Genomic DNA, 72,089 nt, shown 5'->3' on the forward strand with positions numbered 1-72,089 from the left:
TTTTTTTAAAAATAACACTAAATAAATTACTGAATTTCAAATTGAAATATTCCCTTTCTGAGAGAAGAACACATCATTACATGGTGTAGGTTCAAAGCTTCATGCCAGTTTTCTCCCAACTTCTCCCAACTTCACTGAATTTGAAAACTGTCCCAAATCTGCCTCTTCCCTCTCTCCCCCCCCCCCTCCTTTTTTTTTTTAATAATAAGCTTACAATTCATTAAAATGTTTGGTCCAGATATAGTTTTCATTGAATTTCCCAGAGACTGAAAAAGAAACATAAATGTACATAGGACACAGTCTAGGCAGTTTTAGAAAAGGACCTTTCCATGTAAGGTCCTTGTTTCCACTGTTGACAGCTAGCGAAAGAGCTTTCCCCAGATAACAATGACTCAATAGGGAGCAAATGTGACTGTCTGTGTCTGGGATTTTTGTACAGAGTGAACAAGCTGAAAGGAAACTTACTGTAGTTATTATGCAGAGTTTTAAAATTACTCAGCCAGAAACACTGTAGTTTAGTTTGTAATTACAGATTACAGTTCTTGAAGGCTGATATCAACTATCTATACTCTCACCCAGTAAAAAAGGGCATTGAAAATGTCTCCACAAAATGAGCACGTTCAATAGATTGTAATATACTGCAGTGTTTTCAACTTAGTCTAAATAAAGCAATAGAATGTAGGCAGGTTCTTTCATTCAAGCCAGATCATTGCAGTGTTTATGGAATGCACAATTACTCAGCAGTCTTGCTAGAAATCTGATGGGGGTCTCCCACTCAGAAATTTCACAAGACATTATAATTTTTCTTGGATCTCCCAGGCCCTTTTCTAAGAGTTTGCTTTCATTCTTGAAGAAAAATAGCTCTTTCTAGCTATTCTTCACATTTCTGATAAATTGCAAAATGATTTGGCAATTACTCAGAATTAAAGATAGACCTGTCAAACAGATCACTTAGAAGCTGATCAAGAGCAAGTTAAAGCGTCAGGATGTAAAATAGAATTAATTAAAACCAGGAAATGGCTGTAGATTTTTTTTTCCCCTTGGATAACAGTGACTCAGTCTAAGCAAAGACACGCAGGAAAAAGCCACAGTACATCAAATGGCTTATATCTCCCATTTTAAATTAATGCTCTGCAATTTAGAAGCACAGGGTACTTTAAAAATAAACTGTTTTGTGCATCAAAAGTCAATATCCACATTGTGGATATCTCCCACCATGTATCCTAGCTTACCCTTTTAATCTGAGGCTGTTCAACAGGACTCCTAAACATGTCAAAATCAGGAATTAAACTGCAATCTTAGGCTCCAGAAAGGTAAGCAGTTTTCCTTCAGTTCTGTGCAGGTTTTGACACTTGATTTTAGGTTGGCCTGGAACATCTTGTAGTCCTGGGCTGGGATCTGAAAGCTGCCACATTGGTACAGTGTTGTTATTGGCATTCTTGGAAGCTGAGTATCAATGTAACTATTCTTTTCAAGCCAAAGGTGGCCCCCGTGGAGACCCCCATGCTGCAGCGGTTTCAGCAGTACACGTTAACTGGATAAATAGAACTAACAGAGCTGTCGATCTGTTACCTTTTGCAGGATCTGCTTTTAGAGAAAAATGTTTTCTTAAACAGTCAAACATATAAAGGAATAGACGCACGTGTATGTTTATGTATGTTATGATGCCTTCACTGATTAAATATTCAGGCATTCCTTTGCTCTATTTGTGGGTGCAGACCTAAAGATTCTGATTTTGGATTTAACCTGATCTAGTCACATTTATAATAATTTTTTAAAAATAATTTAGTGTATACTGCACTGTCTTAGAAAAGGGAAACAGAGACATCAAGATTGAGACAGCACTGTTAACCCGTGTCATCTATTTTCAGGATTTTGGTTACTGAAGAAAAAGGTTAGCTCATATTTCAAGACCACTGCTCTACAGTAATTAAGCTCAAAGACAGTTTTGCCAGGCTTCTTTCCAATAAAGGCTCCTCAGATTATTTTTTTTTTACTTTTTTTTATTAACGGTAAGCACTTTCAGCTACAGCAAGTGCAAAAGGTTTTCTCAGGGTGTCATCCACACTACTCCTGTCAAGAGTAAAGAGGAGAAGCCTAATTCGATAAATATAACTCAGCTGATTCTTCAGAACCTACAGCATGATTTTAAAGGAGCAAAAATGTGCAGTACAGTTCCTTTGTGTGAGTCAAGATTCCTCTCTAAAACACACAGTTCAGATCATACCAATGGAACACAGAGTGAAAATAAGATTTGTTACTCATTTTCACAGTAAGAATATTCTTCACCTGTAAGCCAGATGGAATTTTATATTAAAACTCTATCAATCAATAGAAGAACAAACAAACATTTATTTGGATAAAATCTTCATATTGACTAAAAAAATATGGATGATCTTTGATTTATTTCTCCAAATATCTGCTGGTGCGCTATTTTGTTCGCAGTGTTTTGAACAATAACATCAGTATTTGTTTGTACAAGTACTGGTGCCTAACTCTTTGTCTGATTTTCTTGTGATAAGCTCAGGGAGCAGAAAACTCATGCAATTTAGGTGACAAGGTCTCCTAATTAAGATTGAACTACCTCATTTCAACAGCTGCAACAGAGAGTTGTTGAACAGTCCAAAGCCTGAAATAAGTTCCTGATGTATTCAGTTAAAAATTTCATGTTTTAATGAATATAACCTATTAACACTGAAACTGGAGAAGAATAACAGTAGTTTGAAACTTCGTTTCTTAACATACCTACTGTGCAGAAAATGAAAAACTATTAAAGTTCCAGAAGTTTCCTTCATGAAATCTGTCATCTTTCTCCCACCATAGTACTTTCTAAGATTTAGAGTGTAATATGTTTTTCCATGGCAGACTACTATTTTGTAAGTCAGTTCTTCATTCTTCTATCTAGCACTGATATTTGATTTATATTATTTGTTTAGCATAAGTAAATGTGGCAGAAGGCAATTAAAATAAAGTTCTTTAAGTTTACAAGGGTTTCAAGCCTGGAGCATGCTTAATTAAAGTCAATCATGGGAAAAAAGCACTTAGCCCTGCAGCCCTCCACATTTGTCAGACATCTGAATCATGGGAAAGGTTAATTAGAATCAAATGAGGAAAAAGTAAACACTAAAAGTGCTTTCTGGGGTTCATTAAATTAGAATAAGTCAAAATATGTAATATTCATCTTTGTAACAATGACCAACACATATCTCTTTCTCCTCTCCCACAGTTGTAAATCTTCCCAATGTACTAAATTTGCATATTTGGAAAGCCCAACTCTTCACTATACCAGGTCTCCACAGCTCTATTTTGATGGTGAAAAGGGAAGTAAATGAAAGTTTTGGTCCTCTTTACATTGACAGAAGTGAGCAAAGGCACTTCTGTATAAATACTAACTTTTAAAGTAAATTGTTATTTATCTCCTCCTGATTATTTCACAGTTTCCTTCTCTGTCTCTTTGTCTTCCACAAGATGAGAAGAAGAAATAAACTTCAGAATTCATATAATGATACTTTAAAGAAAATCTGCTTGATGGAGGTAAAGCCATGCCTTGGATCAAGAAAGAATTTTAAAAAAACAGCAAGGCATGTTGATTTTGCAAAACAAATTCAAAATCAGTGAAGAAAATCAGTGAAGGTTTCCTGAAGGACAAAAGAGCTTGCGATTTCCTGATTGCACAAATTCTCAGTACCGAAAGACCTTCTCTTGGGTGCCTGTCCTCTTGCAAGGAGACTATTTGGCATGCTTGTAGCCCTGGGGTGAACCAACATATCAGCCCAGTCAGTGCCTAAAAGATGGAGAGGGAAACAGAGATTGCACTAAATTGCTTGGGAGTAAACTTCGTTTTAAGAATGTGACTTTCTGAGTTTTATGCTGTGCAGAACAGAGAGGAAAGTGCATGCCAGGCAAGGAGGAGCAAAGAGGGGAATGCTATAGGGATATGCTGGCCAGAGATTTTCAAACCCACATGAGACAGGAAGTCTCATTTGCCTGTTCTTGAGGGAATAAGAGTGTATGGAACTGAGAGCTCAAGAGAAAATTGGAAACAGGAAAGCGCTGCCCACTGTATGTCTTCAAGAAGGTAAGTATGTACCCACATTTCTGGGCCTCTCAGAAACATAAATTCTGAAGGTTTGCAGCCTCCTCTTGTAATTAATGTCTCACCACAGCATTTCATCACAGTCATATCTTTGTCTCCTTTGCATGAATTAGATTCTTACTGAAACAAAAGCCTTTCAAAATAATCCTACCCGGCAGTTATATCAGCTCTGGCTGCAGTGATGCAGAATATGTAGAATGAATGCAGCTGGAATATAATTTGCTACAAAGCCACCGATTTTCATTTGTATTCATTACAACAAACTTTCTCTGAAACATTAACTAGTCTGTCTTCTACTTTCCTTTTTATTAATCCTCTCATCTTCTTCATCTGCAGTGCTCCTAGTGATGATAAACCAGTCAGAAAACCTTCATAAAAAACAGAGAAGTCTTTGTCTCAAACAAGGCTAAATATGACCTCCTTTTACAGAATTTGGCAGATCCACAGATAGAAGTGCTGCAAATGTGTCTGTAAGAAAGCAGAAGGAGGCTGCACTTCATCAAGCAGAACAATTCAGCCTCCTTCATCAGCCCCAGGCAGAGGGAGGGGCTCGTCTTCCATGCCACAGAGCTGTCATCTCTGTAGAGCAAAATAGGGTCCTGTAGTTTTCACCTCACAGATTAGAAAGCCAAAAGACTCCACTGCCAACTTCTCTGGGATATCACCCTCCACAGCACATGTGGAACTAGAGTGCACTAACTGAGAAAGACATTCAACTTTCACCACAATATTTCTGCTGATGGAGTACTAAATTATTGTAATGCTTAATTTTTTTCATTCTTCCTAAATGTCCAGTCTGACTTCTCCTAATTTTAAAGCTGTATGATCCTTATTCTACCTTCATGTGGTAGACTAGCAATAGCTGCTAAAAACTTTCTCACCCCAATGTGGGTAGATGCAGCTTTCCATTGCATCGTCACTTTTGGGTTACTACTTCCAGTTATGCTGTCCACAGCTTGAAAGAGGTAGACATATAATATACAATACATATATATATTATATATATAATATACAATAATAATATGCATACAAATAAAAGGAGAAACCACAGATAAAATCGTAGAATTTGAAAATCAGTCTTGTTGCCTACAAAGGTAACAATAATCACAGCGATGATGAAGTAGCTTTCTGCCTAGTTTCATGACAGTCTTTCTACATAGATGTTCTTCATTTTCAGTAAATCCAAACGTCATCCTTTTCTCTATGAACTACGAAATCTCATCCTATTTCTGCATCTTGATCCAAGTTCTTTTTTATTACCTGGATTCAGAATACTATCTATTATCTCAGTACTCTCATAATGCTTATACTTCAACCTGATTAGGTTAATCAGAGCTTAAGGGTTTGAATTATCTCCTTGCAGGGGGTCAGGAAGGAATTTCCAGCTGCTTTTGTTTATTTGCTTTCTCTTTTTTTCTGAAGCATTATCTTGTAGCTTGCAACATCTAGACCAAGATATAGAGCATTTACACCAATACTCTGAATGAAATCCGTTATTGCTGTGTCTGGTCATGTACTTGAATTTAATCAGTTGAACAACACCCTGTCTCCTTTTTGTGATAATGGAATATGATGTTTATTTCTTATATTGTACTTTTGGTGCACCAGAAGATATGGTTTATCTATTGGAATCGTCCAGGTTTACCTGATTCGATCATTTCTGTACTGTTGTAGAGGCATTGGTCACAAATTGAACTCTTCCACCCACTTTCTGTAACTCATATTTTTTGAAAACTGAAATATCTGGCTTAACTAGGTAAAGTCTTTGGGCTTGATTTATGGAAGAAGAACAACCTTTTGAATATCGTTCAGTTACATAAATCAAACAGTATGAATTAATTGTTCCTGCTGTCCTCAAATTCTGTGTATATCTCTATCTCTCTTCCTGATCTATGCAAATTAAACAACTTGTCTCACACTGATCTCTATAAAGCATGAATTTAGCCCTCGAAAAAAGATGCAGAAAATTCAAATAAAAGCTTCTGAGCACATTCTTGAATTGTTGATACCAAACTGGGGGCAATATTCATATTGTGCTTTCACTGCTACAAGTAGCTGTAAGTTAATGTGTTTTCTGGTAGTTTGCAGTCTAAAAACTATTTAAAAAAAAAACTCCATTAAACTTTTTCTGACTGGCAGGTGCCATAAGGGGGAAGGTTTATATAACTTTCGGCAGGGGGAAAAGTACAGTTCATTATCTACTCTAAGTCAGTGCCCAAAGAGATGTGGTGTGGAGAAATGCTAAACTTGAAGGGAAAGAGCAGGAAGAAAATGAGAGCATAGACCTACCTGTCAGAAACACTCTCAGCAATTAGAAACCAGGAAACAAGTGTGTTTCATAGTGAGAGAAACAGAGAGAGAGAAGTACAACTTGCTGTTAATATATTAAGAACGAAGGTAGTTGGCCTGGCAAGAAACATGCCATAGGAAAGATGTCATAAAGGGTCAAAAAATGAAGTATTTTTGGGGAAAAGATATCATTTCATGGAGTTAAACCAGAATAGTAAATGTGAAATGCAGCAAGTTGTAAGATATTAATGGAAAGGTGGTGCAGGATGTAACAGTATGATGGCAAGATCTGGTGTGAATTCATATTGGTTCAGAAATGGAAAGACTGGGAAAGCAAATGAAAGGATATTTATTTTTTGTACTTCTATAATAAAGATAGTCTTTAGACTGTAATAAAAATTAATCACAAACTGAATGTTATAGCAATTCTGAACAGTCCTAAAAGTAAACTGAATGAAGGAAATGGGATGGTGTAACATGGTAATTCAATTGAGTGAAAGTTGTTTTCCCAAGTGTCTGCAAAATTTGATGTCATTTCCTTCAAGGCAGCCTAATTCCTGTAGCATCTCTGAAATTCTGCAATACAATTACTTCCAGTCTTTCTGAAGAAATGTAATTCTGTGCTTTGGGACATTTTCATTCCCGTGAGTAACACTTCCAGAAAATGCTGGTTTCAGAAAGAATACAACACCCTTTTATGATGCTTCAGTTCTCCAGCAGCGAGTGTTTACAGAGACCTAACTCCAGTGGCTAATTTCATCCTCTGAAAAAAAATCCTGCTGAGCTTGAAATACATTCCAAACATTTCAACTGTTCACAATATTGCACCACAATAAAAACAAAACACAAAAACTTCTTTGCAGAGTAATAAAATAACAAGTGAAATCATTTACCTGCCAGCATGCAGCAGAGCATGAGGCTGTCCACAAGACATGAGGAGTTCGGGATCTCTTGAGTTAAGCCCACACCTGTGACATTCACTTGTTTGTGAAGCTTTGGCAAGACAAATCATTCTCCATCTCTTTCCTTCATCTACTGGAGGCAATTCACATCAGGAAACAATTACACATTTAAGTACTGCCACGGCACACTGTACTAAGTTTAAGATATGGCATTTATTTCTTCCACCCCTGCCCCCTGTGTCACTTTCATTGACATCATGCAGTGGAGAGAAGGGAGCACCATACTGGCTTTGTTGTCACTACTGGTAGAAAGTAGGAGGGACAGTCAGGACAATTTGCATTGAAACTGCACATTTGTGTTATGTCACGTACGGAAATCAGTAGGAAGCTTGTTTCATGGTTGTAAACGTGGCGCTTTGAACCTCCTTTGACAGTACTTGCTCCTGAGGGTGAAGTGTGGCCATGCTCTGCAGCAGTTCAGATCCCGATGTCATCCTACCACCCATGAGAACTACTTGCCTGTGCCTCTGTGCTCCAGCCCCAGCACTGCACTTCTGTGTGTCTTGGTGAATCCTTTTGTCTTTGGAATACAAAATACAGATCCAGAGCTACCAGGAAAAGAAATTTAAACATGAAAGTCTTGTCGACGTTGTTCCACATCCAGGGATGTTCTGTTGATAGAGAGCGTGGCTATCAAACTTGGTAAGATCTTTTCAAACTAACACCATTTAACAGATGCAGTCTTTCTCTATGAAATTTGTTGCCCAGAGAGGTGGTGGATAACCTGTCCCTGGAGACAATCAAGGTCAGGCTGGATGGGGCTCAAAGCAACCTGATCTAGTTGTAGCTGTCCCTCTTTATTGCAGTGAAGTTGGACTACATGATTTTTAAAGGTCTGCTCCACCTCAAACAATTCCATGATTCTAGAATTTGCAATTGAAACTCTCAGCAAAACACAACAGGTTTTTCTCTATTTCCCTTTTTTTTTTTTTTTTTTTTTCTTGGCAGACAGGAACACATCCCTTCCCATCCAGTTTTCCTTCCCAGTGATTCCTACAGCCAAAGACAAAGGCTTTCCATTTTGATTCGCAGCACTAATAAATGTGAGAAAGCATTTAAAAAGATGTAACTGTCAAGCAATAATTAACCACTGAGCTCTTTCCAGCCACTGCAAAACATACCGCACTAGTGGCTTTCAAGGATTAAATATGAGACCTCTATTGTTTGTACATACATTGGTATAAATGCACCATCAATTACATAACTGTTAGCTGAAAAGTTAACAACATCTTATCTGTGTGGTTAATTATATATAAACAAAAGTAACAAGTAACTGTTTATTATAGCACAGGAGGGATTCTGATTTATAATATAAATTATAAAAGCAAAGCCTTAGAAGTTTCTTCCCAGTCATACTGCTGTATTTACTCAGAGTACAATTAGTAAAGTACATCAGGATCAGAAAACTCAAACAATCATCTGCTTTCTTTGGTGTGATTTTTAATATTTTTTTAAATCTATATAAACACTCATATACATAATGGAATACCAATCTGAAGAGATTGTAGTGTAACACCAGCTCTTAAAAAGGAAATTACAGAGCATTTTGTGGAGGTATGATGAATAAGTTGGCTCTGTGACTCTTCCTCCTGCTTTCATCTGTTTAATTACATTAAATCTTAAGTGTATCAGTCACAACAGTCACCCTCAGCTGCTCTGCAGCAGTTTAACTGTAAACTGTTTTGTAGCATTACAGCTTTTCACGAATACTGCTGCATTTGCTATGGGATTGTTATACACCCTCTGTTAATTTGTCAAGATCTTTGAAAGGTCTTCCTTTAAAGAGTAGTACAAACACTGAAGAGCTTATATGAATCAAAACATACCATGACCCATTATCACAGGTAGCAAAGGACATATTTTGAAAGACTTCCTGGAGAAAAAGATCAAGCTACTACCTGCAGGGTAGGCAGGGATTCAAGAGTTCACCATTTCAACAGCCCCATGGATACCATGGGGCATGGGGCTGTTAGCATTGGGAAATTATACCTAAGATTGTACTTTCCTCTCAATATGTCTGTACAGTGCACTAAAGAATACTTTAATTTTGTGACATGATTTAATGTTTCACAGCAAAGTCTTTTAAATTTAAGCAACATTTATTTTAAAATAAAATAAAAATCTATTTAATCTGTTTATTGCAAGACAAGTACTAACTTAATGAGAGACTCTGGATTGTAAGAATAGCTTCAAGTCCAAGCCATAAAAATATCTCTGCCTTTGCTGGTGGTTGTGTTCCCTTAGAGAACACAACCACCTCCATTTTCACACAGAATGGTATTGCAGCAACTGATGGTATTGCAGCCAGAAAGCACTTTGACATGCTGGCAGATGAGATTTGGACCACTAATGAAGAAAACGAAGTGATATCTCATGCATAAAGCAGCATTAAAAAAAAAAAAAAAAAAAGCAAACCACGACCAATCAATCAAAGGAAAAGAAGGAAAGGTGTAAGGAAGGGAGGCAGGAAGAAAGAAAAAGGAGGGGAGGGGAGAGGAGGGGAGAGGAGAGGAGAGGAGGGCAGGGGAGGGGAGGGGAGGGGAAGGGGACCTATTAGACAAATAATTTGCTCTAAACTCCTAAATTCGGCAGTAATAAATATTTAACCACATACCATGCTGAAGAAGCACAAAGCTCTCAATTTGCTACTTGCTGCACCCTTTCTTCCTTTGATGTAACATCTAAATGATGGACCTTGTAGTTTAGATTTGAATTTGCCTCTACAAGTGTTTTACTCTGTAGCTCTCCAAACATTCAAAAGAAAGCATAGAATTGTCTTATATGGGCAGAATGAAAAAAAAAAATCATGCTTTTGCAGACTGTCAGATTGTTGTTGAAACAAACCCTGCAGCCCTGGGCCATGTCCCAGACAGAAGTCTCATGAAGAGCTTCCTTGGAAAGAACCCTCCAGCACTGTTGCTATGTCTGACAGATGTGCCAGTGTCAACACAGCAACAGGAGAGGCAGTTTCCATAGTGATTGCAAACTTTGCTCTTGGTTCTTCATTCTGCAGCGCCCATAAGTGGTCATTGAATTACTTTGTGTCAACACAACAGGAGTATGTCTTTCACAAGCAGGACTCTATGAATATAGGCATAGGAGGAAAACCACACCTGCAACACATCCCGACGGCTTGTAGTCTCCACATGGAAGATAAAATCTTCCATCTTTTTCTCAATACACTGCTATTTTAAAAGACTCTAATTCCAGCTTGTTGATTGCTTCAGGCTTGTAATGACACCCAGCACTTTCAAAAGTTGAAAAATAAGGTGACATTAATGCTAAGTGGCATGTAAAGCAGCAAAAGAATATTGTATTGAGAACCTAAGTACCACTGTGTATTTAAATACCAATAGTGCAATTAGCCAGAAGCTGTTACTGCAATATTTTGCTAGCTATTACAAGATATTGCAGTATCATTGCCATTGTGTGGTTAGTGAATCTCAGTCCAGCATGCATTTATTTTCCTGTAATGCTCACTAATTGCTATCAGCTGTGGCTTGATCTTTAAACTCTGCTATCTACCTTCTTATCCTTAATCTCCTTTTCTTCTCTTCTGTAATATATACACACATAGTTATAAGTATGATATTTGAAAGACCCATACCAAATGAGTTAAGTCAGGGTCATGCACAAAGACAGGATTCTCAGAGCTGAAAGAATGTTCCACAGTGAATAATGTACTCATCCTAATGTATAGCATAGATGCTATAGCAAAAACTATAAACCATGGCAAGAATGGACTAGAAAGGCAAAAATACGGACAGGATATAAATAATAATAGACACCGTTCATTTGCATTTCACAAAAATTATTCATTATATGAAGCTGAAAATTTCTGTGACGTTTCTTAATTTTATTGGAATTATAGGAAAAATGGATGGCTTCCAACCTCTTGAGCATTTGAGGACAATGTTTAGGTTTAAATTTCCAGAATTAATGCTATCATCATCTTTGCTCAGAAGATCATTGTATCTTGTATTTTGTTCCCATCATTTTGTATTTGCTATAAAATTGTACAAGGATTTTGAATTTTTGATCAGTTTAGGTGTCAGAGGAAAGCTTGATGTTTAAATTTTGGGAGGCTTTAAGCAGGAGGTAGAGTTTCTCGTTCTGGTGTTTGGGGCACAAAGTATAGTCAGGCAATGTGGTGGTTCAGTCACTGCAGGGAACAGCATCTTGAGAGCAGCTCTACTGATGTCTGAGTGCAAAGTGGCTGCTCACAGTGGTGATGTCTCCAAATCCCAATCTTAGCCACAAACACAAAAAGACCTCTAAAGTTAATGTAAATCATTTCTGAAGGATGGCCCTAGGAACTGTGTACCCTCAGATTTATCTCTTTCCAGCAATGTACAGTACAAGTGCCAAAATATCCTTAGGAGATCCCATGGAAAGCCAAGCAGGAACTCCTCTCTGATTCAGAGTTAGCTGTCACGTTGCTAGCAGCAGCCAGCACCTCCTACAGTGCAACCTGCCAGCTCTGAAGAGCTCCTGAATGTACTTGAGAGTCTGCTGCCCACTTCCCCACCTGAGCAGATAGTGAACTGACTTTGAAGGCCCTCAAAGTGCACTGAGGAAGATACTCAGTGAGACTGAATGTCACCTAAGTTAGAAAGAAACTAGGCAAAGTATTCCTAGTCATGAACCACAGACAACACAAGTTCCTTTAGTGTTGCTTGTTATTTCTGTTTTAAGTGAAGATATTTGCACTCAAAAACCAGGCAGGTTCACTGTGAGTTGGGCAATCAGCCTCTAGAAGAAAAGAGGAAGAAAAAATCCACCAAAACTAAATGGATTTGTGGTCTATATAATAGCTTCAAGCAGTTTTCTGTGGCTCAGGAAAGAAACAAAAATATCATTGCAGTCCTAGAGCGTAAATTAAGGTATTTTCCAGAGCAACAGAGAAGTACTGATGTTTATGTGCACGATTTTGGTGAACTTTTTTTCGTGCCAGACCGTATTCACCTTCAAGAAATATTTCCTACACCTGGTGCAAATGTAGAGTGCCTGTAAAGAAAGAAAGGGGGAAAAAAAAGCCTGTTCTACACAAGAGAATAGAAGTGCTTAGCTTTTTTTACCTAACAAAATGAAGGCTGAGAGGAGATACTATTACAGCCTATAAATATATCAGGAGGTAAACATAAAGGAGGAGAGGTCACTGTTGACAAAATATATACATAGGGCTGTAAATTGGCTATGAAATTTAGTCTGGAAATAGTAAGAATCAGTACAAAGCACAAAACAGAGGACATGCTTCAGTTGATCTGGGCAATATTTTTCCCCTTAAATGAAAAGCCCATAACAAGCTGTGTGGCAACACTTGGTGCTATCACATGAGAGTGCCCAGCTGCTACACAAACTTTTCCTCTGCAATCCAGTGACACCTTTTCATCTAAAAGGCAGATTTGGTCTGCTCTTAGTGTCAAGCTGCTGAATGAAATATGTTCACCTGGAATTGGGTTGAGGTTACAAATCAGTTATCTTGTTCAGTACTCATTTACACGAATGACATGTGTGTGGAAATTGCCATCCCAGCAACAGGTCTGGTGTTGTAACCTGGTGAGTAACACTGCCTCTCTTCAGTTGCAATCAAGTATTGCTGGAGTCCTTTTGATTTTGTCCTTTGATTGAGTAATCACATGTTTTGGTTAGCATCTAGTGTTATTTTCTTCAGATGCTCTAACTTCCTCCAAGTAGGTTTTTTTTTACTTTTTATTTATAATAATAATACATGATGAAAATATACCAGCAATGTGGCAAAGAAGCTATTTATTTATTTGCAGCATTCACATCTGCCTTATATAAAAATCACTTAGCATTGCTGGCAACTTCATTTTGCACTAAAGACCAATATTGTTCTAAGCTTTAACTCGGCTGACATTTATTGTGTTGTCTGATGTTAATGGCAAAGCCAAGGATAAATTCATTAGTGGAACTATGTAACCAATTCATCATGCACTAACTTATTCAATTTCATTAAAGATTTATTGACTCATTTAGGGGACCTTATTCTTTATAACAGTGGTATAAAAGGCCAAATCTAAACGATTAATTTATAAAGACATTTACAAATATTTCAGAACTGTATTGATTAAAAAAAAAGAGAAAAACAAAAGCAAAAACTACTCAAATCTATAAACCAAGATCTATTTACTGCTGCCAAAGCTTGCAATTCATTTGGGAAAAAGACGACACTGCCTTGAGATGGGATTTCTGCAAAATTGATAATCCAAACACAGTGTGACCTTTTTAATATTTCAGTTAAAAGAAAAAAAAAAGAAAAAAAAAAAAAAAAAGAGGGAGAGCTGGAGCAGGCCAGATTGCTGGAGTGAGGCTGCCATTGGTTTTTCCCTATCCTTCACAGCACTGGGCATACATGCAGCATGTGCTGCAACACTATGGCCTCCCAGCACACATTACTCTATGCAGGAGGTTTGCAGAGATATCGCTTGCTCATCATCTGTGTTGCTCTTTCTTGCAAATCCAGTCCCATGAACAGGATGGAAGTAAAGGATTTGGGGGTTTTAGTTAGCTCCTGGCTGAACATGAGCCAGCCATGTGCCCAGGTGGCCAAGAAGGCCAACAATGTCCTGGAATGCATTGGAAATAGTGAAGGGTTTGGAGAATAAGTCTTATGTGGAGCAGCTGAGGGAACTGGGATTGTTCATTCTGGAGTAGAAGAGGTTCAGGAGAGACCTTATTGCTCTATACAACTGAAAGGAGGTTGTAGTGAGCTGGGGATTGGCTTCTTCTCCCAGGTAACTAGAGATAAGATGAGAGGGAATGGTCTCAGGTTGCAGCAGGGGCGATTCGGGTCGAATATTAGGAGAAATTTCTTCTCATAAAGAGCTGTGAGGCACTAGAACAGGCTGCCCAGAGGTATGATGGAGCCCCTGGAGGTGTTCAAGAAACATCTTTGTCTCTAAGGTATTTGCAGGCATTGTAAGATGTTATGGTGAGGTAGATGCATTACTGCAAACTTTTGTAGTATTATTTTGCAGCACACTTACACTCAGCGGACTAGGTTAGGTGTGATAGCAACATTGACAAACTCCTGCTAAATGTAAAACTGTCTTGTTCATCTTTCTCAGGCTGCAAAAAGATGTTACGAAAAACAGCCAGGACAACTGCCATAACCTGCTTTAAGAGCTTTTTTATACAAACAGAATTAAACATACTGATTATTTCAGTATGTGTATGAAACAATAATGTTTCTTGGGGAAACAAGGCTACAGAAATCTCTGCATACCAGGATATATGGCAGCAAGAAGATGATGCAGTTTTCCCTGCAGTCTTGGACTTCCCTGCAGTTTTGCAGAAGCTTGTAATAGTGAACTGAGTTTAAGGTTCTTCAAATTTGCCATAATTCACCAGAAATATTTCAGAGATGGGACACGCAATACTGGAGACAGAGAAAATATTCTTTTTTCTATTTTGAGAGAAGTGACTTCCCCAGTCAGAGAATGAGTTCAGGAACAGCACTTGAACATATCTGGAATCCAAGAATGGCTGAAGCTGGCAGGGTCCTCTGGCTCCCTCTGTCCCAAGCCCTACTCCAGCAGGAACTGTTACAGCATGGCGTCCAGGTCCGTGTCCCAGCAGCTTCTGACGAGCGTCAAGGAGACTCCCCAACCTCTCTGGGGAAACCACGCCAGTGCTCTGTCACCTGCACAGTGCAGAAGGGCTTCCTGATGTTCGGAGTGAGCTTCCTGTATTCCTGTCTGTGCCCACTGCCTCTTGTCCTGGTACTGAGCACTACTGAAGAGAGCCTGTCTCTGTCCTCTTTGTACCCTCACTTCAGTTATTTATGGGCACTGATAAGATTCCCCAGAGCCTCCTCTTCTCTAGGCTGAACAGTCTAGGCTCTCTCAGCCTCTCCTCATAGGAAAGCTGCTCCAGGCCCTTCATCATCTTGGTCTCTCTTGGCTGAATTCACTCCACTATCCTCTTGTACTGGGTAGCTCAGAACTCCAGATGCAGTCTCACCAGTGCTGAGTAGAGTGAAAGGATCATCTCTCTTGATCTGCAGGAGTTACTTAGCCTTTTGCAGCCAAAAAGAAGCAGCAAGGACAGACTGCTGACTCACATTCAACTTGGTGTTCAACAGGACCCCCAGGAACTTTCTGCAGAGCTGTTTCCCAGAACTGTACTCCTGGGGTACACCACTAATTACTAGCTCCAACTAGACTTTACATCACTGTTCACCACCCTCTGGGCATGATTGTTCAGCCAAATGGGTCGAAGGAATGAATGGGCTTTGGCTGTAATAACAGGCTGTTAGCTGCCCAGAGAATAGCTTTGAACAGACAGCTTCACCTACTCACTGTTAAGATGTAGTAGCTGAATGGAGCTCAGTGAGTGCAGAGAAGTAAGCAGCTTGTTGAAGAAAAAACATAATGTGCTACCCTCCAAAAGAAACAGATCATACTATTCAGTTTTGAGATTTTCTGGAATACCTTTTGGCAGACTCTTTGTTACTATTATACATGCCTCTAAAAGCATTAAATAAACTTCTATGGAAGTTTTAGTTAAAAAAAAAGTCAGAAACAAGGACAATAACAAATAAAACAATTTGATGTCCTACATTGCTGCTGTATTACCTTCTTTCTCCCAACTGCATCTTTGTTCTTCTTTCCGAAAGTTATGTGAAATATTGATTATCTTGAAGTTGGTGTTCACTTGAACTTGCAGATAGTCAAACTAAAAGTCATTATGAATTTCTGCCACATAGTGGTAATACTGCACATTTCCATAGTAATTGTCACACCAGTAACATCTACTGTGATTCCTGTCGTTTCTTCTGCAAAGATAAGTTATCATGCAGAAAGACAGTAGATCTTATGGAGTGAATAAAGACTGTATATGCTCATCATATTCTAATACTCCACTCTTTTCTTTGAAAACCCTTTGGATATGCAAATGCCATCAAGCAATTCTATTATCTGTTCTTGGAATTAATCTCTTAATTAGGATATTTGCCACTTTCATGAAGAAGAATTTTTTGTAAAGTCAACAGTTAAAAATGTCAAGCTTTACAATATAATTTTGAAATGTTGTGAAGTATTTGTGAAATGTTCTGTAAAATTTATATGTGTCTGGTCTGTTGCTTGCCAGACGGCAGAGTAAAAAGAGGACATATTTTAAGGAAAGATTTCTGGCCCTCTAAAAGGTGAGACAGGAGCCTTTTATTTATTCCTCAGAAAAGAGCTTTGTGACAAGTACTAAATGAGACAACATGATTCAAGCAGTGGAGAATCTGGCTGGATAGAAAAACTTAATCTATGCTTTTTAGTGCACTAGAGCCCTCATTCTCCACTGACTGTAAAAACAGCCCTGTAAACCAAATTACAGGTGTTTTTTTTTCATGGATCATGCATTTGAACTGTCCTATATAGGCAGAGGATACTGTGTTACTTAAGCTTGGAGAAAAGGAGGCTGAGGTCTGATCTCCTTGCTCTTTACAATGTCCCAAGGAGGGGAAGTAAAGAGATAGATGCTAGTCTCCCTGTATCTAGTGACAGCATGGGTTGAAATAGATCGAACATCTACCAGAGAATGCTTTAGTGACACAGCAGTTAGATATGGACTAGGCCTCCCAGAAAAGCTGTCAATGTCCTGTGACTGTCAATATCTAAGAGGCATTTGAATAATGCTCTTTTTGACTTTGAGTCAATCCCTAATTAGCTGGACAGTTGGACTAAATGATCTTTGTAGGTTGCTTTCAAATGACACTAAAGTTTCCTATCCTATCCTATCCTATCCTATCCTATCCTATCCTATCCTATCCTATCCGATCCGATCCGATCCGATCCGATCCGATCCAATCCGCTTCTATTCTGCTCTGCTCTACACTTTCTTCCCCATTGGAGTGGGGAACTGGGTCTGTTGTGAATATTAGAGTTACTTTAGCAACAAGCTAGTAAGGATGAATGTGATTCATTTTGGTCTGGGCTTTCTTTCCTTCTCTGTACTGCGTCTATCAAGTGATTTAACCTGTCAGGTTACTATCTTTTCAAGAAAGAGCACTGAAAAATGCAAATATTCTTATCCCTCAGAAGAGTGCTTAAGCCTTTGCAAAGCAGGACCATCCTCAGAGATGGGCATATGGCCTTTTATGCCCCGTGCTTCCTTCTAAATCTATCAGAGTTTAGTACATTTGGTAGATGTCTAAGGGTCCAGGTAGATGAAAAACATCTTAACATGAGCCAGCATGAGAGCTGCCAGCTCTCATCTCCCTTGGCACTCTCAGGAGGAGGAGGACATGCAGACAAAACCCAGCCTGCCCCACAGCATCCCTGGGGGCGTACGCATGACTCTGGAGCAGTCTCTGGCATGCAGGAGCTACAGCTGAGCGCCTGTCAGAGTCTCAGAGCTTTGCAGTCCTCCTGAGACTTAGCCAACAGGGAAACTGCTGTGGGTGCAAGGATAGGCTCCCTTTAGCTGGTAGAACATGGCACTGGTAATGGCCAGAAACTTCGCCTTAGGGATGACAGTCTGAACTCCCTCTAAGGCCTCCAGGAACATACTGAGGCTCTGCAAAAGACCAGGAGAGGAAAAAAGGGCTGAAACCACATCTAGCCACTTGGGAGCAAAGAAACTGTTTCCCAATGGTTTCTCCACTGGGGGAAGCTCCTGCACAGGCATTCTTGTTTGTCCCCCACCTCCCAGCAGCACCAAAAGAGTCTTTCTGCTATCAACCGAGCCCTGTTGGCATTGTTTGCGAGCATTTTCCACCCAGCATCCCTCTTCTCCCTCATCAGATACAACTGGACGTGGTCCGCCTGGTTTTTGGCACAGAGCTCCTCAGGCACTCAGAGCCCCACGGTGGTGGTTGTGAAGCCTCCCATTCCCAGGAGAAGAGCCCCAGTGCCTCTTGGCTCCCTCCTGTCCCAATTGTTCCTTCCTTGACTGAAGAGCTCAGGAAGCCTCAGACCTCCCTTGATCACCTGTTCCTTCTTTCTCCAAGGGCTCCCCACCTCCTCCCCGCATCCCCGTGGCCCCTCATGGCATTTGCATGAGCCCCACGTCCACTCTGAGCCCTGCACATCTCACGTTGGTCACTCTGCAGATGTCTTGGACCTCCTGATGTGGGCGCATGAGCCAGAGGAGCTGCTCCCAGGCATGCTCTCGGTGCAGCTCGTCTTGCAGGAGGACAGCCATCATGGCAGCCACAGCCCTGAGGACGGCCTGTTTGTCCTGCAGAGGAATGGCAGAGGCCCAGCATGAAAGACTGAAGGTCTGCTCTTCCTACAGAGAGGGCTTTCTCTTTCCCTTCCCTTTCCCCATATCCCCTTGCCCAGCAGGAGATGAGCTCGCTCTGGAGGGCAGGGACATTTTCCCCACACCCTCATCCCCAGCACTCCCTGCCACAATGCTGTGACATGCAGCTGCTTCCTGGCAGGGAGATCCAGCTCCGAGCACAGTTTGGGGCCCTTTGCAGAGCCAGCCCTCTCCTTCTCATCACCCCTCTGCTCTCAGCCCACTGGGCACAGGCAGAGCTGCTGACATGGGGGTCCCCACTGCCATCCTGGGCTGGGAATGCAGCAGTGCTCACCTTTTCCTCCTCCTTGCAGTCCTGCCAGTTTCTCAGCACAGAGAAGAAGAGCCAGTAAAGATTCTCGTAGACTTGCTCTTTCTCCATGTCAGGCCGGGGGCATTGCTTTCCAGAGCAGAAGGGAACCTGGACTCCTTCTGACCAATGTTGCACAACTGAGACAACAAGGCGAAACAGAAAAATAAATGAATAATTAATTTTAAAAGAAAAAAACAAAAAACAAACAAAAAAAAAAAAAAAAAGAGAAAAGGGAACCTCTGAGAGTCTGCAGGGCAGGGTGCTTCAAGGGCTGTCCTGAGTCTCCTGCTCTGGAGCCAGCACTCACCAGCACAAGTGAGGTGCAGGGTCCGGTCGCTCCTCACCTGGCCCACCACACTGCGCAGGCCAGCCAGCATCAGCCACATGAAGGGGATGCACTGTGGAGCTGCAGGGGAGAAGGAGGGGGCCAGGGTCAGAGCCCTGGCAACGAGGGAGGAGGGGCAGAAGCCCTGCATCCCCCAGCTCAATGCAGACCACGTGCAGAGGGGAGAGACCCCTTTCCCCGGTTGTCATAGATGTAGGGTGGCTGAGAGCACTCTACTGTAGTTGCTGAACTGTTAGGTGAGGGTGATGAGCACAAACTCCTTGGCTATCTCCCCCATGGCCTTCAGATGGCCCTGGAGCTCAGCCATCACCAAGCTGAAGTGCGTCCGGTCCAGAGCCACCAGGACGTTGCTGGCAGCCATCCTCATGTTGTTTGTCACACCCTGAAAAAGAGTCACCCGTGACACACTGTACAGGAGACTGCCTGAGACCCTTGGAAGGGCTAAGCCACCGCCGTCCACCAGCAGAACACCAGCACGGGCAGGCAGCTCCCTTTGCCTTTGGCTGTAACCCCTCACCTGGGTCACTGTCAGGTCCTGGGACACCTCTGCCAGCAGCCAGTTCACCACTCCGCATGGTGGAAGGCTGTCATCTTCCCACAGGACGCCCTCCAGCTCGCAGTACACCTGTGCTCGATCACCCTGGGGACAGGGATCAATCACGGTTTGCTTTGCCCTTGTTCTCAGGGAGCCGCCTGCTGATACCCATCACTGTGCCGGTGTGCTGCCGGGGCCTGGCACCCGCAGGACCTGGCACTGGGACACGGCAAGGATTCACGATTGGATGTCTCCAGCTCACCTCATGGTCTTGCAGGCGCTGCTGCAGCAAAGTCACGGCACAGAGAGGGACAGGGCTTGCCACCCTGCCTCTCCCCCTGCAACGCGTACATCTGGGCACGCAGCCCACACAAGCAAGAAGACCTAGAAGGAAAGAGCAGAGCAGCTGCCGCTGGTGTTGCTTGGAGCCAGGGCCGAGCTTTAATATCTGCCTTGAAAGATATGAGACCACGTTCTTCCTCACTGAGATTTGATTTGTAGTATTTTGGTCATCTTTAACAGCACAAGCTTTATCACTACAACTTAGAAATAGACGTATTTTCAGTCTACTCCTTCAAGGTCTCCAGAACTCTTTTTTCTCATTTGAAGGAATCTCAGAGAGAGCTCCAGCTCAGAAGAGATACCTGCTATGAGCAATATTTCCTTGTTTCCCTGCTGTGAAGACCCAGTTTTCTCTTTAAAATTTCTGGATCAAATTGTGGGGGTGCAGAGCTGATTGCTACTAAATTCCTTTCAAGTTACCAGATGGATAGAAGGTGGTAAAGCAGTGGATGTGGGCAATCTTGCTTTTAGTAGAGCATTTGACACCATCTTCCACAGCATCCTTGCAGCTAAACTAAGGAAGTGTGGTCTGGACAATTGAGTAGTGAGGTGAACTGTGAACCAGCTAAAGGAAAGAAGCCAGAGAGTTGTGGTCAATGGAACAGAGTGAGTCTATTTGGAGGCCTGTATCCCTCAAGGATCAGTACTGAAATCATACCAGATCTGGTACTGAGGACCAGACAGCATGCAGGGCAACCTTGCCAGGTTCAAGGCCAGGCTCGATCTGGCTCTGGGAAGCCTGGTCTGGTGGTTGGCGAACCTGCACGTAGCAGGGGGTTGTAACTAGATGATTATTGTGGCCCTTTTCTACCCAGGCCATTCTGTGATTCTGCGATTCTGTGATTCACTGAATGTGGTCCAGGCAAGCCAAAAGGTTGGGCACCGCACTTCAAATGATAATCTATCTTGTTTATTATCTTATTAAAAATGTATGAGCTGCATGCATGGCCATTAGTATATGCATTACCAGAGATAAAATGCAAGGAAATAAATTCAGGTAAATGTATGTGGATATAGATCTTAATCATAATAATGTCTCCATCCAAGCTCTGCCAGCTGAAAGCTGGAACTAGCTAAAATAAGAGCTATTTCAAGGATTGCAAAGTGATACTCCTTCTTAAATATCTCCATCAAAATAATTCTGATGCCTTTAAACAGAGAAAAATCAAATCAGTCTTCTGACTTGGAACTGCTTTTCTCAGAAGCAGAGTTGTAATATCTTTGCAAAGAGGAGTTCCTCCCTCCAGGAGGTATCTGGCAAATAGACCTTTCTGACATGGTGAGCACCCATCTGTTAGCCCGATAGTGCAGCATAGTCAGGAAACAGAGTGTATCCAAAATTCTGTGATTAATGGAGCTGGCAGTATTTTTGCAAATGTTGGGAGAAAGCAAGAGTTGTAAGACAGCACAATTTGCCATTGATTTGACTTTCTTGAAGTTAATCGGAATCAGGATAAAGTCAGAGGAATTTAACATTTCAGTCCAGGATGAAAGAAAAATGAAATTTAAATTCAAAAGGGAAAATAATATATGTGAGCATTACTAATGTCCTCTGCTCCAGTACCTGCTTGGGAATTCAAGAATACTAATAAATGAAAGAGTATGGAGTCAATGAAAAACAGGTTATGATATGATGACTAAACTAAACTGAATGACGAGTGACTTAAATCGTTGTAATCCAGAACAATTTGCTTTGAATTTCCCGAATAAATAATCCCAAAGCAGCAATATTTCTGCCCCTTCTCTCTAACCTACAAAGATCAGACTGTGAAGCGTAACAGAGCAGTAATCAGTCTGTGAGGAAGTTTCCCACTACTTTTCCTATGGTATCCTTAAAGTTTTGCTCAGACTTGCACACACTTGCATTAATACTCCAGATTCTCACAGGATAAATGGTGTCTGACTGGTCCACACTGCTGTGCAGCACTATCTTTGCTCTGTTAAATACTCAGTATGGATATATCATTTAAAAAAGAGGCATGGCTTTAAGTTCCATTACAAAACCCATGTAACAGAAAAACCCCGTTCAATGCTCTCCAATTTATATCTGCACTAAAGTAGCATTTTATGAGTAATAGATAATAACATTTATTGAGTAATAGATAATTACTTTTGAGTAGAATCTAATTTGATAAAGTAAAAACTTGTATACATCAGAAACTATTTTATCTTTATCACCACTGTTTCTTCTAACTGCAAAAGTATCTCAAGAAGTTTTGTTGTATGATTCATGTATTAATCATTATTTTTTTCAAACACTTAATCTGCTGCTTTGTTTACTTCTATGATAGGATTGTTTTTGCCTAATTCTCTTGGACAAAAGCAAGAAAATCAGGAAGCTAAGAAAATGGTGCTTGAGAAATTCTAAAAGCTAATCTTCCCCATTCACTGTTTGTTTCAAGTTTTTGCAATGAGAGGAATAAAAAGAACTCTGTTCGTGCTTAGGAGGACCTTTTTTAAAGATGTCCATCTGGACCGTCCTTGCTTATATTAAAAATCAGGAATACAGAAGATACTTTGTAAAACAAAAGAAAATGTAAGTTATATCAGCAAGACTATGAATTTCTGCCTATATCCAAAAGAGAGAGATATGTATGTATCTTTATACCACTTTTCCTTTTTGTCTTGGCTTTGTTAATCTGGATCTCTCAAAAGTAGGAAGTATAACACTGTATATGTATAATATATATACATATATATAATGTAACTATACATATAGTTACAGCTGTAGCCCATAATGATTTGATTAATAATGGATTCTTGGTATTTACACAATATTTCTGATTCACTGTACTTTACTCACCACTCTTTGTTCAATTAGGAACCATCAGCAATCTTCCCAATGCTGTTTAACACCTATTTTTGAATTTGTACTTCTGCCTTGGTAAAGATATATATATGTAAAAGGTCTCTGTCATTTGTCTAGACAGTTCAACAGTGTATTGTAAAATGAATGAGCTGAATTAAAATGAAGCTTTCTCATCAAATTAGATTTTATCCATCTTTCAGTTAATTCCAAAATTTAAACATGAACCTCAGTGCTCAGAAACTCTGTGATATGTGGCTCTGAGTCCATAAGCCAACAAATGGATTCAGATGAAATATAAATATTGAGAATCACTCAATAGTCACTTTAACTGTTAGAGAAAGAACTTCTTTGCTACTATCCATAGTGGAAAAATCTTGATCCTGCTATGTTAATATCTCTTGTATCTTCAGAGATGCATCCTCTTGAATAGGGTCAGGCCCATGGAGAAATGTAAGGTGTTGCCTCAAAATGCAGTGTTCTTTAATTCTTCTGCTCCTCTGTTTCTTTTCTTTCATTTCTTTTTTCTTTTCTTTTCTTTTTTTTTTTTCCCCAAGACATTCTTGTTTCAGCTGCTTCAGATGACTGCAACTGTGATAGTATTACATAAAACAGAGAGGTCCCTAACCATTTAGACCTTTGCTTATCAAAGCAAAGATGTTAAACTCTACTGAAGGGAAAAAAAAGCAAGCACAGACAGTTTTTAATGTATTTCTCTTTGGTGTTCTGTTAAGATTCTTTGGTCTGTAAGGGGTTTTCCTCTTTTTTCAGTAATTAGGTCCCAAGCTGATTCACATTGTCTTCTTATGCAGAATGTATTGTGTTATTACCACATGGAAGACAGCTTTGCTCACTTGGTTGTGTTGCTCAGATAACCCTATTGGATTGTTTTTCCACCAGTGCAGGTGACCATTTGTGTACTGGAACTAAGATCATGGCTAGTAATTGCTTCTGAGAAACATAGTTCAGCTGTAACATCTTTCAGGAGAGGTTGGGTAGCATTTCATTATTTTGACTCATGAGGCAAGCCATCTTCCATTTTCTGTCAATATACATTTCTACCTTTTGTATCTCATAGTCCCCTAAGTGACTATTTATTGGAACAAAACAGTTAAATGTAACATTGGTTAGGGAACTATTGACTTTTCCTTCTAAACAATTCAAAGTACACAGAAAAAAAAAAAACAGATATTTGTTAAAGAGCAAACTGTCTTTCAGTAAGGTGAATTAGGTGCCTGAGCTGTGGTCACACGGTGGTATAAATGCCACCAAGTTTTCTGCTACCACCAGTGTGAACAAATAAACTCCTCATTAGAAATTTTATATAATGTGTGCTGCTATGATTTTCAGGTAAAGAAGTCGAATAGATACGAATAAAGTAAAATCAGTCTAAGCCATATATGGAAAACTATTTCATCTTATCTCCAGATCTATTTAGACGTTTGAAAGAGAGGATCTCTGCTTCACTTGGTGCTTAGATGATGTCAGGGCTTTGTTTTTCCCTTTCTTTCAGTCTTCTGAGTCTGCAAGACAGTTTGTGTAAGGCACTGAAGAAAAATATCCTCCAAGGAGTCTGTGCCTGGGCAAGTTCCTGGTGCTGATTGTAAGTGGTCCCTCACTGTTGGGGAGGAGTGCATGCATCTCCACATTTGCAGCCTTTGCTATGGCAGTTCTCGCTGTGCACTAGAGCAGTCAAACTGCAGTGCTCACAGAATTAATCACATCTAGCAGTTACAAGTCCATGACAGGAATTATTGCAACAAATGTCTGTTAGTATGCAAATGAGGCCTCTATTGCTTCCAGCATCATCCTGTAATTACTCAGCTATTTTCTCAAGTGTGATTTATTGAATCAGCAATTTATGAAGATGGAGTGGCATAACCTAATTTACTTGTGTAGCTTTGTTAATGGTTAAGGGGTAGAAATATGCTTCCTGTCACTTTTGCAATAGTATTTGTTAGCACTAGAAGTTGATATGGGTCATTTAATTTGTCTTGCAGCATGTTTTGGAATCAGCAGTTTCTCAGCAAGCTTGTTTTCTGTGATATTCTTGTGCATTTAGCTTAAAGACAAGCTCTGAGAAAACAGCAACAGCTGGTGCTAAACAAGAAGTAAATGGCTAGATGAATTGAGTAATATAAATAATTAGTAATTAGTGAGGAACTGACTGTATTCCTTACTATTGTGCCATTACTGAACACAACTCTAAATGAAAACTAAGGTTAATGTATTCTAGAAGCTGAAACAATATAATATGTAAAAATCAAAATAAGTGCTCACTGTAATTTTGTTCATGACCACTAATAGGCTGAGGATCTGTGCTGAGGCTAATTGCACAGTCACAAATAAATGCATGACACACACAGCTTCAGTTCTGTCAGCTGCACTGTGCTGATGAGAATCTCAGGTGTAGCCATAGTTAAGGAATGCAGATTAAACTGCAAAGTCACATCCTACAAACACACATATGTATGTTAAATCACAGAGGGCTTTTATTTTCCTAAAATTGTTCTGTCCTTGAATCCTTCTTCAACACTTGTGTCTTACAGTCTCTTGCTTCAGATGTCAGTTAGAAATTGTTTGTTCAACAGTTGCTCTATTTACGCCTCACTTCAAACTCTGCTTTATGAATTCATTTGGGCAACATTATCTCAATTATTTTTGTATGCAGCTTTGGCAAATCTGAAACTGAAATTCCCTCGGCATGGTGAAGGATGGGATCAGAATATTATTCTCTCATTCTCTCAATTCTGATATTTTTACATAGGAAACTCACATCTACTACAGGAAGTCAACGGATATGCCATCAGGTATCCACCCCAAATTTTGCAAGCAGAAGTCTTTCTGTTTGTCTGGAAGTGACTTTCCACGACAAATAGGGTACAGCCAGCAGGAGCAAATCACTTAAACTGTACGGAATTTGTCATTGTGAAGCGTGGATGCCCAGGATTCATTTTCAAACAGATTTCTTCTTTTTGCTACAATTTGTTTCTTTATTAGAAGAACTGGACTTATGATTTATGCCAGATCAGTTATAGCTTAAGAGGTTATTCAGCACAAGAAAAGATGTCAGAATTGGGCATTAATTGAACTAGAATATTCATTGAAATTGTATGTAATTTTAATATGATGTGAAAAAAAAAAAGATAATTAAAACCTGTAACTGCTAAAGAGAAAATGAAACTTTAAAAAGGTATTTCAAATGGGCATCTGGACAGCATCCTACATTTTATACTGGAGAACGATTATTCCTTTCTTTCTGGTAAAGTACTTTAAAACCTCTGACTTTTTGCAGGTAGCAGAAACATTCATTATCGCACATGACGAAGAACTCTCTTTTCAGAACATACTGTTAAATCACCATCTGAGTTTGGTACCTAGTTTCAGTGTGTGGGAATAATGACAGCCAACTGCTTAGCCATGTGCAGCAGGCATGATTCCCTGATGAAAGGTCAGGGAAAGATTACAGGATGCCAGCTAATAATGCACATGAAAAGCAATGACCCTTAACAGACCATCAGAACTGTGATGGTCTGTTGACAATTGTGTTTTCTTTTCTAAAGCAAGCATTGAACTTACAGACTTATATCATGGCATAAGAACAGAATAGGATAGAATTGGAAATACAGGTCCTTAATTTTAACTCCTGTTGTAATTACTGTCCAAGGAGGAAAAAATGGCTTTAGCAATGTCTCAAAGAGTATTTTTTCTGGTTTTCTTTACAAAAAAAAAAGAAAAAAAAAAAAGAAAAAAAAAAAAAAAGGAAAAAAAAAAAAAGAGGGACAAGGAATTTCTTCAGAAATGTTTTTCTTTTAGAAAGACTTTTCCTTTGATCTGACTGAACATGGTTGTCTGGCAACCACAATTTCAAGGATCTTTTCAATATATGAAGCCTGTAGTTGCAGCAGAGATTTTCATTGTCAACCCTGAAAAAAGTGTGATATGTACTAGAGAAGTTGGGCTTTCTGACTGGTGGGCTCAAGGATACATAAAGGGTTAATCTAAAAATGAAATTGAGATAGCAAGTCCCTCAAATGCCTTAAAAATCTATATATTTCCTTTTATTCCCCTTTCCCTTTGCTCCTCTGAGTTCTTTTTTCTGTCATTTCCAAATACTGAATGAGTTTCCTAGTAGTGGGTTAGAGCTTGCATATCAAGGGATGTGGGTCTCTATCAGGCACCTTGGTCCCATGCAGCTCATAGCTTTCTTACCATTGTCTGCCACGTTATCAAATGACAGGTCCCTCAGGGGTGAGAGCTGGTTGGTCTGAGCTTGGCTCAAATGAGAAACGATGATGATCGAACCTTTTACCAGACTAGTTCCCCCATGAAGTACAGCTGTACAAGCCAAGAACTTGCAGTTCCCTTGGTGAGGATCAGTGTGAAGAAGCGGACTGTTGGTGGGGAAGTTGTGCTAAGCTTGGCCTGTCCTCATTCATCTCTTGCTCTCCAGCAGATTTAATCTTGTTGCGTGCTTGCACCAACATCTGAGAGACTGGCTTTTGGGTGGAATGAGTGGGATCTCCTTCGGCTCTAGCATTCACTGCCCAGTTCAGCTCTTTCTCACATTTACCTGTAAGGTGTGATCTGTTGGCATTTACAAGTAGAAATACCTGGGTTCTGCTCTAGCAGAACATGTTGTGGGGCTACCTTGTCAGCCTTCCACCCTTACTGCTTCTTGGGCAAGGTGTTGCTCAGCCCTGGGAGTTTTAGAATAACAAGACAACATGTATGGGGATGACACTATTATGTGTTACAGTGTACACTGTCAGCATCTAATCAGCTTGTCATCTTACAGTTCTAGTTGTGATATTCCCACAGTTCCTACAATACTGTTGCTTGTTATTATTCTGTTCCTAGCTCTGGCACTGGCTTGCCTTGGGAAAATTACGTGATCTTTATGCTCTATTTTCCTCCATCAGGAAGCTAATATAATTCTAGAATTTCATTATATTACAGTGCTACAGGGACATAATATGTCAAATCTGGAAGCAGAACACCTGCCTCCAAGCAGAACAGTGCTAAGTAAGCTCTGTCTCTTAGTGTTTACTGCCTCAGACGTCATGTCCCTCAACATCACTTCTCTGCTATAAGGCATAGAAAACAACCTTGCGTGTCTGCGTACCTACAGTCATCAGTCCTTCCACCCTTTTGATTCACAAGTAGATCAATTTGAGTGTTCACTGCTACAGAGGAGGCAGGTGCTAAGTTGGAAGACATTCCTTATGCTCATGAGTGCAAGAAGGCAACCAGATCTGAAATTACTTACTCAATGGTCAGTTTATTCAAAGAAGAACATGAAAAATATGAACAACATGGCACATTTAGGTCAGTATCAAAAAGGGTTTTATTGCAGATAAACTGGCTATGACTAAGACCATATGATGTGACGTCTCACTTAATGTTCTTTACTGATTCATTCTGGCCTCACTTCCCTCTACTTTTCAACTTCATCTCATCTATTTCACAAGATATATGCTTGTGGAGACAAGTGTACTATAGTAGAACTACCTGCACCCAAATAGCAAGGTAGTAGTTTCTTTATTCTACCTTTTCATGGGGGTGGGATACTAAATTTCCTTATGTGGACACATCAGAATGCTAACAAGACAATGATAGAAAATTATGACTTCAGTAAGAAATAAAATCACTGCTTTATTTGCATAGAATGCCTCTAATTGTCTTGTATGTGAAAATAAATCCTTGCTTTCAAGTCTCCTATACATATATATATATACATATATAGCATATGTAACACTGGTAGTGAGAGCTTCTCTCTTTAGAAAATTAGTTGTGAAAGAACTAATTTTCCCCCATTACACCGATAGGCTGCTCATCCATATGAAATCATATGAATTGGTCTCCAATTGTTCTTGGCAGATGAGGAGCTTGCATTGAAGAGGATTCCTTTTGCATTGACCCTGCTCTGATTTTGTCACACCAGTAAAAATCCAGAGACTCTTCAACAAGTTTATCCTAAGGATATTAACTTACATTTCCTTGCAACTGGAAAATGTTTTCTCTTTGTGTTCTGTTCAGTCAGATATTTCATATCCTTTTATTTCTGCAAACACTAGGCAGGAAGCATTAGGGGGAAAAAAATAAAAAATAAAAAAAAGCTAAGAATTTAGCATTCCTGAGAAACATGTTACTAGTTTTAAGTTAGAAATGATTCAGTTCTGTCATGGGATCACTGTCCTACACAGGTGGACCATGCTAGTATTGTACTGTACAGGTCTGAAAAAATCCAAAAATCCTTTGCTGAAAATCTTTGAATCTTCCAAATTAGACTCAAATACACTGCCTGCCACAAATGGCAAATTAAGAAAATAAAGGGTAATACAACATCCAAATAATGAGAACCCTGGAGAAAAGAATGCAAGCAATTTAAACCAAAGAATCAATGGCAGACATTGTTTTAACACATTTAAATGTTGTTCAGAGATGGAAGAAATGTTCAGGATCTTGTCTTTTACTATCAAATATTGAAAGACAAAGAGAAAAGACCACTTTTCTCAATAACAACAAAAAGTAATAAGAATCTATTCTACTTTCAGAACTTTTATCTCAAGGAAATTTGTCAACTTTTCTTCAGAAATTGGGAAGTGGAGAAAATGATACAACGTTGCACAAACATGCATGAAGCAGGGTCCAAATTATCACCCAAAACAGAATAAAAATGAAGTGATTGCCTATCTTTCCAAGGTCAGCTTTAAGCAGCAAAAACAGAAAACATAAAGGCAAAAGCAGAACATGCAACTCTTCCAATGTCCCTTACTTTGTACATCCTTTCCATATAAGTGAAATACCTGAAACAGACTACCATGTTGAATTAGCATTTTGCAACACTGGAATGTTGTATGCTAACCAGTGGAGTAGAGGTTCAGGTCCTCAGCATTTAAGATCCAACATTTTAAACCTCTTGTCAAGTAGAGAATTAACTCTGTCTTATTAATTACCACGTAAATTCTTCACACAACACTAAATACACAACTCGGGGAGACAGGAATTGAATATTTACAGTCAATGAAGGATGCTTTCTCTTTTTATCCATTCTCTTTTGTCTCATTGCCATATTTCAAACTGTATTAATTTTTTATTAAAGAGACATAACTAAAACATAGTTTATGCCAGTGCTAATTCTAAAACTGACTTGGAGTTCTCATCCTTCAGAGATCCAGTTTTATCTCTGAAAGATAACAGAGAATGTTATAAGTTAAAATCTTAAATTTTAGGTTTGCTTGAACATGATCTTCAAAACCAGGAGCTGTTTTAAAGAAGAAATTATATCTCTCTAAACATCCAAGTTGCCATTCTCAGATTCTGACTTTTTTTGCAATAAAATAGCAAAACCAATGTGTCCTCAGGAAATATTTAAAGTTTCTACAATCTACTATCTCCAGGTGAACATATTTCATGGAAATAAAATCGTGAATGATTAACTGTTCTTTGAGTATGATTAGATTCCATAAAATTAGTATAAAATCACTCATTTCTGTGCAGGTTTTTTTTCCTTGCATTCTTACTTTCTCTAGTAATGGCCCTTAAAGAAACTGAAGTTTCCCATCTACCTTAGCTGTACGTAGATTTTTTACAATGTATGAAAATCTTCTGAAGTTATAAATTTAAGTTAAACATTTTCTTAAGGAAGAATTGCCCTTCTTTCCCAAATGTGAAACATAAGTTCCCAGTCTGACCCTCCCTGAGATTTTTGCTGTTATTAAACTGATTGAAGTGTTTCACACTGAATTGAACTGACTCAGGCCTCTCAGGCTTCTGGTCCTTGCTACTCTTGTAAAAGAGCCTTCCTGTTTACATGAATCACAGAGCCACTGACGGACATAAAGGAGCTTTGTCATTATATGCAGTTTCAGAATGTTCCATTATGAAGAGATTTTAAACTCTTCATATCAGAATCTAATTTAAATTATCAGATTTTCCTATAATTTATCAGAATTTAGTTTAAATTATATCACTGCTTAAAATCGATCAAAGAAATGTTATGAACTTGTTTAAAAACTGACTCCAACGCAGTTTCTTCATTGCCACATAATCCAAAAATAAAGCAAACCTTTTAAAATAAAGCTACAAATTGCTATTTCAAGATTAATTTCTATGAGAATAAGAATTTCATTTTCCAAATTAAAATTTTTTGTTGGAATAGTAACAGAAACATTCCCAGTTGAAATTTGAAATTCATAACTCTGTACAGAATTACTTAAGAGGATTAGCCATTCAAGAAAATAATCTATGCGCTTCTTCATATTTAATGTACAACCATCAGAATCAGAAGGTAAAGCTTATTTACATTTGCTATCACTGTTGAGGACATTTCAGGAATTTTCCTTCTAATAATCCTGACTTGTTGCAATTCTTACTTGAGCAGCTAAATATATTGAGAATATTAAGTACATCTCAAGTTATATAATATTGTAAATATGAGTTAGTCATATTTGATCCAAGGCCACTCATTCATATTTCATGTTTGACAGGAACTGAATTGTTAGCAGAACAGGATGAATCAAATGCATTTTCTCTAAATCCAATAGAAAACAGATCACGATGCTTCTTTTGTTGGTTCAAACACATCTCAAAAATGGCTAAAATTTAAGTTTGTCCATGTTTTCCTGATGTTTGAATCCAGGCACCGTATTTGGATTTTATGCTGGGGCTTTACTATAAGTCTTATTTACATCTTTATGTTTATTTTAAGTATGTTCAGTCATCTACTTTTGAAGTTCCTATGTAGACTCCCTAGAAGATTTCCCCCATTTCCCACTACCCTTAATTTAATTTCTTTTTAAAAATAGTTTCTCATTAGTAGAAGATCTTAAAAATGCATTAAAGACAGAATTGAAAAATAAGTATATTCCCATAACACCGAAAAGTCCCTTTGAGCTCACAACTTTCCCTCTGAGGGATATGGTTACTGCTCTTTCCATCGCTTCCTGAACAGGGAGAGTACCTACAAGCATGTTTTATAAAAATATTCAAAAATGAAATGTAGACATAATAATATACTCATTTTTCCTGCAGCCCTATCAGTTGTTCCCTTCAACCATTGTAATCCAGATGTAACCCTGATTCTCCACATCTACAAACATAATATAACAGACTCTCACTCATCTGTCCCTACAGTAAATGTTATTAAGTCCCATCAGTCTCCCTTTCAGTCAGACTCTGGGCTCACTGCCCAATACAATCTACCTGAGATTTCCTTTTCCACTGTATTCTTTAGTCTTTGTCATTGGTGGTTGTACCTTCTCTCAGGAAGATTGTAATTCTGTCAAAAGCACGATTCTTCATAGAATCAGAACAACCTTTGGGTTTGGGTTCACCTGACCGTCACCAGTGATGCTCATCATAGCAGCACCCGTTTTCTGGAGCAATGCACTGTGCCAGCAGAGCTTTATGAATAGCTTGCAGATGTGTAGAGGATGTGGCCACCTCGTCTGGCACAAACTATCAAGCCATCTGGGGCTTAGCATGAGCACATCTTGTACAGATTCTCATCCTTCACATCCATTTCCTTGGATAAATGGAAGACAGAGAAAGGTAGGTTGATTCTGCCCAGGTCCTGCTCCAGCAAGGAATGGGGCAGTGGTTAGTACACACGCCATTTTCAGGAACCCAGAATTCACCAAAGCTGAAAGTATCCCTTCTGTCTCCTGTTTACTCTTTCTTATATATATATTTATGCGCGTTTGCAAATAAGATCCACTCTGAAAGGACTGCACCTGAGCACTTCCATTAGTCATTGAGGCAGCTTACTCTTCTCAGTGTGTTTCACATTGCCATGTCATGACTGACAAAAATATCACTTTACATTTTGTAACTCTTCAAAAACCTGAGACAAATACCGCCTTTGTTTCTCCAATGGTAAAACAATTAAATGAAACTTTGCACCAGATATTTCATCAGTGCTGCCTTATCATTGTTTAGCAAAACTGAGTAATAAGTTCATGTTAAAAGCACTCTTCATTTTTAAGTATTTCAAATGTTTCTTCTTAATTTTTTTTAAGTACTTCATGATAAGAAAGTGTATTTCATTGCTTGAACATGTTATGAACATTAAATCTATTGATCTGCGTCAACATCTGACAACACCTTTATTTCTGTGATAAATGATATAAGGTACTTCGAATACCATAGCACATACAGACAGATTTTTGTTCACGTGATTTCATTAACACCCTATCTTAATGAAATGGAGCAGAGAGAGTATACATCAAGGGAAAATCAGATTGGTATTTTCCCTAGCAATTAAACAAACAGAAAGAAAAAACAATCTCTTTCACATTTATGTGTAAGTTTTCATATTTACCATGCAGAAAGCATGATAACCTGGGTAGATAAAGAGGATTTTAGAGAGTAATGTGTTAAAAAATAAAGGAACTGATTACTTGGCCGATCTTTCTGCTGTAACTGTTGTCTGTGTTCTGACCTTCTCCACTAGTGCTTTTCTCATAGTTGTCCTAAAACTGAGTGTCAAAAGGGAACTGATTTAACTTTTGCAATAAAGAAAAAGGGCACGAGAACTTATACAATATTCCTCTCCTCTCTCCCCACAGTGGACCATGTAGAATGTAAGATGTGTGAGAAGTGCCTAAAGCTTTTTTCATGTAAAATTAATTGAGAGAAGATCTACTGATGAAAAAACACCATCATTATTTCCTCATAAAAAAACTGCAACCCACTCTACAGCAGCTGATTACATCATAATTATCCTGTGCTTAATAAATCATCCTTTCATCTTACCCTCCAACATGGCACCAGCATGTAACTACAGCAAATTATAGGATGTATGAATACAGATGAAAACCTGAGTACAAATGAAGGACAATGCTTGAGGTTCAAATTTACTTGTAAATTACAGCACAGGCATTGTTATAACTAGTCATTTTTCAGTGTCTTTTCTTCCTCTCATACTCCTTGTGTTTGTCCCACATAAGTCATTTCACATCCAGCCCAGGAAAACCCCTGTTTTTGACCAAGTTCCACGTCATGGCAGAGGGACTGATGTCTGCTTTGGATTAAAGAATCACATATCACTGGATTTTCCTTTGTACAACTAGCTACACATTCTAATAATACCTCCTGAGGGAATCTTCTAACTAGTCCTTTCCCTAATTCCTTCACAAACTCACAGCACTTCACCACTCAGGTTTCAGGAGAGTTGATATGGTGGAAATTTAAACTGTGCTCTATGTCAACACTTGGAAATTCTTGTCTTCCTTTCAGATATTAGTTATATGCTCATATATTGATCATACATATCATCACAAAATTCACATACTTGGAGTAAACATTGGTGTCAGTGCCTTGATCTACTAGATAATTTATTTTAGAATTTTTCTGAGTATTCAAAGACAACCATTGCAGGAATCACCCATATCCAGTGAAAATTTGCTTGTTTGGAGGAGTTTTGCTGCTCAATGTTGGAATAATTTGATCTTCCGGATCATAATCACTAAAATGACAAAGCAGACTACCAGTGGCTGTGCAGTCACAGAGATGTGTAATTTTGATTTACAGCAGGTGCATGATTTGCATGTTCCCATCTGTGTAATAAGATGTAGGAGAATAGAAGAACTAAACTAACTTGCAAGTGCAAACAAAAATGATAGTATTTAACTATCCTTTCTAAGCAGAATGCAGTCAAGGAAAGCAAAATTTTTACCTTACAAAATTAACAACAAAGATGTAAGATTTGTGTTTTCCCTACAGTGCATCGGTAGGGGAACTAATCACTAAATAGATCAGAATATTTAACTTGAAAGTGTATTACAGGCATCCAATCTATGGTCCAAATTCACATTTCTTGACTCAGCTATTTGTTGAGGTAATGAACTCACTGCTTGTTTTATAAGGAATACATCTGAGCAGGACAGTGTAAAGTAAAATGTTTTGTTTTATGAACAATCGTTGCTTTTCATAGACATACTTATTAAGTTGTTAGGCAGAATTCTTTTTGGAAGGAGTCATCATTCTGCTCTTTTGAAATACATAGACAAGATAATTGTAAATACTAAGCCTTAAATAAAAAGCTGAATTTGAACCCAGCATTAAATCGCTGTATATCCTAGACTGCTAACAAGCTCCATAGCACAATGACAAATACAGATGAAACACACAACACCTAATTAATTGCTTCAGTACTTACAATAAATATGCCTTTAATCTTAAACTGTATGTAGTAAATGCATAAAGTGACAAATCATGCTATAAACTTTTATATTCTGGGTACATATCTCAAAGTTCTCAGAAAAAAAAATAAATCATGCACTAAAATTAATTTCCTACAAAATAAGTTGTTCTGAAAAGTGAAATCACATACCAGAGAAAAAAAAGAAGAGTGTATGATATCTGGCGATCTTATTTCTTAAGACCTGGATCCTATCAGAAGATGCAGCATGAGGCTTTAATGTCTGCTTAATGCCTCAATGAAGTCAATGGTGTTGCACAATTATCTTTAAGCCATATGCAAATTCCTAAACACAGCAAATCTCAGAATTTGTGAATATGTCTCCATATCTGTGTATTGCTAACTAAAATTGCTGTCTCACATAGTAAAGTTTGTAAAAGTAAAAAATATGTCTATTAAAGTTCAGTTAAGAGCAAAAATGTACACAGCATCCAGGGAAGAAAAATCAAGCAGAACTGAAGAATTTGGATATCTGAAATTTTTGTTCAAAACAGAAAGGGTAACTAGCAGCTAGCAGCTGAAAACAAAGAAACAAGCACATAACATTAAGAAAACTCCAAAATGAATAACAACACAGAGACAGCGAAGGAGAGCAAGACTAAAGAAAGAGTATCCTAACCACAGAGGGGAAAAATGCCAGTTAGACTTCAATTTGAGAGACGAGATGATGACTTTACATTGAGCATAGCTGTCGAATGGAGCAAAACGGATCTGACTCAATCAGACAAACGGTACTTTTCCCATCTCCACTGCATCAGGAAGTTTTCTGCCCCAAAGACAAGAGATGAGGAGTGTTTCGTGAATGGATAAAGAGAAGCAGGCATTTTCACATATGAAGGAAGGAAAGAAGTGAGACGCCTGAGTGTTTTGTTTTCCTCATTCCATTATCAGACTTTTGGACCATATTAGGATTTATTTTTTTTTTAATATTATTTAATAAAATTTAAATCAATCAGAAATAGAAGCATATTGCTATTGAGGAGTGGCATAACTTTCACAATAGAGAAAAATGTAGGAAAAAAAAGTTCACAAAAGCCAGTAGATCGATGAATTGAAAAATGTGCTGTCAACTAGGATATGTAAAGTATCTTCATATTCATTCCTCCATGCATTTTCTCTATCTAGTATTACCAGTCTTTCTACTGATAAACTTTTTAAAATATATGAACATGTATCTGAAAGGAAAAGCTTAAAATAGATACAAATATGAAGGTATAAACTGTAGAAAAGTAATATACAATTCTGAAAGAGAAATCAATAGCTCAGAGTGTTATGAGCCTTTTCGAGAAAATTTTCCCAATATTAAATGGAAATTAACTGCTGTTCATAATAGTGTGGAAAATTTAAATATTCCTTTAGATATTTGTGTTGAGCATTTCATGAAAAAAAGCCAAATGATGCAGATTATGAAGTGGTTTCCATTCTAGCAGTAACTAAGGAAAGTATTACATATCATTTAGACATTTTTAAATTGTCGTTTTGGTCCATCTTGTTTCTAGAAATTTTACCACATCTGACATCTGGCAACTGGAATTTGATTTTAGTAGCTATTGGGGCACAGCAGACATTGCAGTAGATTGGAAAAAAAGCTACCACTATGATCTTGAAAAAGTGAGCTAACTGTGAATATAACTGTAAGATTGTATGTCTAATAGTGGGTAGCAGATATATTAATAGAAAAACTGACATACAACCGGTTCTAGGGATCCTGCTTTATCAGAGATTTGGACTAGATGATCTCCAAAGGTCCTTTCCCTATGATTCTGTAATTCTGTGACATAAGAATTATCTCTTAAAGATTTTAAAATTGGAATGCAGTAAGAACGTTCAGCTCAGGTTTAGAGAGGGTAGCTCTTCATCAGAATCATGTTGCTGTTATCTCTCAAGCCATGTCAATGGGGCAGGCTTCCTGCACTGCTGATGCTCAGAGAACAGTTCATTTTCCATGGCTGAAGCAGATTAGTACTTCCCTGCCCCATATATCTTTGCTGTCCTCCCTCCCACAGCAGCAGGACCAAAATCCTATGTACTTGTCAGAGCCCTCCTCTTTCCTCCCTGCACCTTATTTTCTCAGTCATCTTCACTCTGACCCTGTCAACAAGCCCTTAACATTGTTGATGTGCAATGAAGAGTCATTTCTTCCTTCTTTCTTCTCATATGCAACAGCCAGGTATGAACACTAGAAATTTCAAATGACAATCAGAAGTTAATCCAATGGCTACACCTCTATTTCAACATAGCAAATAACAAATTGTAGTGAAAATCACATTTAAATCTGAACCATAGGAAGAAATGGCACATCTAAGGAACAGAAGACAATTAAAGAGAATTACCAGCAGAGAATAGCTCATCAAATTGATTCTGTTTTCTTGGCTGCTTCTGTAGACTTGCTATGATGCTGTTTGCATGAAAAACATCTGGAAAAAGAAAAGACTGAATTAAGGAGACACCACAGTATCACTATTCTATTTTATTTTGAAACTCAATCCCCACTTTACTCTGAATAGATTTTCCATTCTTTATCTCACTGAACCCTCACTATTGGTCTCCTACTGGGACATTACAATTTTCTGAACTTATTTGGCTGTATATTTACATGCTTGTGCCTTTAGACTCAGGTCTTAATGATGCTAGCCCCTCCAGGAGTTACTCTAGGAGTAATATACCCAGGGCACATAGGGCATTGACATTATCATTATCCATCTTCATTATCTTTTAATTCATGAAAATACAACATATTTTTCCCACATAACCTTTGACAACATGCTGAAAAAATCATTGCTATAAGTTAGTAATTAAAAGCCATATCATCACCCATCTGCACTGAGGTTGTGTTCGCATTTGTTGCCTTTTGGATGCATTTAATGACTTTAAAAACAAAAAATAATACACATGAATGATTGCATAAAGCAATCATCCATAATGTAATGAATTCATTACATTATTTACCCTCATGTGAACAACCTGTTCTTTGTTATCAAAATGTCTCGAGTTATGTGATCAGTGTCACACAACGAGGGAAATAACTTTAGTTCTCAAAACAGACAGAGCTGTAGCTACACACTTTATTTCACTTTTTGTCCTTGCAGAGGTTCATTTTAAGAAGCATACTTTCAACGTAAGTGTGTTGCCCAGAGTACAGGTTTTAGGAGGTGGGTGGACGTGCTGGCATAATGGTCAGGGGCGGCAGGCAGATGGCCCAGCAGCCCACCAGCACCCACCTTTTGTTGCAGGTTACATCTGCTGTGCACCCAGTCAACACAACATCATGCTGACGGCCTATTTGTATGCAAATCTAAAGGTCTGAGGTATCTTCAGCTTATGCTATTGTCTCACCATATGCCGACATTTGTCACACAGCTGCTGTGTGTGCATTCACTGAGGGGGCAACGGAGAGCTGAATCATAATTATATTCCAGCTACAGGCAGCTTGCTGCAGTGATGACAGAAGTTTATTTATGTAATTGTGAGATCATCATCGGTGTTTATTTACCATACCTGACCATCTTCAGAGATCCCAAAACACATGTTGCCCAAGTGCTGCCCTATAAACAAAGTTACAAATAAAGCTTTCATTTTCATTATCTTGTTAGGACAGTTTTTCTCTGAAATAATTTCTTAATTGTTGGTTCCCTTGGATAATACATACATAACACTGACTAGATTTGTGAATAGAGACATAGTTTACATCTAAATCATAATTAAAGGAGTCAAGATTAATTTGATGAGAACAAATTAATAGAAATGAAAATATAATTTTATCAACCATACAGGAACAAAGCCTCTTCCAGTTATCTATAAGAGTTCACTGGTGCTGCAGATTATATTTTCATTCATTATGATTACACCTTCTTTCTCCCTTGAATCCCTTTATCTGGTTCCTAAGCAACCACACCAAGGCTCCTCTTCAGAGACGGGCTATATTCATGACCCTAGAATGGGATTCCTCTAGGTAGATGGGGAATGGTCTTGGGAATTTCAAATGCCTGCCACAGGATCTCATCAGGACCTGAGTACCTCACATTGACAGCATAAATCAGAGACACTAGTGCTCAGAGAGAAAATAAATCTACAGATTTTTCCCAGATTATACAATGGGCGAAAGAGCATCACACCTTTAGCAGTCTGCTGCAGCTTAATTTTGCAGACTCCCAGTTTCAAAGTGATAAATAACACATTTGTTATTTACTTTCTATATGTAATCCTAGCCACTCAGCAACTGACTGCTTAACTGATTGCATGGAAAGACAATTTTTTTAATGATTCTTGAGAAATTAGGATTGCTAAAATCTTTACTCCAAAGCAGTCAATGGCTGCACGTTGGGACTTTGAATAGTTATTTTCATTCCCCAAGTCTCATTTTGTTATTTAAAAGTGAAATGTAATGCTTTCTACCTCACAAGGATTGTATTAAGTTTTCAAAACTTTTTGTTTTCAAAGAAAAGTAGATGCACATGAAAAAAATACAAATGAGAATAGTTAGCACTATGATAATTCTTAATCTCTGATTTTTTTTCCTTTTTTGATGCATACATGTAAGACAAAAATAGGCTAATAGCATTAATAAATGTTAGCTGAATGCTAAGAATAGTGTTAGTTCTTATGAATTAAATGATTGCAGTTTGTTCTGTCCTTCATAAACCATAGTTCTACTTAGGAAGATGAAAAACGTTCTGTTTACAAAACATATGTTCCAAGGACCGTTCTTTGATACCATCAGAGATGTCTGTTGCTGGTTGCATGCTGTGTTATACTTAGTTACATCACTAGGCATGCCAGTAATTTATCTGAACTTCTTTTCATTACAGATTCACTCTCTTTCTATGAAAAAAATATTTCCTGAGACTTCAAATTCTTCTAAAAACTTTTGGCCTTAAAAGTCAACAGTAGTTGGCAAGTTAGTCTTCAACAAAGAAGAAATTTCTTGCTATAACTAAGAAGGCATGAAAAATTCTAGAAAGAAAAGATATTTGGGGGCAATTTTTCCAGTGACATTTCATAAAGTCTGATAGTAGATTTCTGTTTTCCTTCACCTCATGGCAGGAGATACTGCACATGACTTTGGATTTGTACAGCCTGAACAATAGTAGTAAACAAAATTTTACTTAGAAGTGTTTTCATAGCCCTTTGAAACATCAATGCAATAAGGAGGAAGTAGTTAGTCTTTTTTTTTAAGATAAGGATATTTGATGGCTTGCTGTCAGTGTAGCTTTCAGACTGGTGGTGGGAAGCTAATAGCTGTTACACTGTCTAAACTGTTTGTCTATAATGTAGTTTAAAGAGAGAGAGAAAAGTCTTCCAGATCCTGAAGTCCTACATTTATTAATTTTCCTCCTTTTTTCCTGATCCTCAATTTTTACATTAAATGGTATTTTCTTGCTCTTTTTTCATTTCAGAGACTTTTACAGAAAAATTATGTTTCTAAAAAAAAGCAAACAAAAAACAACCACCCTTACCCATCATCATTGCTCTCACTTCTGTCTACTATGGAGTTTCAGGTTTCAGCCTTTATCTAGGCTTTCATTTTTATTATTGCCTGTTCCAACTATTTTCTTTATTCATCAACCAAGGTTGATCTTGCTGTGAATACAAATTCCAAGCCTGTACTGTTTTCCCTGGATAGATAAATCAGTTTATTTATTTTTGTAAATGATATTTTTACCACTGCAGTCAAGAGAAATTTTGCTGTTGTTTTGAAAAGAAACAAGCTTCAGCCATTTATTTTTATTTCAGTGTCATTTAGCTCCACTTGCCCTCAAATATTGTGACAGAAGAACATCCAGCTCAAACATAGCCACCTCTGATTATCTCTGACATCCATCTTGTCGATTTAAATCTGTTTTGATAATGGCATTCTATGCACCCTTGGTATTCTGCATCTCCAAAATGTCTAAATTTGGTTAACATCACATCATCTACATTTGAAGCATTTGGCTATTGTACTGGAGGACCTAATAATTTTGTGTCTTCACGTATTTCAGTTTTCCACAATATTGTTGAAATCTCTTGCTGTCTACAGAGAAACACAAATCAGCCTGTGTGGAGTACTGAATGAGGGCAGCAAGATTGCTTCGACAAGCCAAGTTATTTCTGAAATCCCTACATCATGTTACCTTATGCCACACTGATGACTTCTACATATCCAAATACAACAATGCAACAACTTTTTTCGTGTCAATGCTTGAATCAAAGTCATGCTGCCTTCAAAAACAAAGACATTGCAATTAATCTTGATCCCATGAGCTCATCATTAAGTGTAATGCTTCCTTTGAACATCAGGAATAAAAACGTGTATTCAAAGCCCACTGTCTTTATTTCCACCTCCTCCAATCTTTATTATTCCTGGGCCAGAAAGCATAGTTTTCAAATCTTTCTGAGCTGCACAATAGTTGACCCACAGGACACAGTCCCTGGGGATCCGAAGAGTTGCTGGTTGAGAGGGAAACTACAGCACTGTATGTTTTCCACAGTACACTAGTTCTCATTTCCTTGGGCCTTGCCTTCCAGATCTCTTTCTCTAAGAGACAGAAATTCAGATTATCCTGCCACCAGCAATCGGACAACCATGCTCTCAGCAGCAAGGGGCACCTCCATCATCGAAACTTCACCAACGCTTGCTAAGAACAGTGACATCCAGCAATTGCTATCTTTGTGCTATCATTTCCAGCAGCATCCATCTCCTCCTTTTTTTTTTTTTTTTTGTTAGGATCTGGAACGTCCTAAAATCTGCCTAAGGACTACTTCTCACCTTCTTCTGTTGTCCCAGTTCCGTTTTCTTTCTTTCTTTCAAGTACTATCCAAATCCAGCTGTCTCACTTATTAGACTTTCTCAGATGGTTCAGCTTCAAAAGTTACCAAAACCAAATGGACATAATACATGCAAAATGTTCTGTCTGTGATAAGGAAACAAGGACAGACATTTCAGGCTCCTTATTCACTTACAGAATTTGAGTGAAAGTCTTTTTTTTTTCTGTTGTTTATATAAGAAATAGGCAGGAAACAACCAAATGTCTTATTTTAATGATTTTTAATGCTAATGAGAAAATATCTTTATTTCTCTTTTCAATTTATAACACAGACTGCTTTAAACAGATTTAAAACAACTGCAGCTGTTAAAGATATTATGAAACAGTAAGGTTACTATGAAATGCATTTTGGCAATTTGCACTTTATGTAATGCTTTGTGCTACTGTAACTCTGTTCTTATGTGTCTCTTCTGTGAGTACATAATTGATTTATTTGTTTATTTATTTGATTTTAAAAGGTTACTTTTTATTTCAGTGTTTACACCTGGAAATATTTGACAACTCTAGTATTAACTTGTTTGCTACACTTCAGAAAATGGCACAATAGATTGCAGAATTAGCTAGACCGAAGACAGGAGCAGAGAAACGACAAATATGAAATCTGGGCGCAGGATCATTCAAAGTATCCAGCTAAATTGACTCACAATGCTTTCTTTAGCTATATAAAACCATGCACTGTCAATGTTTGGTTGGCTAAGTGGCATCTGGGTACCAACAGGGCAGTGTTGAAGGAACAGCCAACAAGGGATTTTCCCAGGCAGCAACATCCCACTTTGTCAGACTGGGAATGGTGCCCTGCTGTTAAGATGCAAAGCAAAGATTTAAGTGAAATGGTTCAATGTATGCTTGGAGAAAATCCCACTTTTGTACACTTTCATGCAGCCTACCAACTTGGCTAAACTTCTTACTGGATTTCCCAGCATTTCACTCAAAATGACAGAAATTCATGGCTTAAGTACAATTCATCTCCTCAGTTTCTTTTGGTTACTTTACATGTATGATGAACAGCAAAATTCACTGAAACACAAACTGTCCTTCCAGGTGGTTTTGTCTACATGGAAATAAGTGAGTGAGATATGTTGCAGATAAACATAACTCAATATTCTAACTATGATTTTTTTTCTGAGGTACATGCAGGAACCTCTTGTACAATTTTTAAATTAAAACAGTGTGTTCCAAATGAGATGGAGGAAAATGGAGATGGAGGAAATGAGATGGATTATATTCTTTATTACATATTTATCATATATATACATATATATATTATTTTATTTTATTTTATTTTATTTTATTTTATTTTATTTTATTTTTGAGACAGGGAGAGAGATTGCTGGAAGAATAATATTTTACAAGCCGCTCTTCCATTGGGCTTCAGCAGTCAGTTTAAGATCCACTCTACAGACTTTGAAAATAGAGGAATTTCAGATAGATCATTGCAGAAGACTTCTCCCAAGAGGAGAATCTTGAGAAGAAAACTAGAAGCATGGACAATCTATGACTGTATTTTTAACTCTTTAGTACAAAGTAGTCCTGCTTCCTGGGAAGCTGACAGAATGTTTGTGACATCAAACATGTATAACATGTTCTTCAGTAGTTTGGAGAGGAGAAGCAGTGTGATATTTTTCTTTAATGATTATCTGTCTCCTCCCACACTTACAGCACAACGTGTTTTTTCTCTCTTGCTTTGTTGCTAGACAAAAAGTAGAAAGGTCACTTTGTCCAAGCAAAAATCAATGGAATACCACCACCTTCTTGCTTCTTTTAAATAGTGGTGATTTCTTTGATTGTTTGTTTTTCAAAATTGACAGTACTACACATATAGCCCAACAAAATTTCTGAAAGAAGTATGCTTGTCACTAGCAAAAAGATCACCCTTAAATGGCTTAGATAGGTTTAGAATATCCCAGCTCAAAGCAACAAATAAGAATTTTTTTCAATAATTCTCTAATAAATAAAAACTATTAAAATCCATAGCATTAATATTTTTAAATGAACAAGAAACCTACAGTGTTCTCAAATTTCTTAGAAACAGCTGGGTTTCTTCTCATTTACCTTGAAGCTCCAACTGTGTAGCTTCACTGAATTCAGCAGATGTATGCCTCTTGTCAGACAGAAAAGATTCAAGACCAATTTGCTTATGTGAAGCACGAAAATAACAATGCAAACAAAACAAAAAATAACAATGCAAATTTGTGAATAGAAATCCTATTTCTTTTCGTCGTTCTTCAGTAGAAACAAGAGGGAAAGAAATCTCGCATAGGTAGGAAAAAAAAAATGCTGAGAGTTCACAGAAAAAGTCTGTTCTTCACTTTTCAATGAAAAAGCAGGACAGAGGTTTTCACTGAATTTTTCTTCTACTATTTTCTATGCCAGAAATCTCCCTTTTGAAATGGGACCACAATCATTTGCGTTGTTAGTTGTCTGACTAAATTGAGAGAAAAGAACTATACACTTCTAAAGAAATATGTCTTTGCTATTTTGATAAATCCTAAGTTTAAAATTCACCAACATCTGATAAGCAGGTCAATACTGGATGGCTTGTACAGCCTGCAGAGGCATAGCTGGTAGCTATATGACAGCTAGGAAAATAGTGAGGTTTCAGAGTAAACAGAACTGAGCAAAGAACTTGGGTGTGTGTATTGGGGACTGAAGGATTGCACCCCTGGATACTCCAGGAATAACGACGGGGGCATCATAAATGATGTATAAAAATGATTTGCTTGACATTGCACTTTTAGTTAGTACATTTTAAAAAATGGAATGCAATTTTTTTTGCATTAACTACTAATAGTTAGTCAGTTAGTTTGTTTGTTTGTTTGTTAGTTAGTTAGTTAGTTATTGACTGAGTCATTGCCAACTTCCATGCCTAGGAAACTCAGAAGCCAGAAAGACAGTGTCTCTCAGATGTTGGAACACATAATCACAACACAATGAATTGCTCCAAAGAGCAGTCCTGAGAATATCCAAGACAAGGCAAAGCATACAAAATATAGAATCTGTATTCTGCTTTCACCCTAGCAGCAGTAAAAGCTGATCCCAATCTGGCGCTTGCATTGGCTACACAAAGGTGGTTAACAAGAATACGTTCCTAAAAACTGAACAACGTATTTGTGCCTGAGTAATTGTTTGGTAAGATTTTGTCATTTGAACTGTGCAAGACTCCACACTTTAAGACCAGGTTCCTTCGGGTCTGAAAATCCATGAATTTTTGAATAAAATGTTATGGATGAATGTGAGCTGAGGGAAACCTTTCTGTCTGCCTAAGCTTAATGACTCTATTGTCTGAGCTATTTGAGAGAAATGGAGCAAGTGGAATGAAATGACTGAAACAAATCATTGGTATAACTTTCATAATACTTGTAAGGCAAATACTGTCTGTTCTGCCACTAACTGAAGTGGTCAGTAGGGATGTAAGTATTCCTAGATGTACTCATTTGTTTTCTTGAGTAAAGTATTTTAAATGGGAAAAGCAGATAGAAAATTATTAAAAATGTCATTCAAACCTCATTATAATTTGGAAAAAATGTGCTTAACACTGAATGTTTTCCCTTGAACGTTCTGCAGTGCAAAAGATCATATTATATATTGTGCATGTTATTTCAAGGAGCTGATATGGCAGTTGCCAAGGTAACAGTACTTTTTAAAAGGTTAAAATAAAGGATGTTGCTGCCATGACCTATCTTAACAATAACTCTCTTGACCATGGGATTTGAGAAGATAAGATAATCTAGAGAAAAAACAAACAAACAAACCACACAACAGAGAAGAAAAAAATAATCTTGGAATTGCATCTAATCTTGTGCAGAAATTTCCTTTCTTGTCTAACAATGAAAAGTAAGTAATCTCACAAACATAGAATCACAGAATTGTAGGGGTTGGAAGGGACCTCCAGAGATCATCGAGTCCAACCCCCCTGCCAAAGCAGGTTCCCTACAGCAGGTCGCACAGGTAGGCATCCAGGCAGGTCTTGAACATCTCCAGAGAAGGAGACTCCACCACCTCCCTGGGCAGCCTGTTCCAGTGCTCCGTCACCTCACTGTAAAGAAGTTCTTGCGCACATTTGTGCGGAACTTCCTATGCTGCAGTTTCTGGCCGTTTTCCCCTTGTCCTGTCTCCACTCACCACTGAAAAAAGTCTGAGGTATTTCTTGTGATAAGACTCTGAGTGATTTGTTGAGGAGGCAACTGATGGGTGCTAACTGTGTGACAATCAATATCGCTTTGGGAACATTTGAAAGCCCCTTCCCCCAGAGCTGCTTGCTCTGTAGAAGAGCGGATGAGAATGCTCAGGAGTGTTTGCTGGCGGAAGATCTGGACTGTGACTAAACAGCTCCAGCCAGTTGTGGGAAAATTGGGGAACTATACCATCGTGTTCTGTGAAAAACAGGATGCAGATGGGTATCCCTGCTCCCTCTTATCTGCTGGCAAGGCCTGGAAGATGAGAACAAAGGAGTTTCTGCTGAGATCCCAGAGCCAGAAGCTGCCACTCAAAGGAGAGCTGACTCGACCACTTTGGATTTGAGCTGTAAGCATTGAAAAGAGGCCATCATTGCCATGGTCGTCGTCGTCGTGCTTCGTCATCGTCATTGTCAACAGAACAACTCTGCCTGACGACCCACCACTGCTGAAGATCAAAGACTGAACTATAGACCACGCTGGATCCATGGTGGTGACTATCTCCCTCTTGCTGCCTATAAAGACCCCTTGCTTCTTCTTTTCTATCTTCTCTATCGCCCTCCTTCCCTTCCCCATTACCCTAATTCATAATAGTGTCCGTCCTCCCCTTCCCCATTTCCCTAATTACGATTTGTAATAAACTCGTCGGACCAACATTTGAACCGTTGCTTCTTAATCTCATGCCGGGTATATAGATAATAAAAGAACCTCCTCTCCCTCCTATAAATTGGAGCGTGACACAGGGCTGCATGGCAGCTCTCCTTTCAGACCCAGGCACCTCCTCTGGTTATTGGAATCAGCAATAAGGTTCTTTACAGAATCATGGAATCACAGAATGGCCAGGGTTGGAAGGGACCTCAAGGATCATGAATCTCCAACCCCCCTGCCACATGCAGGGCCACCAGCCTCCACATTCAGTACCAGACCAGGCTGTCCAGGGCCCCATCCAACCTGGCCTTGAACACCTTCAGGGACAAGGCATCCACAACCTCTCTGGGCAGCCTGTTCCAGCGCCTCACCACTCTCTCTGTAAAGAACTTCCCCCTAACATCCAACCTAAATTTTTCCTCCCTCAACTTAAAAACATTTCCCCTTGTCCTGCTGTTATCTGCCTTTTCAAAGAGTTGATTCCCCTCCTGTTCATAGGCTCCCTTTAGGTACTGAAATGCTGCAGTGAGGTCACCCCGCAGCCTTCTTTTCTCCAGGCTGAGCAAGCCCAGCTCCCTCAGCCTGTCTTCTTAATAGAGGTGCTCCATTCCCCTGATCATCTTTGTGGCTCTCCTCTGGACCTTCTCCAACAGCTTCCTGTCTTTCTTGTACTGGGAGCTCCAGGCCTCAAAACAGTACTCCAGATGGGGCCTCACAACAGCCAAGTAGAGGTGGACAATCATCTCCCTGTCCCTGCTGGCATCCCTCTTATGATATCCCTCTTATGATAGAGCTCAGGTTGCCTTTTTTTTTTGGAGCTGCAAGAGCACGCTGCTGGCTATGCTAAGCTTTTCATCTGTCAAGATCCCTAGGTCCTTCTCTGCAGGGCTGCTCTCAAGGACCGCTCCTTCCAATCTGTATGGATGCCTGGGATTCCTCTGGCCCAAGTGGAAAACCTTGCACTTTGCCATGTTGAACTTGAGACTCTGAGCTGTTCCATCAGGTTCACCCGAGTCCAGCTTTCCATCCTGTCAAGGTCCCTCTGAATGGCATTCCTTCCTTCCACCATGTCAACCACAGCACTCAGCTTGGTGTCATCAGCAAACCTGCTGAGGGTGCACTTGATTCCATCATCGATGTCATTGATAAAGATGTTAAAGAGTTCTTTATCTATCTATGTTTGGTTCTTTGTCTATGTTTGGTTACCTAGATGGGTGGACTGATTTTTCTTCTTTCATTCCTTCTCTTTTACTTTATTTTGGTTATAATCATTTCTTCACATCTGTATCAATTCAGACCACTTTAGATGCATGCTAACAGGGGAGTTCTCTCACATATGTGAATACACACACACACAAATATGCATACAATGTGCATGTTAAGATAAATTTTTCATTCATTCATTCATTCATTCATTCATTCATTCATTCATTCATTCATTTTTTCCTATATGAAGGTGACCAGTAATCAATCAAATAGATATTCTCCATACTCCCTTCTTTTTTTCCAAGTATTACAAATATATGTGTATTAATCACTATTGCAACTAGACCACATTAATTTTAATGCTTGGTACTTCAATGTATTTTTTTACACACCCGAGCCAATTAATCACTGTTTATAACTTCTTCAATATTAAGTAATTGATAACCTTAGACAATCCAGCTTCTCATTTCCAAAAATAGATGACACATATGTTTGACTGAGCTATTTGAACTAGCATGACTTAAAAGAAAATAAAAGATACTGTTTGCAGTTTGTGCAAAATGAATGATCCAAAACCTAGATCCAGTGAAACATGATATACTATGTTATGGTTTTCAAACAGTACATGCTGAGACATGCTATGTTTTACATATCATAAGGAAGACAATATAAAATCCAAACTGACATTAATAAAGAGGCTGGGAGACTGAAAGACTTCTTTCATAAAACAGCTCAGAATGAGTTTTGAAGTAAAGGACCATACCTAAGGTCTCAACAATAGGACCTCACCAATAGGACAGATGTGTATCATCTGTCTTTTCAAAATGCAAGGAGAGGCCCTACACAACTTGTATTTTCTTTCTAGTTACACGGTTAGTGCAGAAGTTTGCATAAAGACAAAGTTGAAATTTTGTCTAAGCATCTAATTGGCAAATGTTTGTTTCAAATCTGCCCATTTGGGTCTGAAACCAGAAACTGAGCCAGAGCTCATACCAGAGAACATCCGTAAGTTAAATTCCCTAGCAGCAATTACAGACTATTTCCAGCTTACCATACCCAGATTTTATGAACTTTCAATGAACTTCTACTGTAAATTCTTTTTAGGTACTCATAACTTCAGTTCTTCTTTAGATGAAATTCTTTATGTCCTCTTTAGAATATATTCTATTTTGTGAGAACAGATCAAGAAGGTGAAACTTATTAAAATTTTATTTTACTACCCTGGAGTTCTTAGAATTAAAATAAATTTTAAAAAGAAGTCTTTCAAAAGCATTTGTGTTTTTTTCTATGACTAAATTAAAATAAATAAATAATAAGTAAAATCCAATTCTTTATTGGTTTTAGGAAAAATTGGCTACGAAAAAAAGGTTACAAGTCAGTCAGAATGATATATTAGGTTTACCTTGTGTTTTCTAATATCATCTTGTTCTTTAATATCATCTTGTTTACAGTCACTGAGGTCAACTGACTTATAATACAGCAAATACCATGTGATGCCAAATGTAAGATCTTAGTTTCAAATCTGAATATATCTATTCCCAGCCATTATCTCCTGGGTAACCCTTAAAAAAATGCTGTACGCTGAGAGCAGGATAGTTACTGCTTTTAATACTACTGGTGAAAATCCGAAGCAATGCTGACATTCATGGTATCACTCTGAATCAAAATTAATGTTGCCAAAGGAATGGCATATCACTGTGAAAACACAATGGACTTTGTTGGCAGCTATCTGCAGTAGAGGGAAATGTCATTAAAGGGGAAAACATTATTAACAACTAAATTAGTATGATAAAAAATGGAACTTCAATACTGAAGTTATTTATTCTAGTTAAGATGTAGAAAAGAACTATGAGAAAGAGATTTCTATTTTACTGCTAAAAAAAAAATAGAATAACAAATAGTTTTGCTCAAGTATAAAAATTTACTTTGACCCAAAGTATAATTTTATATTCCTTTATTTTTATTATTTATAAAAACTTCGGAGAAAAGAAAGCTCTGAAGTTAATCTCCCAATACCTTTAAAAACGTATTTTTGTTATAAAAATATCAAAATAATCTTACTATAACGTTTTCATATTTTCACACTGTATATTCCTCACCCATACCACAGCTCTGGGGCAAATAGGCATACTGCCATACTGCCTTCCATGTGGTTTTCAGTAAGCAAATTATTAAAGCAAACAGGCTTAATCCAATCATACAGATCCCATCCCCCTGGCAGCTAAAGCTGTGGATGTAAGTATGAACAAATGATGAAAACACAAAATGACGCTTCCCCAGAAAGCTCCAAAGCTTTCAGTGACTTCTGGGTCAGACAGAGGTAATTATCTATCTGGAGTTGCCCAAAAGGCCTTTTATCTCACCAGTTTCTTTGCTCAATTTTTGAAAATGCACAGATTTTACATCAGCTATATCACACAACAGGGTGTCCAAAGGTCTCCTGTGAGCTGTGCCACAAGTCATCTTCTACTGTTTGTCTTCTGTGTACCACTTGCCCAAAGAAGTTGTGGATGCAACTTCCCTGGAAGTTTTCAAGGCCAAGTTGGAAGGGCTTTGGGCAGCGTGATCCAGTGGGAGATGTCCAGGTCTGTTGGAACTAAATGGTCTTTAAAGTCCCTTCCAACGCAAACAGTTCTATCACTCTTGTGATTCTCTCTTGTTCCTGTACTGTGAGAGGCAGTGAATGGTTTTAATGCTTATCTCATTCTCTATGCTACAGGTTTTACAAATATATAAAGTTCCTTTTCACTTGTCTCTTTTCCTCACTGGAAAAGCCTTTTTTTTCTGGACTCTTCCTCAGTGCCATCACTTTTCTGATCTTTGTTCCCCTTCTTCTGAATGTTTCCTAACTCTACCTAACATTTTCTGCATGGGAGAAACAAGACTCCTGGAAGAACAAGTGGGTGCCCATGAACTGATGTAATGGATTAGTAATTTTCCTCACTGTTTTTTTCTACATTCATGATGTTGGATTAGAATGACCAAAAGATGACGATATGCAGGAGGTGTCTGTGTCAAATTAAATGAACAGAGATCAGCCACCCAGATGTAATCCCTTCTCATTACATTTACAAAAAACGATGACGGCAAAAACACTGATACATTTCCTTCACTTTCACAAACACTGACTTCATTTCATCATTCCCGGAATGGTACCCTGTTAGTGTAATTAATTCCCCCTGTAAAACAAGTCACTGGCTAGGCTGAAGTTCCATTTGGCTGGTAAAATGTCAATACAGCAATGAAACAGTGCATTTTGCCTGGAACTTCATCTGAGTATTTCTGTTAAAAACACTGAAGTGAACTTATCAATTCTGAGTTTTGTCCTATGTGTGTAAAGAAAATTATCTATAAAAAAAAATTTTCACGGTTACACTAAGTTTAAGATATTTGACTTCGTATGTCTGCTCAGAGGAAAGAAAAAGGCTCAGTTCCTACTAGCTTCACAAATGTCTCTTTGACAAGGACTATTATACTATTCTAATTAAAAAAAGGAACCGTCTGAACTCAGTCCACTGAAGTTATATACAAATATACATACTTTTAATTTCCTCTGCCCCAACAATCCACTTGCATGCATGTCTACTCTTGCTGCTCTCTTTGAATTGCAAGTATTTATGGACTTAGAATTCTGAGTTCAGATATCAAGAGAAAATAGACCTGTGGATAATTTGAAGGAAATTAAGGGGTAAAAGGAGAGGAGAAGAAAAGGAAACACTTGCAAATAAATTATCCCCTCTGCTTGTTTTGTTGTTGGTGGTGATGGTTTTGGTGGGCCTTTTTTGAAGACATTCCACTGTTCACCTTCAAAAAACAGCAAAGTGGTAGATTATGGAACACAAATTTTTGAAATTAAAATATCCACTTCATGTTTCCTGTTCTAGGACAGATCTTATGAGTTTGTTCATGCCCTAACAATAACAAACTAAAAAAGTTGTATGAACTGGTAAACACTTAAACAATTGCTCACAGGAAATATTTGGTGATGGTGAAATTGGAAGGATGAGGAGGTGGAAAAGAGTAGGTGGGAATGATATATGAGGAACTGAGAGAAGACAGAACTGCAGATGCAGTGAAGATTATAAAACTGACAGCAATGTGCAAGGTCTAAATTTCCTATTAAATCACAAGGAAATTATGTAATACCATTTAAAATTAGTGAGGTGGGTTGCTGCGATACAAACAGAAAGAGAAACTTCAGAAACTTTCAAAGAAAGCACAAATTATATCCTGACAGTCTGTGTGTCCTGCAGTATTCTTAGTGGGCAGAGCTTTGCATTGAGAAGGAGCCACAGATAAAGTTTATGTTCAATTTTATGTTCTACTGTGTTTCTCTCTGCTGCATATCAAACGATAATATTGTAAAAAGCACCAGTTCTCACAACCTTGCTCATCTCTTTTTGTGTTTCAATTTCAGCTGATATCTAAAGGTTAGGACTTTTTTTTCAGAGTATTTCACAAACCTTCAAAAGTATTAGCCTACGTATTCATGTGCCATCTGAGCCACAGAGAGCTGAAAAGAAAACAGTGTGCACTCTTCTAAATTTGAATTATCGTTCATCAGTGCCTTGGTGTGATAACTTTTTAAAGGAGTGAAAAGGCATGCTGCTCTGAAAGGGTCTATCTGTCTTTACACTATTTCTTGGAACATACACTTGTTCTTTATACATTCAATCATTTCTCTTTGAGAGTCTTTCGGTGCTTTTTGACAGTACTTTCTGAATCAGAGTGAAAAGATAAGGAAATTTTCATAGACTTTTAAAATGTAACATGGCAGAGTGCAATATTAGATGAAAAATTATGCAAAAGTTAGCACAAATCACAGAGATGATAAATCTAGTTTTAATACTTTTTGTATTCAGAGAAGGCAGAAGCAATTTGTATACTCGTAAAGGAAATTCTTGCACAATGAAATGAGCTATTTTTCTTTGAAAAAGGAGGGAAACTGTCACTTAATATTTTAAAAAAGAGATTTTCCCTTCCTAGCACATGTCATTCTTACTAAATATAATGTAATCAACATGCATGTTTCAGAAGTTACTGATGCTGAGGGGGAGATGTGTGTCCCCAGGAATCTGCTGCTGCATTCAGAAAACCTGTTGATTTCAGAGTGACCTTCGGGGCCAGAGAGCCCAGACAGACTGGGAATATCGGTATCCATTATTGATTTACTTTGCATCCAAAATGTTGGTGATTGTCTCGATGAATGGTAATTCCTTCTGTCCTGTGAATCCTTCCTGGTGCCGATGCATCTTTGACGGGCACACATGTAGATAAACAGGTATGTTTATAGCAATGTCCTGGTTTCCCATTATTTTTTTTCTCCAAAATGAGGTCATGTAGGGGGATCATTTTCCCTAGCACAGACTACTGCTTCTGATAAGTGAAGAAATACCAAGACATAGGCAGTCATGAGCAATTTGCTATAAAGTTGAACAGCAAGGTACTTTCAGTCATTTGAAAGAAACTCTGATATCTTTAAACTTACTTTTTCCTTCTGTACATCCTTTGAAGACAGCAGATAATAACTGTCCCTCTACAGACAAAAAAAAAAAAAAAATCCTGTGAGAATTTTTTTAGCATTGACCATTTTCTAGGTTTTGAAAAAGATAAAATAAAACAACCAAAATATAAAGCTTACTTTGCCCCAACATACAAAGCAAATGGTTTTCAAATGACATGAGAATTTTTAATAGAATTTCACATTTTATCAAAAAGCATTTTATTTCAGAACTGGTTTAAAAAAATCCACTTTCAGTGTTTAGCTATTGTGTTGTGTGGAGCCAAGATTTTCTTTATATTTTCATAATGTTATGGTTTACTCCTTAAGCTACAAACATCAAAGAAACCATCTAGTTGAAATATTGCTTTATACCTGCATTTCAGTCTTTTAACGTTTCTCAAAGACACTTATACAGAAAATCTTATACAGGATCAGACATGTATCATGAACATTTGTTTATCGCACAGTGTCACAGTGTCATAGAGATTGGAGATCACTTAGTCCAGCCCACCTCTAAAACAGGTTCCCTACAGTAGGTTGAGCAGGAAAGCATCCAGATGGATTTTGATTATTTCCAGAGGAGACACCACAGTCTCTCTGGGCAGCCTGTTCCAGTGCTCTGTCACCCTCCAAGAAAAGGGTTTTTTCCTCAGGATTGTATATAAGTACCTATGTTCCAGTTTGTGTCCATTGCCCCTTGTCCTGTCGCTGCACACCACCACGGAGATCTTTGCCCTATCTACTTGACTTCCAGATTTCGGATGTTCATACACACTGATCAGATTCCCCCCTCAAATTTTTCCAGATCTCTCAGTCTTTCCTTATAAGAAAGATGCTCCAGGATCCCAGTCATCTTTGTAGGACTCTATCCAGACTGTCCCTGTCTTGAGACGAGGAGAGGGAGGATTACATCTCTCAATCTGCTGCTCACACTCTTGTTAATGCACTCTAGGATCCAATTGGCCTTTTTGGCCATGGGGGCATACAGCTGGCTCATGGGAAAAAAATTCTTTGGTCTAAAACTAAAATTTAAAACTGTGGATACACAACAATTTATTTATTAAAACTTTATGTGCAAATACCTATTTAAAATATATTTAGAAGCAAACAAATAAAAAGGATATCATATCTGACTCCCTGAAAAAATACTATGTCCAAAGATTGTCACAGAGCTGTAAGAAGGTCTTAATGTCCTTTAAACTCTGCAAGATGTTTTGCAGTGATGAATCATCTTTGACTCTAAATGGAAGTCAAAAAATAAATGAAGACAGGAAACCTATTGTGTCTAATGCTAAGTTTTAGAGGAACCTAAGTACACACATCATGCACTGCAACTGACAAACGTTCATGTGTGTGGATTTATTGCACAAGTAGAAGATTTTCCTCATTCATTACATGATTTTTGATCTGTATGAAGGTGAGGTGAGCACATGAAGCAGAAACTCACCTGGAGTACCTCATTTTTGTTGATTTTTTTTTTTTTTTTTGTTTCTTTGAATGAGGACAAAAGGAAGAGCCAGGGACTTTCAAAGCAGTTAATCTAAGTAATGAGATAGATAGTAATCAAATAAGCAATGAAAAGGCCATAAAACAATTAAGGCCTATTTTAGAAAGACCTGGAAAATACTTTGTTTTATTTTCTCTAAGGCAATTACTGATTCAGCAAAAATGGATTGTATTAAATCAAACTAGTTTCCATAATGCAGTAACTGGACAGGTGATGTGATAAAATTCTGCTTTAGGAAGGAGATCTTTGCATACCTAATATATATGGATAAAATCATCACTGTGTGGATGAAAAGCAGCTGTGAAAAATACTTACTGCGTGCATATAACACTTCATTATTAAATAGGAAAGTTTGTAAGTGTCTTTAATTAAATAAATGCACTAGTTGATTCCAGGCATTGAAAACAATTGAAGGAGGATAAGAAAAGAAGTAGAAAGAAGAGAGCAGGATTATACTTGGTTTACGTAGCAGAGTTTTGGTAGTGGGGTTGCGGGGATGGGCTTTTTGAGCACAGCTCAGAAGCTGCCCCATGTTTGTTAAAAGCCAATTGCAACCAATTGAAAAGGGACCTGCTGCTGGCCAGAGCTGAGCCATGAGAAAGGCTGTCTGGATGTCTGGGAGAACAAGTTTAAGAAGAGGAAAAACTGTTGTGCAACAGCAGCTGGGAGAGAGGAATGAGAGGTATGAGAGAACAGCCCTTCTCCTTGTGGGAGACCTCCTCCCACAAAGGGGCAGGCAGTCACCCTGCAGCCCACAGGCACCACATGAGCAGATCTTCTCATGTAGAGAACAGCCTTCAGACAGCAGTGGATAAGGCCAGAAGGATGCAGAGCCCATGGAGAGCCTCTGCAGGAGCAGAGGTTGGAGCTGCAGCCTGTCCCATGCTGGGTCAGGAGGGCAAGTTGTGCTGCTGCCATGGTGCCCCATGTTGGAGCAGTGCCTGAAGGGTGGGATTCATGGTATGGAGCTGTGTTGGAGCAGTGCTTGGAGAGCTCAGCTTGTGGGAAGCCCACATTGGGTCAGTTTGAGAAGGACAGCACCCATGACTGGGACCTCATTCTCCGGCTCTGCTTGAGGGTAGGAAATGGTAGAGGATGAATAGTGGAAAAAGATGGTTTTTATTTGATTTTATCTTCTTACTGCTCTAGTGTGTTTGTAAATGGTAATAAATTATATTAATCTCCCTACTCTATTTTGCTTGTGATGGTAATTATCGAGCAACCACTGTTCTTATTACAAACCTTGAGCCCCTTTTCACCATATTTTCTCCTTCTCTTACTTCAAGGAAGGGGGGTGGGAAAGCAGCATGGTGGAACTCAGCTGCCCATCAGTGTGAAACTAACATACAGTGATAACAGCCTGCCAGGAAATAAAATATTATCTTATAAATAAGAGCTCTTAATTATTCTGTGCCCTGAGCATACAGAAGAAGAGAAAATCATTTAACGAGAGGCAAGGAAAAAGAAAAAAATCTTTCCAGTCATGAAGGGATCTATGAGCTGCTGGGATATGAAATTTACTCTATGTGAAAATTCTGCTTATCCAAAGAATTTTCAGAAAGAGGCTGCACATAGATCAGAAAAACTATAGCTATACTTGGACAAACCAACACACAGAATAGAGTCATCTTCTATCCCTTCCAGCACAGTGTTTCCATATTTTTTTCTACATTTCCTACAATTTTAATAAAAGCTTCTATGATATGATATAAAGTACCATACTATATGGCTTTGTAAAGCAGCATAACTTCCCTGAAGTCAATAAAATAAAATAAAATAAAATAATTGAAAAAATATCTTCTTATTAAAGAACAGTGGCCTGTTTTTACTTCCTTGTCGAGTTGAAAATCTTTACTACACATACAATTTTTAAAATTTTCTCTTCTTCCCCCTCCAGAATGATAAAGGAAGCTGTGAGTCTGTAGAATGTGTAAACATATCTTAGGATTTGTTGCTGTTGTTGTGGGTTTCTATGGATTAGAAGTTTTTCCTTTCTCATTTACTTCAGGAGTATGAAAGTAGAGTTCATATGATACTGATGTTGAGCTGCACATGTAATATATTTTCCTCCCACCATTCTGCTTCTCATAAGATTTTTTTCAGAGTTATACTACCCAAGAGGCCATAACAACTTGAGCAAGCTGCATATTATTAATCAAAAGTGAAGTTTTTTATGGAAATCAACTTTAACTGAAAGGTATAACTGTGTTTAAGAAACTGAGTAATTAATGGAGAAAGTAATACAGATCTTTAGTCAAGGTAACTATTGGTGTCTAAGCATTACAAAGCACTTTATGATTGCAGGAGAACTGGCTCCTCTGAGATTTTTAGCAAACAACCAAAAGAAATATCAATTGCAAATTATTTCTTTGAAAAGAGATAGATGAGTACAACTAGCATTTTGGAACAGAGATAATTTTAATGTGGAGCTTGCAACCAGAAGACAGAGAGCCATTTTCAGACAGTTTCAGAGGTTATTGTGCTGGGTACAACTTTGCTTTTATAGATAACAATGCATACAGATATCTGGGACATAACACAGAATAAAGAAGAGAGGCCAGCCATGGAGCCTGAGTTCATTTACAGCTGGCATTTACTTGTTTTCATTGATGGATTACTCAAACATGTAGACATGGTTTGCAATTCGAAGTACTTGCTCAAATTGGGTCAGAATGGGTGGCCTGCAAATTCAGCCCTTTATTAAACTAGAACTCTCTTTAAGAAGTTAGCCTCATAATAAATATTTTAAATTAAATTAAACAAAAAATAGGGAGGAGAGGCTGCTCAAGTTATCTGAGAACATATGTGAGGTACAAAACCTGCTAATAAATGGCACTAGAAGAAAGTCTTTTTCTTATAAATTTGAAAAAAAAAAAGTCTGTAAGTTAGAACAACATAAATCAGGAAATCAGAATGAGTCACCACTTCGAAGGACATAAGAAAGGCAAGAGTTGCTCTATAAATATATATAAAGAAGGAAACAAATGCAAGTATTGAACTTCTTTACTGGGGAGACAGTAAGTAACAAATGGCAAGAATGAGATGGGAATATTTATGGCTTAACTTGCTTCACTTCTTAAATCCACAAATATATTCCTACCCTGTGGTAATTTTGTACTTATAATAATATCCAAGGAAGGTGGTAAAGCAAACAATAGAATTGAAATCTAAATGTGGTGCAGAAAATCGGGTCTAAAATTTGCTTCTCATCTCAGTTATCAACTACATGTTTTGAGTGTATTGAACCCTTGAAAAAAGGGTCATATTTAAAGATGAGGACAGTCAGGGATGCACCATTCACTTTGGTTTATTAGAGCTAAATAGGAAGCTGCTGGCAGAATTCTACTGTGAAAGAACTGCTGTGCAGTCCAGTCATCCAGGCTGAAGGCTGAAATAAGTACCAGCTGGAGATCATCAAACATAATGTACAGTGTACATTGTACAATGGCACCATGAAGGAGAGTGGTGGATTTGATGACCTCTTCCTCTTTTGTGTCATTTGTATGTGTTGGAGTTGGAACTGGACTCAGTGATCCTCATGGGTCCCTTCCAACTTGGGATATTCTATGATTCTGCAAATGGTTCTTGCAAACAAGTACAACTTTGGACCCACTTTACTGGGGCTCCCTGGTAATATTACAGAAGCTCATACAAAGTTTGGGGCTCACACTTTTCTTCTCTCCTGAAAGTCACAAGAGGGCAGACTTCTCAGCTAATCACTCTGCATCCTCTAGAGGCTAATATGCAGTGCCCTTCGCTACCTGCAAACTGTTGCTCCATGATGAAGTCTGTCCCAGGATGAACAGGGTTTAATCACTTGCCTTTTATCCTTCTGTGGCAAGAAAGTTAAAGGGATCTCCTAACAGAACCTAATGAGAAAACTCAGTCAGGTGATGATTTGACACTAGTTAGAAGAAAGCTGTAGTGCAGGAAGAATGAAGCTACTGAGAAGAACCAAAGAAGCATGACTATCAGCAATGCAATGAAACAGCTAGTGAGAGCAAAGCTGGATACTGAGAGAAAAAGCTGCCTGAGAAAAAGCTTGTTACCAACTTGTCATTATGGATGTCCAAAGCAAAAATGGAATGCAAAAAATTCTTCTTCCCTGCAGAAAATAACTGCAGCTATTATTGCTCCATCTGAGCACAATATGGATTGTGCTGTATACAGTATGCCAAAGCTGATGTCTTTTAATGTCATCATAATGTAATGAAACAGGTATGGTAGTTTTTCTTAAAAAACAAAAATACTGCTTTTGTCTAAGCAGATCATTGATGCAGACTGTGCATTGTATGGTACCTCCTAAGATGAGCTCTGGTTTTAAATTTTCTGAACCTCAGTGGCCATTGCACACATTTCCTAGCTGGCAATGACCACATAGGAACTCTTTCCTTTCTTTGGGCACTGAACATTAGCCTCAATTCAGAACGAAAGTGCAGAGTTAATAAATACAACATATCAGTGCTGGAAAGGTCCCCTGGAATTCCAAAGGACCTCAGGTGAGATGTCAGAACTGAGCCACTGAATAAACCTAGAAACAAAGGAACCATTTACTGTATAACCTTGGAAGGTACACAGGTGACAAGTGGAAAATACAGAACACTTAGAAGGAAAGAAATACTTTCAAGGATTATGTGGCAGCAGTTTGAGAGGCGGGAAAATTAAGATAGGACAACACAATCTTCTAACTGTGCAGAACCACTTGTGATGAGGTGGACACTAGCAGTCCTACTCATATTATATTACTGCATAGGTTAAGCAAGCTCAGAGGCAGAACTGAGTAGAGATATTTACATTATTTTGAGAGAGAAAAGAAATACAGAGATCTCCAATAACTAGAGAACATCAAATTCAGCTGAAGATAGGACCTGGGCATTTCTGGATTTGATAGCTGATGAATTTTGTGCACTAACTTGGCATTCGGTCACTGGGAATGGGTATTACTGTGCAACTACAGAATAACAAATTTAATAGCTCTATTTAAGAATATAGAGTGTTTCATACAACCCATTAGCCCATTCATACAACAACATAAGCCCATTAGTATGACCTCTATGTTTCATGGGGCTCTAGATCAAACTGTGAAGGAAAGAACAAAGATATGGAAGGAGGATTAGCTGTAGCAGACTAAACAAGGTCAATTTAATATCCATATAAAGCAAGTTAAAGATTTAAAGTAAGTGGCAAATACACCTAATCTGTGTGAATTTTAGTGAGACATTCAAAGTAGACCACACTGCAGAAGACAGGAGCCAATTAAATCACCAAGTGAATAAGGAATTGGCTACAATAAAGCACTGACAGGTGATCAGACTTCTTGGTGACACATATTTTGAGGTACTGCCAATATTTAGAGAAGATAAGAATATTTTATGGGCATAACTGAACTATCATGAGGCTTGGAATGAGAAACAGTTTAAATTCAAAAATGCAACATGCAGAAGTGCAAATCATGCCTTAGCAAAATGACAGGAAAAATGACTGCTCCAAGCTGACTCATCATCAGCTGAGAGCTAAAAATGACAGAAATGTCTGGGCAAACCTGTGCGTTATTAGAAGAGTTATGATCTATGAATGTGTTACAACAACAACAACAAAAAAATAATAAACTAAAGGTGTATCAGATGTGTTATTTTTAGGGGAGATAAAGATGTACTAATGACACTGGACAAAGCATTCAGAAAATTCCACTTGGAGAAGAATTTATATACATTCACAATCAAAACAGAAAAAGTCAAGCTGGAACACATGCAGAAAAGGAATAAGTCTGTCTTACCAAAGGAGACCAAAACAGCTTGTCTTGTGTAGCTTAACAAAATGAAGTCTGAAACTGAATTTGTTTCCATAAAGTGGGATAAGCACCTGAAAACAAAACAAAACAAAACAAAACAAAACAGTAAAAAACTAATGGTCATTGTAGAGAGAAAGGTGCATGAAAATCTGTCAAATATTTTTTGGTTGCAGACAGGATCTGGTTATATCATGGATTGAATAGAGAAGGAGCTAACAATAAATAGGAAAACAAGACAGTGAAATTTCCTAATGACACAATTTTGAGGCAAATAAACAAAACGGAGTCCCAAGAACAGCATCCTAAAATCAGGCTACAGAATTTATTTTTGTTATTAAATCAACATTAAAAACCCTAATGCATTTAAGAGAACTCCATGGACTCATGAAAGAAATATTGATGCAAATAAACTAGCAGGAGACTGGACCTACTGACCCTTACAGTTCCTACATTCTCTCATTGCCACTTTAGAAATACCTAACATTATGCTAAAGCCCTCAAAACAACCATAAATTATATTGGATTTTTAGAAACACCTGATCACCCTAGATGTTTCTCTTCTGAAGAAGGCACTTGAATGCCCCAAAGACCACTGACAAATAACAAAATGACAAAAATCTATGTCGATCTAGAAATGAGCTCATTGTTAGAAAACATACCTATTTATACCATCCTTTTGACAGTTAAGAAATAGGGGCAAAGAGGTAAAAGAAGCTTTTTTGTGCCCATCAATTCTTGACTTGTAGGCCACCAGGAATTAGATACATATCGTTTTCCTTTTAAATGTGCAACACAGCACTGTGATTTGTAACCCTTAAAGGATTGCATAATGAAAAATCTTTCCAGGAGCCCCAATGAAGGCCATTACATGCTCTTAACTTGCAATTAATGTATGTTTCAAATTAGCAGCTCTTCTTATTAATGCTCAGCTGTTATGCTTATCTGATGTTTCCTTATACAAAACAATGAAACAAAATAAATGAACCCTTGTTCAGCAGGAGCTGTCAAATTAGAAATGGTTGCAAAGTAATAATTAGGCAAAATGGATCACAGTGTTCAGGCTTCAGCGGTGATTGTCCCTTTGTGGGCCATTAACAAAATCTAGTCATTGGATCTGCATGCAATTTTAATGAAGCCACAAGTAAACAAACTGCGAAATGGTGTAGACAGGAATTTGCTCACTTTATGAGGCAGACTCTTATATTGCACTTTTTATTTTCCCTTCCTCTTTTCGCACCCTTTGGTCATCGTGCTGGCATTTCTGGTCAGGGAGGGTTGGAACAGAATGCCCAGAGAGGTGATGGACTCATGATATCAAAGGGTTTTCAAGAAAAGAATAGATGTTGCACTGAATGGCACAGATTAAAGCAGTCAGAGGCATGGATTGATGGTTGTACTAGATGATCTTAATGGTCTTTCCGACTGGACGGTTCTGTGATTCTACGATTAACTTGAGGTTTCCTTTCATGATGTAGTATTTAAAAATTGTGTCTACTGACCTCTGTAGCGTAGGTCAGCTGCAATTATAACAGTGAGATATGCTGCAGTGGTTATGCATTTTTTACAAAAAAGCATGGGTCATAAGGATGATCACAGAATGTTATACAAGCCTACAAGACAATGCGTAGAGCAATGCAGGGAACATCAATGCCTAGTGTGAGTAAGGAAGTAGCTCCCCTAACACATCATTCCAGGGAGGTCTGCATTGCTTTCTCCTCTTTCTGTTGCCATGCTGGAAGAAAATGGATATTTTGGCTTCTAGCTTTTGCAGACAGGCAGTTTGTTCCTCCGCTGCTTTAAACAAGTAATTTGCAGCAGGCCGGGAATGGCGAGGTGGGGGATGCGCTGCCCCATCTGGTGGTAGACAGAGGAGGAAGGATAGGGAGAAAAGGAAGAACTGAGCAGAGCTGCACTCACTGATGGCTGCCTCTTGTTTGAACACTTTCCACAAAAGACATAGCTTACTGGAGGTCAGAGGGGTTTCAGCACATTTTCTTGCCTTCAGTGAATTTTAATAGTACTTGAGAGTCTTGATAAAACTGGTGATGATGCTCATTAAGTTCATTTATTTTCTTGATGAAAGAAAGCAGATGAAAGAAAGATAAAGCCTTTGGTCTCCTAAATAGCAATACTATCACTGTCAACACCTCTGATATTGAAAACAATATTTAAAAAACAATTATTTAAGAATATCATGCAGAGATCTGCCCAGAGATAATGTAAAGGACCCTCCATCTATGCAAAAGAGACTGCGGCAACTGCAATTCCTACTACAGGCCCTGCAATTGCTCCAAGTAATGTGACAGGTCCTGTTGTCACACCAGCTCTTGCAATGAGCCCTGTGGCTCCTCCTGCTGCTCCTGAGTGAGGTGCACCATTGCCCAAAGACACAGACCTGTGGTCATTCCAATTCTTGCACTGAGCCCTGCAGTTCCTCCTTCTCTTTGTAGTCACTCCAATTCCAGCAACAAGCCCACAGTTCAATCAAAGAACCAACCAGTACCAGCATCAGCTGCTCCTATAAGCAAGATGAGAAAGTGTTTATGAAAGTCAGAATTTTTAGCAGAGAGAGACAAAGATGAAGATGAAGACAAAGACGAAGACGAAGACGAAGACGAAGACGAAGACGAAGACGAAGACGAAGATGAAGATGAAGATGAAGATGAAGATGAAGATGAAGATGAAGATGAAGATGAAGATGGAGCAGGGCTGTCACAAACATGGCCTGGCACATGAGAACCACATACACAGAAGTGTCCCATTTTATGTTACTGGAATCGCCTCTTGTGACAGGAGTCCAAATCTTGTGTGGCAGATGCAGTGTGAAAAAAAAATGCTTGTTACTGCTTCACTTACACTTGATTGCACTTGCATAATATTTACCTAAAAAACAGGTATACAGAGCTCCAATTCACAAATGCCATTGACCTAGGAAGTCACTCCACATACTACCCACCTGTAAAGCCTGTGTGCCATTCAGCTGATATCCCCAGTGCCTCCAGGTCCAGCATCACAGTGTACATTTCCTTGGATCCCTAAGCATGCTCTCTCATGCTGCATGACGTGGCCAGTTCATGTGGGGTTTGCCTATTTGGCTTACGGATTTCAAAGGCAGATTTCATCAGCTAACCCAAGAATGAGAATGACTGGACAAAAATAAGTTCAATTTAAAATTCCATAAGTGAATACAAACAGTAAAACTGACAGAAGGTTGAAATCTTGAACTTCACACATAAGGCAATATTACTTTTATTGATTTATTTTCTCTAAACTCAGACTGTTATTTCTCCTTATTTTAAAAGTCAGATCTTTTTCCTGTCCTTTTCTGATGACTGACTCTTCTGCTTTTGTTTTGATTTTAAAAAGTTCTTACATGAGATAAACCTAATGATCCGAAAGACACAATGACCCTGCAACAATAAAATAGCCTCACAGAAATAACCATCTCCCTTCCATCCAATCTTTCTGCAATTTTCTTGTACAAGAAAATAATACAAGCATTGAGAAAGACATAGGTATTGCAAATAAGGTACACATTAGACAAACAAATAGACAAACAAACAAATTTCCAAATGGAAATGAAAATGTCATTTTTATCGCCTTTTTCTCTTTAGTACATGACAAGAGCTTAGGTTAATGGGAGCCAGTGTCTCAGAATTTTGAATGTTTTTTTCCAGCATTCCGACTTCAGCATTAACAAAAACCTAACCTTAAGGATAGAATTAGGAAATCTTATTAAAATATATTTTATCCAAATACCATAAAAATATATACTCCTCTCCTACCACTCTATGTCAAACTTAGAAGCTTGCAAGCTTCAGGGCAAACTCTCTCCTCATCCTAACACTGTGCTCAGACCTGGCTGTGTGCTAGGACTCACAATACGTCTCTTTCCTTGTCACTGCATTTGGAGAGAAGGAAAGTGGACTCAGGAGACAGGAGCTGTAAGCAGCTCCCCAAGTGCGGAGCACCCCCAGGCGTAAGCTTATGGCAAGAAGCAGTGGTCTTCCATTTAATGCCTATGTGCTCATTGTCTACGTGAACACTGCATCCTGCATCAGATCAAGAGAGCTCATCCCTGGCCAAAGACATGATGTACTTTGGGTGAACTCCTTTGTTTCATGCGAAGAAATGTAAAAGCATATCTCACCTTATTTCTGTATCACTGTGTGGATTTCGATTCTGTCATAAGCTAAACCACCCTCTTCTGCTTGCCAAGACGATTTTCTCTTTGCTGTCAGTGCTATATTTTCTATGATAAACTGATAAAAAAAAGTCCCTCAAATAATTGTGTCTGCAAGCAGCATCACACACATACATTCAAGGGCAGGGAACTTGTGCATATTTTTATTAAACACACTAGGGGCTCCTTCATCTACACAGAAGGACCATTCATTGAAAGATGCAGAAAATAAAATATCATCTCTCAGTTTTCTCTCCTAATATGCTATATGACCTACCATGTAGACAGAGAACAAAACATTCAACTGGCCCTACACCAGCTGAGAAACTTACCTCTTTCGCCACAACTTGGGATTTTTCTCACTGACCATTTATAGGATACAGAAAGGTAGTGCTTCAAAAAACATTTTCATTCATCTTAATTTTCAAGGAAAACAAGCTGAAAAGATTTCTATGACATGGGCCTGTACTGATGCATTGTATCATTAAACGTTTGTTTTGTATTGATGGATTGCTCTGTGAAAACAAACATAAGGAGAGGCGGCATGACGCAAGTTCTGCTTTCTCTCTCAAATCTGCTTTGCTTTTGTGTGTAATCCTCAGTCTCTTGTGGCAACACAAGCCACAGTTCTCTGCAAGAAACTTAGAACAAAAGCAGGGGTCTTGAATAAAATATTCCATGAGACTTGTTCCTGTTGCTTGCTCGTGGAGACAAGTCAGTGCTTTTGCTGTTATATGAAAGCATCCTTCTCTTAAAGATGTCACTGCGGGCTGCGTGTTTGTCTCCCATACAAATTATCCAGTAGTCACCGACAGCTAAATAAACCATTTGTTATCACTGTTCAATTGAAGCCTGCTGCTGGTCACCTAGTAGGAACCAACTCAAATTCTGCATGGTACATTTTTTTGAGTAAGATACTCCAGCTACGATTCCCTCTACAGTACTCGTTTAGGACCATGAGCCCATAGAGCACCAACTTAGATACCACTTTCTTATTCTTTCTTATTAGTTCACTCTCGGGCTATACTATTTGCAGAACATAGCGACTAAAAAGCCTTTATATGTGACTGAATTCTCACTAAAGCAGAAGAATAGGAGATGTGAAAAGTGAGATTAATATATAGTATACAGACAATTGCTGACAACCTGATGGATGACTTGATTACTTCTTCGGAGGAAAAAATGTGATAGGATTAAATTCAGAATGTAAGTAAGCCTGGAGGTTATCTAATCTACTGTGGCTTACATCAATCCTAAGTAAAGTCTGGAGGCATTGTGCATACGTCAAACACATCTAGATCTTTCAAAATTTGGCCACTCTCAGATTCCTTTATCTCTACATGAAATTCCATTGAAGTCAAGAGATATCTCCACTTACATTCCTATATATTACCAAAATTACTTATTTTCTTGACACGATGAGACAGAAATTTTACCAAAGGTTCATGAAATAAATCCAGTTGGAAGAATTACACTGAGATATGAGGACCACACAGATCAGAAACTCTTCATCAGAAGATGTGACCCATACCAAAACAGGCATTCAATAAAAACAAGCACCAAGACTCAGCTACCTTAGTGATGAAGCTGTGGGGCTTAGGCAGTTTTTGACAAATCAGTAACCTTGGAAAATGGGACATTAATGGAAAAATGGATGTTGTCAACCATACAGTGGGCTGTGCATAATCTGATGCCTTCAGGAGAGCTGGTGGGCTGCTCTTCCCCAGGATTCGCAGGCAGGCCCTTGCACAGAAGGCAGTGCCCTCCCTCCCTCCGCCTTTGCAATAGCTTATCCAGACTGGAATTTTATACTCTGCCTTCATGGCAAACTGAAATAAAGGATTTGAGAAGAGTCCCTCTTGATGTTTTCATGTGAGACAAAATCATAGATCTTAAATTATAAAACATCTAAACGTAATTGCTGTCCAGCCTTCAGGTTGCCGAAAACCATGTCTTGGTTCAGCTTCGTCCCCTTGACAACCGGAACTATGCATCGCTACAGCTCTGACTTACAGCTGTTAAAACCATAGGGCAGGCCTCATGTTCTGAGACAGCTGTGCTCTTCTGCACTCAGAAAGAGAAGGAAAAAGCTCTGTAAGAACAGCTTGTTACCCCCGTGCTGCCAACCAACCTTGCTGTCTCTGCACCTCTGAGAGCCACAGATCAAAACAGAAAAGTTTGAGAGTCCAGTTAGGACTATGATACATGAATACTGAAACAACAGCAAAAAGACAGAAGTAGTTATTTGCAGTCCTTTTCTTTAAATTAATACTGTTCTCAGTAGTGCTGCCAGTGTAAGATTGAAGTGTTTTTAAAAATGTCAAAATACAGGTGTTTTTCACCTCACAAAGACTTGGGTGCTTCAACTTGCAGGTTAAGCAGGTGTTTTGCAACCATTACATCATGAGCAGGTATTTGCAACCAAACACCCATGAAAACCCTGAAGAGTTGTACCATGTTCTTTACTGACTTATTGCAGAGGGAAGCAGTACTATTTTTCTGCAGTAACAGTGGATAGTTTTCATTCCTTTTCCATATCCGTGTATTTTATCCATATCTTCTCTTGCCAAATGCCATGCATAAGACTATGCTGTCCATGATTTCCAAGGACAGATGGTTGGGATAGGCTGCTCCAGGCAACATGTGGGCTATGGGCCTCATATTGGATGTGCCTGGAAATCTGTGAAACCATGGGGAATTTCTAAGCAGAACTGAGGACAAGGAGATTAGAAAATCAGATCATTTTAGAAAGGGGAAGTAAACACAGTATTACAGTATCTCTCCACTAAATCTCCTAAAGTTGGCTCATCACCCTTATGAGTAACACCAAGTAAAAGAATCATGTTTTAATTTATCAGTTTATCAGGCAGATGTCATATTTTTATAACAAAATCTCACTAGCAAGATGAAAGTGGGTGAGGGATAGATCAGTTGGAGAGCACAACAACATTTTTGTCAGCAGTGGAGTAGAATTAACCAGAGGGGTCAAGATTTGTAATAGAGATTGTGGTGAGATTACAGCTGGTAGAGCATTCGCTTTAAATGCAGAGCAGAAGCAATGTGGAAGCCAGTGAAGTGATTTGAAGAAAGATGTGGCCATTACTCATAGAACTCTGAAATAACAAGAAGGGGGAATGAGAAGGAAGTAGTATAGGCCAGGGAGATGGCAGAGACCATTCCTGGGTTGTTTTTCTCAAGCAGAGAGAAACATTAGCTCCAGGGTCAATGAGAAAGATGCTGCATTTCATTTTGTAAGTTTTTTATGAAATCTATTATCAGGAAACAAAGTAAATCTTTTGAATAATATGTTTCAAGCATGATCAAACATATCTTTTGGTAAAATTCTATGTTTGAGTAAAGGTGATTTGAAATAGCCATGCAAGCACAAAAAAAAAGTTATTAAGAATTAAAAAGAGTTAAAGTTATTAAAAGTTATTATTGGCAAAGAGGGCAAAAATGGCATTATCCAATTCAGATTAAAAACAGTGAGAACCATCCTATTTTAGACTGCATTATACTTGGTCTTTGGAGTGATTTATTTCACTGAAGTAAGATTGTACTAAAACAGGGGATTGCTCTCCAGACAATGCTGTCATTCCCATGTGTGACACACCATATTTGCACATTCCATATGCTTTCTCATCAGTAACTTCTGTAATTAACACAAACTGATGAGGCATATGCTCAAATTGAACAGATACAGTAGCGAAAAGATTTGCTTTGGTCAATGATCTCAAGCCTGTGATCTCTAAAGAAGTGAAAGCACATAGCAAATTTGCAAACGCTCCAGCAGTGAGAGTCTGTAGAAATAGGAATAGCTCATAAAATGAACTTTGTGGCTCTGGATCCCTGTTTTCCCTGTGCTATATTCTCTCACCTCCTAGATCTCATTTTCTATCTAATTCTCCTGCCAGAGAAAAAGGACCAGAGGCAAGTCCCACATACCTACTTATACTTTGCAGGGCTTAGAAGGGATAGGGAGTTGGGAGGGCACTGTTACTGCTGTAACACTTAAGTCAGTAGTTTTCTGGAGAGCACTTTGTTTTGGCTGTTCTTCTTCCGTCTGCAGAAGATGTGTTCTTCTTCATGGCTGCTGCCAGTACAGGTAGACAAAGTGGTCTCTGAACCTGGGAATGTGCAGCACCTTTGAAAAGCTGATAGGCACCTCAGTTTAGAAACTCACTGAACTGTGGAGGCTAAGTAATTTCCACCACGCAGAAAAATCCTGACATTTATACTCAGCCTGCCTGAAAAGACATGTTATGCTGCCCATGAGGATTTCCTACAGTCACTTCTTCCCCCATGAGACACTGCTTAACAGTTAAACCACTGCTTGGGTTTTGTTTTTTAGTTTTTATTTATTTATTTATTTATTGTTATTATTATTATTTATCTACAGAAAAGGCTTTGCTATGAGAGAAATGAACACTGTCAGGGTACCAGAACATAAACTGTTACTGCAAATCAAGCTCAGATAAACTGTCTAAGGTCCTGACAGTAAAGTCTTGTCCAACCTCCCAGGAGACCCTCCAACATGGGACCATTGCAGGGAGCTCTACATTTCTCCTTCCACTCTTTCTGTATCACTGGATATCATGGGTGAACTGTTGTGAGGAAGATGCAGAGTTTTCCCCGGTGCAAAAACCTACCTGCTTTCCAAAGATCGGTGTTAGAAATCTCAGATAACTTACTGGATTTTCTCATGGACTTGACAAGTGTTCAGCCTTGAGAATTTCAAGAACAGCATAGACGTAGGGGAACTGTTGCAATAGCACATGGAGTCCAAAGCTGAGCTTGCTTACAAATATGTGATTTTGCTTTATGTCCCAATTTCTGTTATAAATTGCAGGAAGAGTGGACTACAGGTAGCTGTGGGAAGTGTGGTCAACACCAAGGGAATAGAGATCAAATATTCAAAGTAATGTGATTGCAGAATGTGCCAGCTTGAGAAGGAAATTACTATTTCAGGGAATATATTTGCAGCAATTCTAAGGCTTTCTGTTCCACCTCTTATGTTCCACCAAATTCCAAATGTGCTACCATTCTTGACATTTTGCTGCAGCCTAATGTCACTTGGAGAGCTGGCTGAGTTTGCTAGGGTCAACATGATTCTGCATTTCTTCCTAGAAGCAAAGATAGGAATATAACAAAAGTTCTCCATTTGTTTACAGGAAAGATGTTCTTAAGCAAGGCTGAGAAAATCCTGCAAAACATTTAGTCTGAGTATTACCACAAATGTTCAAATTATTTAGCTCCAACATACTGACTCCTTTGTCTGTTCCCCTTCTGAAAATAGTCATGAAACAGTTTTGTTACCATAGCTTCTTATAGAAGAGAATATCAATGCAACATACAACTAATATTCACATAGTGATAAAATTTTACATTTACAAGCACCAGTATGTACAGCAGCACGTTCATTGAGCAATGGGAAAAAATATTGCCATGTGACTTATCCAGCCAATTACAAATAGCTATTGCATTTTGAGTACTGAATGTTCAGAAAATAATGTAAATGAGCAGTCCAAAGAGGCAAAACCATTAACATTTGTAGAAGGTACTAATGCGTACTTTTAATAAAATATAATCGTAAAGTTATTTTTATTAATGATATTCCTGAATTAAAGTGCTTCTAAGAATGCAGTAGCAATGACAGAAGGGCTATCCCTCAAATAAAGAAACAGGTTATATTCACAGAACAAATTTTTGTGTAATATTAATATTATCCATAGTTTCAATTTTTCTTTATAGTAGTATCTGCAATTGAATCTTTTCCAATTGTTTCTTGACTTCCAGGAGACATAAGCTGTCAGTCTTTTTAAAATATTGTTTTATTTTTAAGAAATACATTTTCTTTTCAGCTACAGTCTTCACCTAGTGTTACAGTATTTTCATGTACTAAAATATCACCAGTGCACATAAAATAGGGTTAGAAAAATATTTTCAGCATTTTTTTCTTAAAATTTATGTTTCCTTGAAGTAGGATGTGCAAGACACACTCCTTGAGAGTGATAAAGGGCTCAGTTCTGTTTGTAGCATGCTAAAGGATTCTGTAATTGGTAAGGAGATTCCAGAACAATTTCATGTACAATTTCTTTATTTCATTCCCTTATTCCACAAGGCTAACTTAGCTCTTGTCTCAAGTGCAAGTAAGAGTCCAAGCTGATCAGGACTTTCAGTAAAGTGCTGTGTAGGTGAAGCTCTGAGCTATTGTACGTAAAATACTGTGATATTAGACAACAATTTTTCAGTCATTTTTGAAAGAAAGTCACAATATAAGTGAATTGAATATTCAAACGTAATAAATCTACACAGATTTTGTAAGTACATAGAAGAAAAACTATTTGAAATACTATGAATTAGTTTTTTTAAAGAAAGTCTAAGATGGTAAAGAAGTTTGTGTTATTTACACAAGCTCTCCAAAAGCTCTCCATGTAAACCCTGTCAGTTAATAGCCTGTTCCCCCTTAACCAAAAGAAAACCTGTTTTTAAGTGAAACATGCTATAATTTATGTCCCCATTCATCTTTCTTCTGCTCATTCTCCCGTCCTTCTTCTTTGATCAATTGACCATTTCCCCAGTCCCCACATCTCTTTACTCAGAGCAAGCTTTGTGCAAAAGCCTAGGCCCCTCAGCTCTCCACCCATCAAATACATTATTTTGATCTTCACTCAGCAATGCATATTGTTGTACAACATTTTTAATGTCAGCAGTGCCCCAGGACCTCACAGTCCATGTCAGTGCGGCATTTTTTGTACAGCATCCCTTCCAACGTTTTGGAATTAATCCTGAATTCTGAGTCTGAAAATGTAGCATCTAATTCTCCATGGATCACCACTGAGAACATTGGATTTGTTACTTTTTTTTTTTTTTTTTTTTTTTTTCCCACGTTTTAAATGAACAATTTCTCTATCATCCTGCTAGAATACTTAATCTCATGAGTTTAGCTTTCTACCATTTAATTTTCTGAGCAGACTTGGTGAAAAAGGAAAGATTTTCTAGTAGTCAAACTTGTAGAAAAGTTACAGTACAATTTCACTGTCAGGAAGTTACTTATTACTCAACACAAGATCTGCATTATTTCTTCATCAGAACATCTTTCAGCCCAACCATGTTT

This window comes from Tympanuchus pallidicinctus, unplaced genomic scaffold, assembly GCF_026119805.1.
Source record: "Tympanuchus pallidicinctus isolate F22 unplaced genomic scaffold, pur_lepc_1.0 scaffold5, whole genome shotgun sequence".
Classification (NCBI taxonomy): domain Eukaryota; kingdom Metazoa; phylum Chordata; class Aves; order Galliformes; family Phasianidae; genus Tympanuchus; species Tympanuchus pallidicinctus.